At 40.6% G+C, this 70793-nt stretch overlaps 4 protein-coding genes across 6 annotated transcripts in view; 1 reads left to right on the forward strand and 3 right to left on the reverse strand.

The window, feature by feature from the left end:
• Positions 1 to 545: 545 nt before the first annotated feature.
• Positions 546 to 3362, reverse strand: cry5 (cryptochrome circadian regulator 5). 2 transcript variants are annotated; one of them, XM_079555741.1, is made up of 11 exons: positions 3230 to 3362; positions 2724 to 2945; positions 2446 to 2640; positions 2261 to 2379; positions 2022 to 2173; positions 1796 to 1936; positions 1538 to 1705; positions 1313 to 1453; positions 1080 to 1231; positions 779 to 999; positions 546 to 704 (listed from the first exon to the last, which is right to left on the reverse strand). In XM_079555741.1, the coding sequence occupies exons 2-11, from the start codon at positions 2933 to 2935 to the stop codon at positions 643 to 645; spliced, it is 1563 nt and encodes a 520-aa protein (XP_079411867.1). In that variant the 5' UTR covers positions 2936 to 2945; positions 3230 to 3362; the 3' UTR covers positions 546 to 642. The 2 variants fall into 2 exon arrangements, with proteins under 2 accessions (XP_079411867.1, XP_079411866.1); XM_079555740.1 differs by lacking the exon at positions 3230 to 3362 and having other exon boundaries at positions 2724 to 2979.
• Positions 3363 to 4383: 1021 nt separating this feature from the next.
• On the forward strand, positions 4384 to 45361 carry LOC306962650 (FERM domain-containing protein 5-like). Of its 2 annotated transcripts, XM_079555863.1 has the most exons (14): positions 4384 to 4804; positions 35901 to 36005; positions 38590 to 38632; positions 38731 to 38809; positions 40504 to 40601; positions 40719 to 40842; positions 41312 to 41399; positions 41489 to 41577; positions 41829 to 41892; positions 42012 to 42103; positions 42180 to 42254; positions 42332 to 42400; positions 42580 to 42686; positions 44186 to 45361. In XM_079555863.1, the coding sequence occupies exons 1-14, from the start codon at positions 4703 to 4705 to the stop codon at positions 44767 to 44769; spliced, it is 1719 nt and encodes a 572-aa protein (XP_079411989.1). In that variant the 5' UTR covers positions 4384 to 4702; the 3' UTR covers positions 44770 to 45361. The 2 variants fall into 2 exon arrangements, with proteins under 2 accessions (XP_079411989.1, XP_079411990.1); XM_079555864.1 differs by lacking the exon at positions 4384 to 4804 and having other exon boundaries at positions 35908 to 36005; positions 38736 to 38809.
• A 2212-nt stretch (positions 45362 to 47573) lies between these two features.
• Positions 47574 to 53720, reverse strand: wdr76 (WD repeat domain 76; the record flags this gene model as incomplete). Its single annotated transcript, XM_079554514.1, has 15 exons — positions 53624 to 53720; positions 52373 to 52492; positions 50537 to 50605; positions 50381 to 50467; positions 50225 to 50283; positions 50011 to 50137; positions 49840 to 49932; positions 49727 to 49767; positions 48921 to 49074; positions 48667 to 48825; positions 48471 to 48586; positions 48302 to 48400; positions 48078 to 48230; positions 47897 to 47947; positions 47574 to 47823 (listed from the first exon to the last, which is right to left on the reverse strand). The coding sequence occupies exons 1-15, from the start codon at positions 53657 to 53659 to the stop codon at positions 47574 to 47576; spliced, it is 1614 nt and encodes a 537-aa protein (XP_079410640.1). The 5' UTR covers positions 53660 to 53720.
• Positions 53721 to 54479: 759 nt separating this feature from the next.
• The window catches only part of rasgrf1 (Ras protein specific guanine nucleotide releasing factor 1), a 20545-nt gene continuing 4231 nt past the window's right edge, over positions 54480 to 70793 (reverse strand). Inside the window, exons 2-27 of the mRNA XM_079554556.1 lie at positions 69944 to 70050; positions 69203 to 69350; positions 68597 to 68689; positions 68260 to 68513; positions 67047 to 67126; positions 66769 to 66962; positions 65099 to 65208; positions 64891 to 65009; positions 63943 to 64103; positions 63805 to 63868; positions 63583 to 63719; positions 63211 to 63293; positions 62787 to 63035; positions 60853 to 61223; positions 60119 to 60235; positions 59065 to 59235; positions 58866 to 58972; positions 58648 to 58760; positions 57910 to 57970; positions 57183 to 57289; positions 57001 to 57085; positions 56724 to 56921; positions 56567 to 56646; positions 56379 to 56496; positions 56234 to 56302; positions 54480 to 56117 (exon numbers count right to left, since the gene is read on the reverse strand). Of these exons, the coding sequence (XP_079410682.1) occupies positions 56025 to 56117; positions 56234 to 56302; positions 56379 to 56496; positions 56567 to 56646; positions 56724 to 56921; positions 57001 to 57085; positions 57183 to 57289; positions 57910 to 57970; positions 58648 to 58760; positions 58866 to 58972; positions 59065 to 59235; positions 60119 to 60235; positions 60853 to 61223; positions 62787 to 63035; positions 63211 to 63293; positions 63583 to 63719; positions 63805 to 63868; positions 63943 to 64103; positions 64891 to 65009; positions 65099 to 65208; positions 66769 to 66962; positions 67047 to 67126; positions 68260 to 68513; positions 68597 to 68689; positions 69203 to 69350; positions 69944 to 70050 (3489 nt within the window). The 3' untranslated portion in view covers positions 54480 to 56024. The remainder of the gene's footprint in view (positions 56118 to 56233; positions 56303 to 56378; positions 56497 to 56566; positions 56647 to 56723; positions 56922 to 57000; positions 57086 to 57182; positions 57290 to 57909; positions 57971 to 58647; positions 58761 to 58865; positions 58973 to 59064; positions 59236 to 60118; positions 60236 to 60852; positions 61224 to 62786; positions 63036 to 63210; positions 63294 to 63582; positions 63720 to 63804; positions 63869 to 63942; positions 64104 to 64890; positions 65010 to 65098; positions 65209 to 66768; positions 66963 to 67046; positions 67127 to 68259; positions 68514 to 68596; positions 68690 to 69202; positions 69351 to 69943; positions 70051 to 70793) is intronic.

Raw genomic sequence — 70793 nt, forward strand, 5'->3', positions numbered from 1 at the left:
CAATTATAAAGCACACACCGCTCATATTGCCCCAAAACAGGCTGTAAACAACACTACAACTATTTCAATGGTGGTATATTACTGTACGATAAACAGATTTTAATATTAATGATAATAATTTAATTGCAATGAGGCTGTTTCAAACTGTCACAGATGTTCATTCTTTTCATTTTTATCAAGTTTTCATTGGTCAACAAGACTACCAGGAGATTTCCAGGCATAGTTTTAGCTTAATATATTACGCTTAAGCTCAGTTTTAGTCTAATTTCGAATCAGTAAAAATAAGACTTCAACCAAAGCATTTTAGTTTACAAAATAAACTCTGCAGCCTGGAAATATTGAAAGAAAATGTCAACACACAAGCGGTTTATTAACCACATGATAACTCGTTTGGATATCCAACCCTTTTCATTTTTATGGCTGAAAGTTATTAACTGTAAATAGAGGTATAGTGACATCTAGTGGTCTAAGACACAACACATGTTCAATGTCAACAGTCAGTATTTAATGTAACATAATTCCATAAAAAAAAATCATAAAAAACATACATACAGGATAACAAATGATATTTAGAATAAAATGAAAACTGCACTTTTTAAGGCCTCTTATACAGTATGTTGCCTATAGGACTTTTGCTTTAGGTTACTTTGATTTAGCTTTTTTATTCAGCGTGTCCACAACAGATGGTGCTTTGCGTTTTCCACCTGAACAAAAAGAGAAAATCACATTGTAAAAAAAAGAAAGAGGATCAAAACGTTATTTAATACATGGACATTACCTTGTTTTTTGCTGGGTGACTCTGATTGTGCTGGGGGTCTCTTTGCATAAGCCAACTTCATTCTTTGAATATTCTTCTTACGGACATCATCATGCTCTACAATGGGCTTTGGATAGTCTTTGCCAATGATGCATCCTGCAGCCTGCTGGACACTGCGTGGAGCTTTCCATGGCTCGTAGATGTACTGTGGTGGAAACTTTTTCAGTAAAGGCAGGTACTTTCTACAAAAAAAAGAAAAAAAACCATATAGTAAGTAATAATAATTATAATTTATGGGTTTAAGCTTTGACCAAAATCATACTTGATGTAATCTCCATTTTTATCTGTTTTCTTGCCAAATGCCACAGGGGAGTACACTCTGAAAAACTGGTGGAAGAAAGCACTTGCTGAAAGCCACTGCCAGTTCCCAGCATTCAAAGCCCAGTCTCCATCCAACAAAAGGTCCTCAAAAACCTGCGTAAATTGACAGATTATTGCCATGACCTGTTTACCAGATGTTGAATAGAGCCAATTTGAACACATAATGTTTTGCACCTTTTGTCCTTCAACCCAGTTGATCCAAAGGTCCCCTCGGGTGAGAAAGCAAGCAACAGCGTGTCTCGCCAAATGGTGGATCCACCCCTCTGACCTCAACTGAGTCATAATGGCATCAATAAATGGAAAACCAGTCCGAGCCTTAAACAGCAAAAAGTGTGAAAACTTAGGGAAAAAATCATAAATTTAGGAGTAACCAGTGATGTGAAGAAAAATATGTGATACCTCTCTCCAAGCAGCCAGGAATTCGGGGTTAGTGTCCCAGTCCACCTGAGTACATACAGGATTATCTTTCATCTGGTTAAAATTGGGGATACCCACACTGGCAGTGTAGAAGAACTCCCTCCAAAGCAACTGTCCATGTAGAGAAACTGGAGGAGCAGAGTGCTTCTTCTGCCATATATCCACAAACAGAAAGAAATCCAGTTAAGCTTTTAGGGGAGAGTTACGGGACATAGTCACTGTAACTCTTTAAGTACTTACCCCTTGATAAACCTCTGTTAACTTCCACCAGAAAGTACGTGCAGACAAGCAGCCGAACGTGACATATGGACTGAGGACAGTGGTGCTCGGCATTAGAGAATTTGGAGAAGTCTGGGGTTTCTCAAAATTACACACCCATTGCTACATTTAAATACAAATTTAATACAAATGATTAGAATCACAAACTTTTAACTTAGAATTTTATAGTTTACAACTGGGGTATTACACTTTTCTTCATGTGTTCATCCAGCCTCCTCAAAGCCTCCTCCTCTCCTCCGGGGAACAGCTCCTCAGTGAGGGACGAGATGTCATGGCCCAGCTCGTCCAGTGTAGGGATCCCATTCTTCTCCTCATCTTTAGAAGATGGGCAACTCACATCTGTCGCACAATAAATGCTTTGTCCATGACTTTTTACCACAGAAAACTGGTCATTTAGAAGATATAATTTAGGAATTGTCAACGTACCATTCATGTCATCTGTTGTTGGCGCTGGAATAGGCTTTTTGGGTGGACCAAGACTGCTTACGATTGACTGCATCCGGTTATATGTAAGAGGGGGCTTGCCATTGTTTTCCTCAATTATTCTGCAAATGAAACTTGCTGTTAAATAAGATCTATGCAGTAAAAAATTGCAAGTTTAAATAACTGACCTGTTGATGTCAAAGAGGGTGTGAGAGACTTTGTAAATGACTTCCACTCCGTTTTCCTTTGCGAGCTGTGTGACATTTTGATCCCGGCTTAAACTGTACGGCTCTGTGTCGTACTCGTAGGTCAACTTTGTCACTCCCCACTTCTTGAAGAGCCTCGGGAACACATCTCCAGGCTTACCTCTGACAACAAACAGCCTAAACACAAACAAGGTGGATTCATGACGTTTTGTGAAAAGGACTACAATGATGCTGATGTAAAATATACTGTGTATTTCTACCTCGAGTTGAGTTTTTTAAGACTACAGTCCAGGTCCCTGAGAGACCCAATAAGAAACCTCCAGCGGTTCAGGCCCATAGTGTCGTTATAGAGGAAAGGGTCCAAGACAAATACCGGGTACAGCTCTTTACAATCCTTCAGAGCAGACATCAGTGCTGGGTTGTCGTGCAGTCTGAGTCCCTTGCGGAACCAATGAATACACGTATGAGCCATGATGATTTTTCTGCATGGAATAAAAAAAACAACAACAATCAAGCAAGAAAAAACACGGTCGTTTAATGATGTTCCCAATGTCATGTTGATAATAATGCCGTTTGTACCTTACACACTTATTGCCTAGCCCCATATAACATGCATTCTCCCGCCTTTATTAAATCTCATTGCAAAGATTTTACTCTAGAGCGTGAGGCTAATTTGTTACGCTGAAGTAAACATATCTCAAGCGACATTATCAATGCACGTGTTGCCCTCGTCTGCCAGATAACGAACAAATAGACATTAACTTACCTTAAAGCAACCTACGGTACGTGTTGAGCGTCGCTCTCTTACTTAACACGATGCGGAGTGTTTGGTAATGTTTACAGCGAGCGTTACAAAAGATCGGAAGCTGGTCAACCAATCACATAATATACGTCTCAGCGCGTCGCTACCGTTTCTCCACCAGAGGTCGCACCAGTGCCGCATACACCGGCGCATGAACGTCTGCTCTTGTAGCTCAGAGGCGCTTTCCATTATTGCTCAAATGCAGGAAAAAAACAGATGTTTCATAAATACTTACAGGTTTCATTTGTTTAACACATGTTCAAGCCACTAGTTGTGTGATACAGACACGCTTAAACACCAACATTGAAAGTGCAACAATTCTGCTTTCTACGAATGACCCCAACTTATTCTCTCAGTGTTTTTCATCTCGTCGTAGCTCGCCGTGATCGTATAGTGGTTAGTACTCTGCGTTGTGGCCGCAGCAACCCCGGTTCGAATCCGGGTCACGGCATTGTGGAACAATGTCACGGCAGACGAGTAAACCTTTTTATTTATTTATTTTCAAGTAAAACGTGTTTTGAATCTGCTTCAGGACAAATGTGTCCGCGCAATGTTCCCATGGATTTTATACGTTGGCCGACTTAGCACTTTACCAAACGTTGGGATATTTTTCGAACGCAAGCTAACTAATTTGTCAGCTAACTAGTTTGCACCTGATGAAAACCTGATGAAATACATTGTTTTCTGAGGTTACTCTGGTTAACATCGCCACGCATTCCATCACTAAAATCAAACAGTGCCATAATTATCTTTGTAATAAAATATAACGCTGCTACTCACCCCAATTTTTTTTTTTTTTTGCTTTTAATGATATGGCTAACGCATCAAATTTGGGGCACACCGAAGTGGCTGGATGATGGTTAATTTAATGTTGCTATGCGTTGCTTTCATGTATTATCGGAAATTTAATACGAAAAACTTGTACGGTGAGCTCCGAGCTTGCGTTTTCTCTCCTCAGGCCATGAGTAATGTGTAATCATACACCTTGTTATACTTTCGTTTTACACAATTGCAAGAAGGATATGTTGAGAATTTTGTGCCCGACCGAAAAGGCAGCCGAGGACTCCGCTGCATTATCCTACAGCCTTTGAACGCAGCACCACAGCCGTTCAGTCATCTGCCCGCCTGCCCAGTATTCAGAGCGGCACTGGTGCGGCCAGAGGAGCGGGAAGGTGTGGTGAGGGGCAGACAGTGAGACAGTTTAACTGGACCGCAACTGACCGGCCACAGCGAGCTCATTTCCCCCTCACATAAGTCAAACCTTGTGCTTTAGTTTCGAGCGAGGGCATCAGATGGAGACGGATCACCTCAGCATCTCAATGTTGTCACTGCTGCTTCTGGCCAGGTGTTGGACCACGGGCGAGGGACATCGTTAAGGCGCGTGAAAAGACGACTTGTACTCGTTTGGTGTCATCCCGTGCGCTCAGGAGCGTGAAGATGCTGAGCCGCCTCATGAGCAGCAGCATCAGGAGCCTGGATCGTGAATACAACTGCACTGTGAGGCTGCTGGACGACTCCGAGTACACCTGCACCATACAGGTCAGTGAGAGAGCACCGTGCCCTGAATGTCAGATGACAGTAGTGCGGTGTGCTGGACGTGTCCCGGGCTGGGGGTGACACGTGAAGCACTTGTAATCTCAGCTACTTTCTCTTGTCATTTGAAGATATGTCTGCGTAAAGGCAATGGCCAGACTTTGTCCTCTGTCTGTCATCACGGTGCAGACGGTGTTTTCGTCATGCAGAGATCCCATGACTGCATGAGGTTGCGTAGCAAATTCAGGAGGACGAGTACCAAGATGCTGCTGCTGCTGTCTTTCTGGTTTCAGAGGCTCTCTTATTTCACAGACCTGGATGAATTATGAAACAAACGAACTGCTCTGATTTTCAAACCTGTCAGCAGCATGTACCAAGATTAGAGCATCCAACTTAAGCTAACCCATTGACATGCTTAGAGGCAAACATTTTTAATGGACGTATTTGAATGAACAAGCATGAATGTTTTGTGATTTAAAAAAAAAAATCCAATTCCACCATTAACATAAGTTGCAGCGTCAGCATGTCTGATTTGTTTCCCTATAGAGAACCTAACCTTGTCTGTATTTTACAAATGTAATGGGCTGACAGACTTAATCTAATGATAACAGAATGTATTATTTATTTGATGAGGTTATGATTGTTTGTGGCCACTAGTTGCATAAAAGAAAACACTGATTATTGTTAACATGTCCTTGCCTTTTCTTTGTCCTATTGCTATTCCCTTTGGTCTTTGTGCACTTGTAGTGCTGATTTATATTCCATTATAACAGTCCGTGACTCACTGAGTGTTATAATGCACTCCACTGTTGACTTGTTAGGAGCATTTGTCCATCTTCAAGGCACCTCTAAAATCAATTGTGTTATTGACATAACATAAGACAAGTCAGGGCCAGAGTCAGTGCACACGCTCTGTGAGTTACCATATGAATGGCAATGCTTCAGTGCTATGTCTAAATGTTGGACTCAACACCTGTTTGCTGCTCACACTGGTGGTCTTTGATGATGTTTAAAGACGACAGAACAAAAGCACCATCACCAAAGTAATTCCTGAAACAGTTAAAGTGAATAGGTCCCATGAGACACATCAGTAAGTGTTAAATATCCAATGCTTTAAAGTCTGTTCACAATTGTTCACAATAACACACTGTGTATAATACCCTTGTTTGGAAAAATTACAATTGCTCGAATTGACTGCTAGTTTTATTGATATTTATAATATAAATAGCTGACGGTGATATTAAGCATTCTTTTCTACAACATATTATTGAAGCCTGGGCTTTGCAGGGCAATGTCAGATTTATTTGACTTGTTCGCTCTTTATCCAGATATGAGTCATGACCCAGGTCTGTAGCTGTCAAGTCAAGATGCTGAGTGCACTCTTTGAGCAGCACCACGAAACCGGAGCAGAACAGTTCACTCTTTAGTATTAAGAGACAGCTCTATTGACCAAGACTTTTATTTGAAATTTAAAAAATAAAATTACATCTGCAGCGTGAACCATAAAAAGAGACATTTGCATTTTTTTCTCACTGTCTGACATGAAACCAGAATTTACTTTTATTTTCTTTAAGTCAGTTAGAATTTTAATAATTATTTCCATTTGCTAAATACCAGAAGAATGAGAGATAGACTTTTCTAGACTATTCTAAACTACAATTACATACACTAAGATTACTATGTTAAACAATTTGGGAAAGCCCAGATGATGATGTCATGTCCTTGGAAACAAGTGTGGTTCATCCTTGGGTGCAATTTCAAAACACTTGAAGGTGCCTGGTCCAAACTATGATGGAAATGACCGGCCATCATACAGATCAGAAAGAAGGCGGGACACCTCTGTGTCCCAGAGGTGAACGTGCTGTGTCTGAAATGTGAATAATCCAAGAACAAATGCAAAAGACCTGGTGAAGATGCTGAACCTGGTAAGAGTTTATCATTATCCAGAGTGAAACAATCCTGTCCAGACATGGGCTGAGAGGGCACTCAGCCAGGAAGAAGCTCTTACTTCAAAAGAAACATAAAAAAGCAAGTTTGGAATTTGCAAATAAAAACAGTACATATATATATATATATATATATATATATATATATATATATATATATATATATATATATATATATATATATATATATATAGATATATATATATATATATATAAAGACAATCGTCACATTTAGAGGAATAAGGGGGAATCTGGCAAGCCTGAGAAACACCAATCCAACTCTGAAATAAGGGGTGGCAGCATCATGCTGTGGGGTTGTTTTGCTGTGGGAGGGACTGGTGCACTTCACAAAATGGATGATGTCATGAAGAAAGAACATTATGTGGAAATATTGGAGCAACATCTGAAGACACCAGGAAGTTAAAGCTTGGGCACAGATGGGTCTTCCAAATGGACAATGACCCAATACTGGTTACAAAGTGGCTTAAGGATGACAAAGTCAATGTTTTGAAGTGATCATCAAACGTCTCGATCCAGTTGAAAATGTATGGGCAGAGCTGAAAAGGCATGTGCAAGCAAGGCCTACAAATGTGGCTCAGTTACACCGGTTCTGTTTGGAGGAATGGGCCAAAATTCTTCCCAAGCATTGTGAGAAGCTTGTGGAAGGAAATCCAAAATGTTTGACCCTAATTATACAGTTTAAAGGCAATGCTACCAAATGAGAGCCACTATCCGGGATGAAACATCCAAGATCCATAAGTACATCAAGGACAAGGCTCCAACAGATGACGTGCTCAGTGAATGTCTCAGACAATGGGGATCAGAAGATGAGGTGCTGGAGGTTCTGTCATGGGAGGGCAAGCCCCTGATGGGGATGTACCACCGAAACATAACTGAAGTGGTATGCACAGGAGCAGGCCTTGAGCACCAGAGCAACAGAGGCCCAGCTCTACCACACCAGACAAGACGCCAGGTGTAGACGGTGTGTGTGTGTGTGTGTGTGTGTGTGTGTGTGTGTGTGTGTGTGTGTGTGTGTGTGTGTGTGTGTGTGTGTGTGTGTGTGTGTGTGTGTGTGTGTGTGTGTGTGTGTGTGTGTGTGTGTGTGTGTGTGTGTGCGTGTGCGCGCACGTGTGTGTGCGTGTGTGTGAGACAATCCAGCACATAACTGCAGGGTGTAAGATGCTGCAGGGAAAGCTTACATGGAGCGCCATAACCAAGTGGCTGGTATAGTGTACAGGAACATCTGTGCAGAGCATGGGCTGGAAACCCCAAGGTCAAAGTAAGAAACACTTCTTAAGGTGGTCGAGAATGACCGAGCCAAGATCCTGTTGGACTTCCAGATACAGACGCACAGAATGGTAATGGCGAACCAACTGGACATAGTGGTGATGGACAAAGAGCAGAGGAAAGCCGACATAGCAATACCAAGAGACTGCAACATCAGGAAAAAAGAACATGAGAAACTAGAGCAATATCAGGGGCTCAAAGAAGAACTGGAGAAAACCTGGAGGGTGAAGGCATCAGTGGTTCCCGTGGTCGTTGGGGCAATCAGCGCAGTGCCCCCCAAACTGGAAGAGTGGCTACAGCAGATCCCAGGAAATGCATCAGACATCTCAGTCCAGAAAAGAGCAGTTCTAGGAACAGCAAAGATGCTGAGCAGAACCCTCAAGCTCCCAGGCCTCTGGTAGAGGACCTGAGCTTGGAGGAAAAAGAGACCGCCCGCGGAGGGTGAGGAAGAGTTTATATATTGTATATACATACGAACACTACCATTTGGGGTCACTTAAAATGTCCTTATTTTTGGAAAAAAAAGCACTGATTATATTAATGAGAATAACATTAGATTAATTGGAAATAGAGACATCTAGACATTGTTAATGCTGAATGCCTATTCTTGCTGGAAACGGGTGATTCTTAATGGAATACCTGCATAATATGTTGTACATCTACCATACCTGTCAAGTAATACGGGAAATTTTCTGGCGCCCGCTGCGAGCCGTCTCACCAGCCCAAACAAGCTCCAAGACGGGTCAAAATATGGTAGTTTCCTGGTCAAACTGGGAGACTTAAGTTATACTTTATTAATATCTGTAGAGAAATTTGTTCTCTGCATTTGACCCATTCTGAATGTCGCTGGGTGAGCTGTAGGAGCAGTGAGCTGGCGCTTCTGGGACCCATGGAATCAGAAGCACCTGGCTGGAGGATTAACCTATTGCACATGTTTTTACCACTAACCTACGCAGACACGGGGAGAACATGCAAACTCCACACACAGAAAGGCCCCGTCCAGGTGGGAATGGAACCCAAGACCTTCGAGCTGTGAGGCACGAGCGCTAACCGCTGTGCCACTGTGCACAGCTATGACATACATTACATTGTAATATGTAAATAGAAATTTGATCATCAGATAATTACTGCTCCCTTTTTTGTTGTTAACAAAATGGCACAAATGCCATCTTCAGTTTACTGCAGCTTTGCAAATAGCTTGTAGAGTGGCACTTGAAAAGTACTGATACTTTGAAAACACATACTTGGCACTGACTGAGTCGTCTGCTGCAGCATTGGTGGAGTTGATATTATGTGGGTGTGCCACAATCATGTAGCTGTGCCATGAAGCTATAATTAAATTACAATCCCAAAGAGCAAATTTATGTGTATTCATACTGTATTAACAATTGTACAAAAATAAAAAAAAACCTTTGAAAATTGGCCCTCCAACAAAACATAATTGGGTCATTTTCATGTTTAGAAAGGATTAAGCTGATTAGAGTACTATGGGAAGCAAAGCATGCACAGGCTCTTAGCTTGCCCCTGCTGGGTGATTACAAATCAGTATTTTCATTTCCATGCCTATTCTAGAAACTCTGAAGCATCAGCTGCAGGAAGGAAAGTGCAAGTTTTCTCTTTGCCTCAAATACATTGAGCTTTATCTGATATTTTAAGGGTGGTTTGGCCTGCTGTATTGGTTCTCTTGTCCCCATTTGTCTGGTCGTTGATGTCAGAAGCGGTATTGTCATGGGAAGGCTACTGTGCATATTGTGGAAAAAATGTAATGGTTTGGGTTGACGATCCAATTTCCTTTGGACAATCTTGTCCAAAGGAAATTGCTACATTTTTTTGGGTCATTTCTGCACGTTGTCTGATCGTTTAAGGTAATGAGATAGCTGAATAGCCTCTGTCAAGTTTTAAATGCACACAGACTTTTGAAGCTTTTTGATTTTGGCTTAAGCCACAAGTGAGCCTGTTATTGTGAAAGCAAACAGGTAATTTAATTCTTTACTCTTTAACCACACAATTTTGGTTAGGGATGCTCAATTTTTGGGGGTCGCAAGCTGCCTGGTCTATCTATATGCTTCAAAAATTAAATATATATATACATATATAATACCTGGATGAAAAAAAAAAAAGAGCTTACATGGTCTATCTATAGACTTCCGTTGTGGGTGCAAGAGGTGGCTGCTCATTGTTATTTTATTTTTTATTTTTTTATTTTTTATTTTATTTTTTTCATTGTTTTTATTATGCAATTAAAACAATAGCACAATGGCAGGGCAAACAGACAACTGGTCTTCCATCCAAGTAAACAAGAGTAAACAATGTCCCCTATACAATAGGGGGAGGGGAAAGAAAACCAAAATGAGTGAGTTAGCTGGTCATTATTACCGCTCCTCATTGTTATTGACAAAAAATAAAATAATGGAAACATACATCAAATTAACAAAAATATCATCGAATGCAAGCGAAATATGTCTGAACTTAGATTTATTTTCCTGAGTTTGTCTAGCACTGAAGAAAGAAATCAGCTGCGCACAAGTTGGTTATTCTGTTGTTTATGACATTTTTGGACATTTTCATTAATAATTAAAGCAGAAAAGTAAATATGTATTTGTATACTGATGAGACTATGTTTAGAAATGGCAGCTACTATATCATGACAAGTTTATGCAGCTACAAAAAAAGATGTGCTTATAGACAATTTGATTACATATGAATGCTTATATCCTTGGATGTCTGCTGGCTGTGCACATTAATGACGACACTAGCCTCGCTGTGTTTGAGCCTCAGCGTGTGTTTATGTGCTCAAGGAAGAAAGCCCTGCTCTGTTATTGGAAGTGGCAAGTAGCAAAACAGTTCTGAATAAATCATGAAAAGGCTGTGACACTCCATGTAAAAAGTGCACCATTGTATTAACCATATCTTACCCTATGGTGTGTGTTTCATACATATGCTGCTACCTTTTGTGGCTCATACAAAGGAGAGTAATTGCTTTAGCTACCAGCTCTGTCATAAAGTTGGCTAGGTTGTGTTGCTGTGGGACCTAGGGAGAGGTTCCTTGCATACACAGAATATCACCTCGACCGTGTTGTTTTACTTTGGTGCTTGCTACTACCAAATATTAATGAAGAAAGCCGCGCGTGTTCATCTGGTGCGTTGAGGTATTGTTGTGGTCTGTGGTGTGTGTCTCCTGTCTCTGGGGTCTGCAGCCTGAACAGTGGTAGCCAATAGTGAGATCAGTCTTGTGCTGGATGCACGTGTTGCCATGTTTGGGGATTTGTTGGAAGAAAGTAAGAAAATAAATGGCAAATGCTTAAATCTTCTACACATTTGCAAAAAAAAACATGTCTTGAGTGAGGTTTTGTCTATTCCTAGCACTTTTATTGGTTTGTGTCAGAGAAGCAGTTGTGACTCATCCTGCCCATTCAAATGCTGAGAAAAAGAAAAAAAAAGTCATAGCAATTTCCAAGGTAATGATTTGCTGCAACAAAGTGCTTTTTTGATTTAGGTTTGCTAAAAAGCTGCACTTTATGCCATTATTTCGCTGTAATCTTCAAAACTAAATAAAACTGATTTTGCAAGAAAAACATTTTGTATCAGGGTTTGTTCACTTAAAAGTAGGTATGTGAACAATTTCCTTTTCTTTTAACATCCACAAAAATCCACACTGCTTTCAAATATTCTACACATCCTTCATTAGTAACAGACAAACCCATCCCACCCTTACATCACTCAGGCCACTCCTAACCCCCCTCTCTTTTAGCTCAGCTCTGTTTCTATTTTTAAACACATGCTATAGTGGAGCCTTTGCTGTGTGTGTGGAATATTAAGCAGATCTTCCCCCCTCTCTAAAAGCGGGTTAACTGTACTCTTATAACACACTTATTAGCCCTGAAGTACTTGTCCTCTGGATCCAACTTCCTTGTGTTCTTCCATGTTCTGAATGACTAAAACGTCTTTTATCCCAAATGAATTGCCCTCTCAAACGTTTTATTCTGGGCCTCCATCCGCCCAGGCCTGGTACACTGTGTGAGATTGCTGGATGAGACTACTTTGTAATCCTATGACGTCTTGCTGTTGGCTTTAGCCACCTTTGGTGCATGCTTTATTTAAAAGGGGGTTATATAGGCAGCAGTTTTGTCTGTCGCGAAGGAGTTCTTGTGCCTTGTTCTTGGCTCTCGCTGTTGGTGGACAGCATGAGAATGAATCACAACGAGAAACTGTTCCCCTATGGTTGGTATGTGCACCGAAAACATCATGTATAATAAAATAATGTAACAAAGCATTTTTCCTGCCTTGGTTCATGTAATATACAGTATTTAAAGATAGATATTATCTAACTTCATCATTATAACATACATTTTTACTTTGAATGGACTTAAAGCAGTACAGTACTAAGTAACTCATGCCCCTAGAGCTACTGCAGGTGGCGTAGCATGTTGCGATTTTTTACTTAATAATTGTCCATGAGAGTAAATACTACGCTCACAGAAAAGATAAAGGTATAGAGGGATATTGTACATCCATTTACACAATGGAAATATTTTTTTCACTCAAACTAGGCTGTAAATACTGTTTAAGTGGCGCCAGCCCGTAGTTAGCTTTGCCCGTTAGCCTGTTAGCTTCTTCTTTGTGATTCCATTAGTAAGTATTTGTGACTCCTACCCGGTGACGGCAATGTTGCAATTGGGATTTTCTGGCCAGAGACACCGGGGGAGATGAAAGACCCCCCCAATCATCCCATTAACACTTGTATTACCCCCAGAGGGACTACGGAAACGATTTATTAGGGTAAAGTAGTTACTTCGTACTGCTTTAAAATGTGGCCATCACTCAGTTTTTACTTTTACATCCTTCCAAACTTGCACATTTTTGTCAGCCTGATGTTGTTTGAACTTAGTGCCATTTCAAAGTCTTCCTTAGATCACCAATCCTCGTTATGCCGGCAAATGTCACATTTCGATGGGTTTGAAAACGTAGGCTACCTGTCTCCACTGACGAGACACTGTGTGCATCTCCGTTTCTTTGTTCTAAACCACTCGGTGCTGCCTAATTTTCAATCAGTTTATTCCTCGCAAAGCCCCAATCTGAATATTAAATAATCTCATCAAAATAATAAATAAATGGAGCCCGTGCTGGCGTTATTGACTCTGAAGAGTACGGAGCATCTCAGAGACGAGACAAATGCAAATGCAGGCTATTAGTGGCATTTTTGAACCCAGACTTTATTTATCTTTTATGCTCTATAGAAATGTAATACTCGCCTGGCACACACACAGAGAGTATGATTAATGGCTTCCCACACAAAAACCTAATAACAATATCTTAAGCACGATGAGGAGTCAATGAGCTGGCGTTTGTGTGCTTCTTGTCGAAAGCCTCCTCGTGTTGTCATAGCCCAGCGCCTTTCCATCGCCCTTGGATTTGGGGGAGATAGCTGGGGAGCTCTCCATGGCAACAGGATTATTACATCACTGCTCCCCCGTCGCTGCTGCCGAGTCAGTGTCCGGGCCCAACTGCGACGACACACGCACAAAATATCTGGACAAGTGCCGCTACTGTGAGCCCAGAGATGTGTAGTTATATACCTGAAACTTTTAATAGGGCATTCATGGAGCCATACGGTTTTATTTGGCAGCTCTCTCTCTCGCGGCCTGTGCCCCGGGGAAGGTTAATGGGGCTCGCATGCCGTTAACCCATTTTGTTCTGGGTTGGGTCCCTGTAGAGACATGCCGCAAATGACTACATAAAAGCCGCCTGGAGTCCTGTGTGAGGAGGACATTTGGATTTATAATTAGCATAAAGCTCAATCATTTCTAATCTCATTTCACGCACACATTGGTTTTTGAGGGACTTGAATGTTCTCTTAGTAGGTCATAGCACACACACAAGAGCATCGATTAGAACTGAATTGTCCGACATTTTTCAGGCTTAAGGTCGGCCCAATTTCGGGACAAAAAATAAGCATCATTACACTCTCGCCAGTAACATTTTCCGCCATGTTTTGATGCTTAGGAATAAACCTCTGATGGATGCGGGCTGGAGAACAAATCCCAGAAGGCCTTGTGCACTTGGGGAAGGGTCGTCATGTCCTTTGCCGCCTGACTGACCTCACCTCCAATGCCGCCTGTGCAGTGCCTTCGGGTTCATCATCAGAAGAGCAGTGAAGGGGAGGCAGAAGGGGCACAGGAGGAGCTCTCATGATAGAGACGGTCTCGAGCGGGAGAGAAAATAATGTACCAGACGACCCCCACCTGCCCCCTACCTGTCCAATGAGCTGCCCAACTCAAGCTGCGCTGTGAAAGGGCAAGATCATGGCCTGGGGGAATGTGCGCAGATGCAATGGAGGCAAGTTTGACATTGTAGAAGCAGAATTTTTATAAGAAAGATGGTACTGTGTGTTAATAAACACATTACTGAGGTTAAGATGGGTGAAGTGTCTTTTCCGAGTACACAATCATAGTACATGCAGTGTTTGTTGGTTTTGTGGGCAAGTGGCTATACCGTCCTATATGTTTGTGTTATCGGTGTGCTACCATGGATTGCTGCCTGTACTGCTATCTCCCATCTGCCCACAGGGGAAAAAATGTGAGTGTGAATAGTTGTCTGTCACTATTAGGTCCTCAATCAACCTCACACTCAGAGACAGGCTTCAGTCTCCGAGAGCTGAAAGGACTAGACAGTGAAAAATCATCATGATCATCAAAATCATTTTAATACCAGAATATAAAGCAACTGCTTAAATACATCTTTTAATGTGGACTACTTGAATGTGTAGTTCGCTACCTTGCATTTTACTAAAGGAATAGGCCACCGTTTTTCAATACTGAGATATGTTCATACCTGAGCTTAGACGAGTTGATGCATAGCTGTCTGGTCTTTACACAAAAAGACCAAAGAAGTTGTTTCCCCTATTTGATTACGGTTATGTGAGTAGTTACACGATCCAAGTATAGTTATAACAGTAATATCTTCACTCCTGTAGAATTCTCTCGTCGAGGTGCCCTTTTTATCCGCTTAGAAAATCGACATGTTTAATTTTGTGTGAACTTGGACCGTGTAAATACTCACATAACCGTATTCAAATAGGGGAAACGTGGAAGAGATTGGTCGTTTCTAACTTCACTCATTTAGGCCCCATAGAGGAGAGGAGAAGAGACTAAACGCTAACAGACCTTTGGTATTTTTGACTGAGCACACGCGTAAAGACCAGACAGGTACCTATCCACTCGTCTAAGCTCAGGTAAGAACATATCTCAGTATGCAAAAACGGTGGCCTGTTCCTTTAAAGGCCCTGTACCTTATGTTTCCCATTTTGAAACCCGCAAAAATGTAGTTTATTGATTTTAATGGCATTGGTTCAGTTGTGGTACAACGCCTTTCTAACATCCTGATTGTCCACGGGAATTAATTTGCATGTGCACATCTAGATCAGTTTAAACGTCTCAAATTGAGCATAATATTTTAAATTTTAGTTTTTTTACTAGTTTCAAAACAGTTTGTCTTTATTTCAGATTGCCAATGGGGTAAGAAAATTCCACTTGTCCCATTGGAAGTTTTACTTTCTTATTTCAAGCAAGAACTTTAGAACCATGAAATGTCATCAAACAAGCAAAGTATTTTTCTCAATTCAAGTCATTTAAACCCATGCTTGATATTTATTTTAGTAGTGTATGCTGTAAAATAGATTACAATAAAACATAGTGTAGAATTAGGTACAGCCCCTTTAAATTTTGGCTAATAATGAACTGATGTAGAGTTTTGCTTACACCATAAGTACATTTTTCCTTGAAGACTCCCCTGTTTTGAAAAATTGTGTGTCGGCAGCACTTTGAACTCATTAATTAGTCTGTGGGTTCAGCTCCCATTTCCACGGCCTTTACCTGGACTTCTCTCTTGTGGGATAAAAGTGCTTACGGCTAAATCCATGCGCTAGGTTTGTTGGTCCTCATCATTAATGCGATGTTCTCAATGACTGCTGACATGATTCCTCTTTTCATGCTGCTAATTACTGCTGTCGTCTTGTGTGACGCCTTAAATAGTGCTGTTGCCTTTGGGAAATTGCACAATATATCACCAAATTACTTAAAAGTTATCGCATATAAAACGACACATATCCCTTACGATGCCTAACGTAGTTGCTAATTTATGTTATTGAAAAGATCGGGAGTTAGGTCCATCCCATGTTCCTAATCTAGTCTTGTTTTTCTTAGTTCCTAATTATTATTTATGATGTGTTAACTGCTTTAAGTGGTGTCTTTATCAAAATGGTTCATTAATATATTGCAGTTATTGCAGTTTCAAGACCATTTTTGAGCACCGCAATCATTTAGAAATTCAAAGAAAAATCACACTTCACATTCCAAGAACTCCATGACGTTAGGGCTGTCATGATAATTACTATATCGACTTATCATTCAACAAATAACAGATTAACGATATATTTTTGGGCTCGATCAATTTTTGGCGTATGTACATTTATTAGCATATCCCCCATATGTTTTTCTTTGTAAAACTTGATTGAGTTTCATCATATTTTGTGTTTATTTCAGCTTGTGTGGTATTTTAGGATATGATATGATGATGTACTTTTAGAACAGAGGTTTACTGTATTTTTTATGCCTGAGAGTTGACAGTATCCAGTATCGTTAGAGTCAATAAAATCGTTTATCGCGATACTTTCCTGCCTCAATATATCGAACTTCAAATTCATTATCGTGACAGAACTACATCACTATTCTTGACACTAAGCTGCTTAATGTTTTTGTTCTTTCTCTAGTGGTAGTGAATGGTAGTGGTGCCATATCGTATCACATATCATTATCGCGATATAATTTTTTGATATCGTTGTCATTTTTGATATCGTTGTGGACACGATATCATTTATGTTACGCTCAGCTCCATCCGAGCAGCATAAACACTGACTGTAGAACATGGGGACAGGTGCTTAAAAGTAAAATGAAATGAAGGATATTTGTGAGGAAATGACTTTGCTGTTGAAAAACACAATAATAAAATATCACTGAATTAATCTTCCCAATAGGCGTAAGGCTGGGATTTTGAAGTAATTTGTCCATTGTCAATTTTATCATCTAATATCCATCCATCCATCCATCCATCCATCCATCCATCCATCCATCCATCCATCCATCCATCCATCCATCCATCCATCCATCCATCCACCCATCCATCCATTCTTTTATTGTGATATGCATGTATGTGCTCGTCATACTATCATTAGAATATCATGAAAAAGTTCATTTATTTCTGTAATTCAACTTAAAATGTGAAACTAATTTAAGATATCGACTCATTACATGCAAAGGGACATGTGTCAAGCCTTTGTCTGTTATAATTTGGATGATTATGGCTTACAGTCCATTTTCAAAATGTTCTAATTTTATGAGATTTTTAATTTGGGGTTTTTACAAGCTGAGCCATAATAATCAAAATGATAACAAATAAAGGCTAGACATATCTCACTGTGCATGTAATGAGTCTATCATATATTAGTTTCACAGTTTAAGTTGACTAACAGAAGTGAATGCACTTTTTCATGATATTCTAATTATATGACGAGCACCTGTAGATTTTAGGCCATATCGCCCTGCCCTAGTAGTGGCATGACTTGTTCTTTGTAGCCATAGCTGTCCTTGGGCGGGGACATCACTGTCATGCTTTTCCCAGTATGACAGCCTCTCTTAACGGCAAACACACGATACATCGGATGAGTGACTTGGCCAAGCACATGCGGCATTATGCAAATTTACAGAAGGGATTCATTCACCACATTTTTTCCCTTAAACTACTGTGACTGTGTTAAGTATTAAGTGACTCAGATTCTTTGTTTGGATGTCTGGATGAACCATGTTTGTTGTCTGCTGCCAGCAGCTCAAGCCTTCAATCTTTCATTGAAACGTTGTTGTTTTTATTCTTTTTGTGAGTAGTAACTATTCAGATCAAGCCCAGCGCAGTTTCCCTCCAGCACTAGCCTGACTAAAGACATTTCGGATGCATGAAAAGTCAATTACATCCAATGGATCAATAGTTCCACGAATGTGTACAAAGTCTAATAACTATCGGAGGACTCGGGAACCTAATTTTCTCTCAATTAATCTGTGTTTTGTTCAACAGGCTCAACAACACTGTCTGCTGGGCTGTTTTATTCTGAACTATTTGTTCTCTTGACATTTGTTCAATACTGTGGCGGAGGAGTGATGATAGATGTTTAGCCTTCAGTGACTATTACTGAGACGACCCTTTAGGCCATTGTTTGAGCATATGAGGAAGTCGTTGCTGCATAACTGTAGATTTGTTGAAACGATGCCATGGTTTTTAGATGCTATATTAACCTGTCAGTCATCCCCCATAATGCAGTGCGTGGAGAGGCTCATTACGGCAGAGGCTGGCTGCATGTGCTGCATAGAGCTAATCAGTCTGCTGCCATTTAAGGTTTTTTCCTCCTCAGTGGCACTGGGAGAGGGACACATATTTCAAGGCACTGGAGATATTTAATTGAAAGGGTTGAACGAGAGAAAACTGTGGAAATGAAGCCCTTTCTCAGTTGGATTAGAGTCGAGAAGGAAGAGCTGGGGTGTGGCGAGATTTAAATATGTTTAAGAGGTTTTAGCAACAGAAGGATGATTTACTGTAGTAGTGATGTGCAAACGTTAATGGACTTCATATCTTTATAAACACATCGTTTAGGCCGTGTCTGCTTTGTGTTTTCCCAGATACTGAGTAATAGGTTGTGCCAGGGGAGGCGAAACTTGGTAAAACATTTTACAATCTGGGGTCGTCCATCTTGGAAAGAGCTAGAAGCATTCCAGCTGATATGTGTAAGATACAGATTCCTCCAATTAACGAGAGAGCAGAGGCTAATATAGCTCAGAATATGCTGAGAGGAGTTTGAAAGGCAGTAGTGTAGTTCGAGAAAAGCTGAAACTGGAGACTTTGCAACAACAGCAGAACTAATAGAACACTTTGATTGTCCAAAATCTAAGGGTTTGGAGTTCAGCCTTTATTGTTTTGCTTGGCTGTGAGCTGGTGTCGAGCTTTATCATGTCACATCCTCTGAATCAAATATCTCTGCGAAGTGTGAAGTGAGGGGGCTATTCTCACAACATGAGAGTCAGAACACATCTTGTCAATTTATCCACACTCCAGAGTCACACACAGAAAAAAAAAGCATTAGAGGGAATAAACCTAGCTGCTTTTTAAATGTTTTAGCAAATACTTATACTGCCTGGATAATACTGGTCGTTAAAAGCTACATGTTTCACAGATCACTTTATTCAGGTCCCACTTGTGACTCCAAAGGCAGAAGTTGTTGACTCTGTCCTTGGTCCTGAAATCTAAAGCAAGTCTAGAAATTCATAATGACATAAGTTTATAATGTTTACACCCAATGTTCTTGTATCTCTATACGATCTCTATGGTCCCCTCAGGTGTGTGTCTATGCCACACACCTGAGGGGACCACATTATTTCTTTCTTCTATTTTTTTCATCCCAGTTCTGTGCGAGGATGAGTTTCAAAGCACATGCCACAATTGTCCAGGAGCAATACTGCAACGGTAATGTTAACAACGTCAAAGCAGCTAGTTCACGATCAATAGCAAGGCTTATAATTACATTGCACGACGCGTATGTCTGCTTTTGCAATATACTGAAGAACCAGCAAATTTTTCAGAAAAACAATCAGGCTTTTAAAACAGATTTATAAACCCATCCTGGAATACGGATATCCTGCAGGAGGATCGAAGACATCCTGTAAATTCTCCCTTAATTATTAAAATCCACACGCCTATATTTTATGCTCCACAATCCAATCAATTTCATTCAGTCCCTTGGCAGTGAGGCAGCAGCAGCCGCAGCTTCTCCAGCGAGCCAAGAGCGAGCAGCAGTAGTGACAGGCACAATGGCTCAGCTCTGAAAATGCCGACACACAGAGCAGCAGACAATTAGCTGGAGAGATTTGCTGAGGCCTGTGAGGACAACTACACCTTGTTCTTATTCCTGTCACACAGCCTGAGCTCCTAAAAACTCTGCTTTCACATTTTCGGTATGAAAATGGTTTGTTAGGGAAAATAGGTTAAGATTCGGGGGGGGTAAATCGTTTTTAATAAAGAGTCTTAGCAAATGAGACTGAAATGAAATCACACATTGTCTTTCTTGCCCCCACAGAAGTTAAAAGGTGCCCCTGTGCTGTTTTGTTCTCCACTGTTAATGCAGTATGTGTTACTGTTGTCTTTTTGTAATGTAAAGGCTGTGTGTGGGTGGGAAAACACCACTTATATCCAGAGGTTATAGATGAGATAAATATGGCAGCAGCCTGCAGCGACAGCAAAATACTTCTGTAATGCACTCGGTGTGCTGTAAGTGCAGAGATCAGGGTCATATGCTTTTAAACCTCCTGGATGCAATTCAAACAATGACTTTTTGACAGAACAAACTGCCTCAAAAAGAGGTTTTCACTGGAACTGGTTTTCTATTGGGCACTCACTTCAAGGTTAAGGTGTATTTTATCGTTCCTGTTGTGAAATTTGTCCCGTGCAGTTGACCCATCCTCTGATGCCCCTGGGGCATTGTGAGGAGCAGTGAGCAACTGCAGCGCATCTCTAGATGTCTAGCCAGGCTCGTGTTCAGATAATCTGGCTGGAGGATTGAGTTTTTCAGGATCTGCAGGCCTTTTCCTTGATAAATTTTAGAGCTTTTTTCATGTTCCTATCCTCCTAGTATAGAACTACTTAAATCATAGTTTAGTCCTATTTTAGATGATACATACTTGATTTGACAAGGCAATTGATCCATAGTGAAAGCTTCTGTTCACACGGCAATACGACAAGATCCTGGTTGTTGTGACTTGCTTTATTTATTACTCATACAGAACAATGCATTATGAACTTAGTTTAGTCAGATTTAGAGTGAGTTGGCCTCCTCTGTCCTTGTGATGCCAGTGATGGTGCCAGCGCAGCAGACACAGGACCTCCTCCATTATGAGCCTTGATCACTGACACATTTGACCCGCTGCTGACGGCTCACTCAGGGCGACAGTATTGCCTCTTTGCACTTTCAGCAGGACACACTACTGTCTCGTGTCAGGCTTAGAAGTGTTCAGTTACACCTCTGTCCTTCATGTGTATTGTAACACTTTCTACATCCTCATTGTCAGGCTGAAAATCATTGCATTTACCTTTTTGAAATGAACCAAACTGCTCTGAGCCTGTATTTCATATTAGTTGCGCTCTCTTAGTCAATCTATTAAAAGGAGGCTAAGCAAAGTAATTGGCAGCTATAGTGACCTCTGGGTATTTACTGCAGTTACAGTGAATTTTGCCATGAAGGTTGAATCATGTAAAATAAACGATAACATTTGTAATAGTGATGCATTGGGTCAGTGCATGTAAAGAACATTATATCAATTTGAAATCTCCTTGAGCTTAAGAGGTTAAAGTGTATCTTTATTAGCAATAATCAACAGATGTTGCATTCACTGACTGTTGCTCTGCATCCCTTTATCTGATGTGACTTTACTGCAACAAAGACTACAGAAGCCGAGCTTGAGCCGAAACTAGAAAGGATTTGCACAAGTGGGTGCTGTTTGTGAACACTCCGAGTCCCACTGGGCTACTTCAAGGCTCTAAGATGGCAGTTTGCTGACAGTGAACATCTTCTTAAAAGGCTGCTGTCGTCTCTGCTTGCAGCTTTTTATGAGGATGAGAACAGAAAGAGTCAGAGAGGTGAAGTCAAACATCATTGACGAAAGCATGTAGTTGGCTTGTTGGTTCATTAAATATTATGTGTCTGAAAGAAATTTTGTAGTTTAAAGTGTTAGTGACCTAATCTGCCAGAAAACTATGCTTTGAAATTCACCAGCTTAGATCACTGTGTGGTTCATTACCCTGCAACTTTTCTGTTGTTATAATCCATCTCAGTTTATTGCTGTTGTTTGGCCTGCTTATTACATTTTAATTCAGGCTGGTTTCTCTTTCTGTAACTTGGTTCTCTGGTGCCAGAGACAGTAGGCAGTAACTAAGAAAATAAATAAGTAAGTAAGAAAGTAAGTGTTTTATTTGTCATTGTACAACAGATGTATTTATTCAGACATTTAAACATTTAACAGATACAGACATAAATAAACATGATGTCTCAGTCCTGAGCCACTGCGACTGACCAGAGTGTTTTTGGAGGTAGGGGAAACCTGGCTGTCTGCCTTCAGTCTCCTCTGTTCCGCCTCCTCCTGCGCAGCTCCCTCTGCACCACAACATCCTTTCACCATCTTCTGAGAAGAGTGGAGCAGTTCATCTGTTTTATTCTCCAGTGAACGTCCATTAGCCAGAACAAAAGAAAGCTTGTGTGGCTTAGTTGTGAGTCTTGCCCAGATAACTCCTCCTTGTTTGTCCTTTTTTTCTTTCCTGTAGTGCCGCTTGTGACGCCTCCACCGGGCTGCAGGCGTGAGGGGCTTTTTGTGCCTCTTCAGTGTTTCAGAAGACACGTGTAGGTCTCAAGTGTAGTATTTATTAATAGTAGGCAAAAATCATCCTAGTCCTGAGACTTTGCAATTTTTGTGCTAAAATTGATAAACGTCCTAAATAAATGTCCAAAGAACAATAGCTATTATTTTTACCCTGTAGATAACGGAGCTTGAGCAATTTTAGTAAGTGCCACAGAGCTGTGCAGCGACGATGATTCATCACTGCATACGGTACAGCCAAAAGGAAACTAATGGCTGTGCTGCCTAATAGAGATTCATGGTTTTTTCGTCGTATTACTCTGAACAGTTGGTTTATCTAATAGCAAAGGTCTGGGCATTTTCTCCTCAGAAGCTGCAGAGAGATTCAGGAATTGGATTCTGTCTTGGCCTTACTCAGCATTTTGTGCAGCCTTTGGCCTGATGTTTTTTGATGAGGAGTGTCACTACTTTTGCTGTTGCAGCGTCCATTACGGCCCTCATTATGCAGGATTCTGCTGCAGGGTGATGCATTCTTGGCCACAAAAGCAGAGTACTGAGAGGAAAATTGCTTAGTTTTGAGATGCAGATTTGTTGTGTGCTCCAGATGAGTATTAAACATGTCGATTTTCTAATCAGATAAAAAGGGGTACTATATTGTAAGGCGTAATAACACCTTAGGAGCACTTTGACGTCGAAGTGCTCCTAAGGTGTTATTACGCCTTACAATATTTTAATGTTCAATTTTGTGTAACTAGACTTTGATCATTTAACTACTCATGTAACCGTATTTAAACAGGGAAAACGTGGAAGAGCTTGGTTGCTTCTAACTTCACCCCGTTAGCCCCATACATGAGACACTAACAAATCTTTGGTCTTTTTGCGTGACTGAGCGCACACGTAAAGACCAGACAGGTACGCATCAACTCGTCTAAGCTCAGGTAAGAACATATCTCAGTATGCAGAGAACAGTGGCCTATGTCTAGTCATCTACTAGATTCAGCAAACGCAGAATCAGAGAAAGAAAGACACGGTACGGCAGCTTAAAAAGATGAGTTTGTTTGAGTTCTCAAAAGACAGGAAGGGCGAACGGGAAGGGAATCGACTGCATACAAAGAGGCTGCTGTAGTGATCTATGGTGAAGACTGATTTTAAAAGGCAATATATTTCTCACGTTCTTTTATCAAAGCTTGCATGTTACACTTAATAAGATTATAGTAGGCCCGGAAGCCTGAACCACACAGGAAAAATCAGCGTTTCCATTGTGTGCAGTAGCGTCTCACTTCGAAATGAACCCTGTGATTGAGCCTCAGCAAAGCGGGCGTTTCGCTGATAGAAGCTTAAGGTCATTGCAAATATGAAGCCTCTCCAAAGCACACTCCAATGTGTTTTGTCACACAAACAGCCGTGACCTTTTTAGAAAGCTGTTGAAATTCCCCTCATCTAGCTTAAGTTGACGCCATCTTTTATTGATGTGGTGTTTCCCATGCCGATATAAAACCCCCTTAAATAATTAATCTGATTCTTAAAGTGACGGCAGGCTGAGAGTGTGGCTCGCATGGACTGCGCTCATTTGGCCTTAGACTGGGTTATTTCCATTTCCTCGTTTATCACTTTTATTACAGCTATGATGAAAAGCTCCACGCGCCTCCTCCACTATGAGCACCCAGGGCCCTCTGCTGCTGGCTGAATACATTTCTTTCCCACTGACAGCCTGCACTAATCTCATTTACCCTGGGTGAGTGTGCTCAACATCACCCGAGTTCTTACAGACACAACATCATATATTAAACACAGTACACTGAGGGACATGGGCCTGCTTGTTACTGCCATTATAGAAAGCGTAAAGAAGTAATGAGCATGAAACTGTATATATTCCATTTGGCGTGTGTCACCTTTATATATGCGTGACTCCAAACTTGGGAGCCATAGGAGGAGGAGGAGAACGGAAGGAAACCGAATACCACGATGATTCAGGCCAGGGCTTCCGAAAAGCTCACCTAGTTATGGACCAATACCTTTTTATTGGTCCAAGGTCTCTCTCATCACGTCGATAGGCTGAGAGCTTATAATGAAGAACCCTGTACCGTGTGGGACTTAAGAGGCTTGGATTCTTTTTGAACAGCAGGCAAGATTTCACGTAATATTTGTACCAGGGCTGTGCAATCATTTTATAATAACCATAATATTACTCATCTATAGACACGCAAAGACACTTTGCATGAGAGAACGAGAGGCTAGGGCTGTGCAATTAATCGAAATTCAATTACGATTTGGATTATTACACTGAATGATTACAAAAATTGCATAATCGGGGGGAAAAAAGCTTTTTTTTTTTTTTTCATTATTCATTATTTCAAAAAGACAAACAAACAATACGTAACAATTTCAACAGTTACAATACATTTGACAAACTATAACAAAGCCAGGATTACAAAACACAGTCGACAATCGTCTTGACTAGACAGAACACAGCACTTCAGCACAATGCATTTCAGAAAGAAAAAAAGCACACACAAAAAAAAAGCAAAAATAGTAGTAGCTTTAGTAAATGTTTGGTTGATGATGTTCATCCTTTTAACTTATTATAGAAAAAACGATTATTAACGATGCCCTTTCATTTGTCCATCCAAGCGATCTCACAAAGCAAAGCAAACTTGCATTATTTGATGCCGCTGGGATTATTTTCCTTTCGCATTTCACGTGCCATGGCTCATGCTTTTGACATAAAAACAAACAGCGCTGTGTGATGATGTCATCAGGCTGCGCTGCTCAGCTTGCTTGCGCAGGTGTGAGGGCTGGCCAGCAGGGGGCAGGTGTGAAACAGAGACCTCTCCTCAATCGAGTCTTACTTGAAATCATTTGTGCTTTTATGATTGTTCAGAAACCAGCATGCATAGTTTTTGATTAATAAGTAAATAAAATAAAGATAGACTTACAGGCAACAAATAATGTTTGAATAATTGTGATTTCAATTATGACTAAAATAATTGTGATTATTATTTTCAATAATCGAGTCAATCATAAAATCCATAAAGAATATACAATCAGCAGATGGACGGACAAAGAAGGGAATTCTGAACAGGTTGGGGATTGAGTCTGGACTTGAAGAGTCAATATTGCGGACTGCATTAGGGAGGGAGTCGTCCCCCCCCCCCCCCCCCCCCCCCCCCCCCCCCCCCCCCTCAGCAGAGGTGCTGATGTGGAGGAGATCGGTAAGCAGGAGGAGCGATGTTGTGAATGGACTCGAACGTGTACACTAACAGTAGGAGTTTGAATGGACTCCTGAATGGAATCGAGAGCCAGTGCAGATGTTGAAGTGCAGGCATGATGTGCTGAGAAGACGGGGTAATGATGCAGACCCAGTGGGAGTTTGTAGAGGGACTTGTCGGAGAGACCAGAGAGGAGTGACAAGACTGTGGACAGAAAGATAGAAGCAGAGTTGACAGTGAGGGAGGGGCGGAGAAGGTTGATGTTGCGTAGATAGAAATAGGCCGACCGAGTGATGTCATTGATGTGAGAATGGAAGGTGATTGTGCTGTCGAGGAAGACTCCCAGACTCTTTACCTGAGGGGCAGGTGGGGACAGTGGAGGGGTCGATAGACAGAATGAAATGACGAGAAGAAGTTCTGTTTTGTCACTGTTGAATTTAAAACAGTAGGATCTGAACCAGTTTTACATTTCAGAGAGGCAGGTGAAAAGGGAAGAGGGAGGGAGAGTTGGTTTACTTGATAGAGGCGGGTGTCATCTGTGAAATTGTGGAAATGGATATAGAATAAACGGAAGATTTTTTCCAGAGGTACAGTAAGTAATGATGTAAATCGAATTTTGTTTGTTTCACAATTTGTTTTCCTCTTTTGTCAATTCTTCTTCAATGTACCAGGGAACATTGGTAACTCGCTGCTGTTCCCATGTACCACTGCTTTTTAAAAAATTATTATTTATTGGCTGTGTTTTTACCACTGTTTTTAACTTGATAAATCTTGTATTATGTTGTTCTCATGATTATTATTTTATGTATTTTAAATATACTGTATCTTTCATATTTGTGAAGCACTTTGAATTGCCTTCATTGTGCATGAATGGGTCTCTATGAATAAATTTGCCTTGCCTTGCCTAATTGGCAGGTCTTGCCAGCTAAACCGGTGAGCTGACTCCAGACTTTGGAAACCTTGGCTGCAAGTTGAATTCTTGCGGCATTTGCAACTTCTCACACACTTGAGAAACACTTGTGCTGCTCTCACCAATCTGTGTGAAAACCGAAGTACCAGAGGGGGGGTCGTTTGGTCCGTTTAAGCCAATCACGTGCCAGCACTGGCGTGAGAAAACAGGTATAACATTTGCCGACAACAAGAAACACTTTGATGGATATGGAAACACGTTGACAAAACAACGTGAGGTTTGCGGCTACAGACTCACAAACACACTTAACATTTCTCAAAACAAAATATTTAACGACTTGGCTGTGATTGGCTAAAGCAAAATGTGCTTGATCCAATCAGCTGCAACTGGCCAAAGGTCCGTCCTCTCCCCGAAAGATTTCAATCTGGCTCTTGCCAGGTTAAGATGGAGGAATGAATTGGTCTGTTTGTGTTAAAAGGCACTGAGATAAAGATTAAATCAATTTGATATTTAAACGTGTTTAAGGTGTTTAAGGTTTATATAAAAGTCATGTCCTTGTTACATCCAAACAGTTGCATGTTGTTCATACTTCAACGCTCTGTCAAAATCTGAAAACTTCATTGGTTATCTTTTTACCTGTTTTTTCTGATTACCCCAAGTCATTACTTCATTACTTACTTCTGTTTTTAAAAAATACAATATAATCAAACATCTTAATAGATCAATATGAGAAAAAATTAGTTCATTTGTTTTTCTTCGATCTTGCACAGCCTTGTACTGTAATACAGAGCCAAACTGCATGCAAATCACTGCAGCATAGACGTAGATGATTTGCTAAGGTATCCTTGTAAGTGTAAGCATACAGCCTGCCATAAGCTCATTTAAAAACCCTCTCCTCTTTGATGTCATAAGATGGCACTAAGGCTGCTAAAGCCTTGAAGTGTACTGTAGCATTACTGAATAGAAGTGAAAATGGTTAGAACACAATTACCTCAGCCTTGTGAAGAACTGCATTGCAGCTGTCACAGAAAAGGGCTTTTTACGTTTGTCCTTCACTTTTAATAACGCTACAGTTGACTATTATTAATCCACGTTCCAGTCTCTGAGATGGTTACTTCTGTGGCCACAGCCGCCTGACCAGCCTCTCCGACCGCCAACAATGACTCACTCTCAGGCTCCACATTCATACTGCAAGATGGGTTAAGTGCTTGGCTTGAGAACACAACAGCAGTGCGTTTGGAGCTCGGGCGATATGATGCTAAAAGGGCGATATGATGCTAAGAGTTGTGATCTTTGTGACGACTATTTTGGTGATATTAGCAAATTGTGATTCAGAGTTTTTGTCTTTAATGCAGCTTTATGATCAAACACAGACACTTTCCCCACTCACTCAGCGTCAGTCATGCTCTGATCTTGAGACAGGTACGGGGCAAAAGGCTTGGGTCACCTCTTGAAAGCAATATACTGTATTAACACTAAATAGAAAGTGTACATGAATTTCCCTGATGGCACGGGCATATTCCAAGATAATAATGCCAGGATTAATCAGGCTCACATTGTGAAAGAGAGCTACAAACGTAACAGAGTCCAAATCTTAACCCCTTTGAGAATGTTTGGGATGTGCTGGAGAAGGCTTTGTGCTGTGGTCACACTCTCCCATCATCAATACAAGATCTTAGGGAAGAAATATTGCAACACTGGATGGAAATAAATAGCTTGACATTGCAGAAACTTATTGAAACGGTGCCACAGCTGTAATCAAAGCCAGAGGACCCACGAAATAGTTATAGAGCTGAGTACTGTTATACAATACCAGTGTAGTATATAGTTTCCCTCTGCAATAAAGGACTTTTAATCTAACTTCAGAGTGCCTCGGATTTTTGCCCATCTCACACATTTGTAAGGGCTTTTATCTGCATTTTATGATTATCTTTATACTTGAAGGGCACCCGCCGTCAATATTTTTTTCTATGCATCCTGACCCAGTGCAGCACTTTCTTTTGATACCTTTACCTCAAATACCAGTATAGTATTGCCTTACAGTCCACGGACAGAAAATGAAACAAATTTAAAAGAAACAATCTTTTATGGAGTAAATGTTCAGATTTCTGGTTCTACGCAGGAACAAATGACTTAAATTAAATGAATTACGCAAAATTGCTTATGAATTTATGTATGAATTTGAGTTGGTTTAAAGTAATCAAAGATAAGATGAAAACGCCATTGCAACAAACATACTGTAAATCCCACTTGAAATCAGACAAATCAATTTTTACTTTTAAAAAGATTTCTTTTTCACTTGAAATGATACAAAATAATCAGAATTAAGTTTCATTGTATTAAAGACCAGACCAAATCTACTCAAACGTTAGATTTTACTCACTCTCTTACCTGAACCAAGGGCATTTTCTACAGTTTAGCTTTAACCAAATCTAAACGCTTCTCGACTGGAGAGCAGCAATGTAACGCCTCATTTGAAAACAAAGACCTAAAAAAAAGGGATCGGCAATTTTTCGTCACATCGTAATTTTGTGACATATTTAAGCGTTTTTGTCGAGTTTTCACTCCCCGCTGAACTCCGTCAAACGACCTCTCTGCCCCTTTTTAAATCTCACCTCAAAACCCACTTATTTAAACCTAGCTACTCACTTTGATGTGTTGATGTGTTTTTATCTTGTCCTGTTATGATTTTATCATTGTATCTCATGTAAAGGTGACCTTGGGTGTTTTAAAAGGTGCTGACAAATCAAATGTATTATTATTTATTATTTCGTCACATTTTTGGCATGTTTTTGTTACTTCTTTGTTGCATTTTTGCCGCTTTTTTGTCAGGGTTTTTGTCACTTATTTGTTGTGTTTTTGTCTCATTTAAGGGACTTTTTGTTGCTTTTTCATGTTTTTTTTCCCCTCGCTTTTTAATTGTGTTTTCGACCAGGTTTTGTGGTTTTTTGTGTCGCTGTTTTGACGCTTTGTTCAAGAAGTTTTTAGATTTGGATAAAGCCACACTGCAGAAAATGTGCTTGGTTAAGGCGGGGGTTTAGAGGTTAATTCAGGTAATTCAGTTTCCTTAAAATGATTATTCTTTTTCCATCGTAGGTGACAAATATTTTAGTATAGGTATCGGAAAAAGTATTACTCAGGTATTGGTATCGTAAACCAAGTATCATTAAAGCATATAGAAACGTACAGATGCATGATGGTTGAAAACCAATTGCCCTGTAGCAGAATATATAACATGGGAATCCCACTCTGGATGGCAAACGGCAGCAGCAGTGCAGTTAATCTCCTTTGAAACAATAACGCAGCCTGTTAACCCGCTGCAGTGGTGTTTCCTCGTGTACTGCTGGGGCGAAGTCTCATAAGGTTGTTGAAGAACACTTAAATTTGGATCGATATGTTTCTTGCCTCTGAGCCAGGCTGCGTCCCAGTGGAGCTCGGGTCAGCTCACTCAAGTCAGCCGGGCCTCATAAGTATGCAACGAAACACCACATACACAATGCAAGTGATTGGTCAGCAGCATTCAGTCTGCGCTGCTCTGGCCAGACAATGATTGAGGTTGGTCTGCTTCAATCTCCTTAGGTCAGACTGCGTTGGTGTATTAAGTGAGCGATAGATCATCACTGACTTCCTTCTGGGGTTGAAAGTTTCTGGAAAAATATCAAATTACTATATTCCTTTGGCTTGTTTTGAATTTGTGTAGTGGGATTAACGTTTGAGATCAGGATCAGACGCATTTCTGAACATGTTTGAAGAAGTCTAAACGACAGGGTTATTTTAATGCTAATGGTTCAAGTTCCGATTATTTATGATTTGATTAATTCCAACACAACACAAAAATCATAAAGTCTCACATTTATCGATGAACACCTCAAGCCTGTTATGTCTTACAGCGTGGTTCTACAAATTGACAGATTCATTTGTTTTTCATGAATGGTTTATTGATCAATTCCTCTCATATAAGTTGTTTAGTGCTTTGCCTGTGTCGCTGCAGCAGTTGTAATTACGTGAGTTTATTAAATCTTTTAAATTTAACAGTTTGTTCTTGATTGATTGTCATGGAGTAGTCACATGCAAATATTGATAGCACAATTCACTCTCATTTAGTAATCTTTCACTTCTCTTGGCCGACACAAGGATCAATTCTGGATTGTATGGATTTAATAGTATCTGCTCTAATCACTTTGCCTGTTTTGGGGCATGATTACGGCTCTCTCACCCCAGTTGAGCAGATGCAGAGAGAGGGTGATACTAGTATGAATGTTGGGGCTATCACAGGTGCACCAAGGACATTTATAACAGAACAAAAAAGGAAGGCTCCTTGTGCAGATCTGTGCGCCTGCACAGCTTGAGTGTGGTGCTATTTTCTGCTGCTGGGCCAGTCAGCAGGTCTGTCCTGAAGATTCATGGAAGATACTGAAGCAAACACACTGAGAAGAAAGCAAGTCAGCCCAGTGCACCATGGGAAACAACTGGCAGGGTTGTTCCTACGTGTATTGCTTTCAGGTTTTGTTTTTTCATTTAGACCCTAATGAAATGGCATCACTTCACGTATTAAACATAGACAGTGTTTTTAAAAAATGTATGTTGTCTTGTCTTGGGGCACGGGTCCTTCCACATCTCCCAATGTGGTTTAGAGGTGATGTCGCATTCGGTTGGCAACAGTGGAAGAGGGCTGCTAAAACATGATGTTTGATACATCTATACAACATTTTATTATTTTATGTTCAAAACAACAATGTTGATGAACACAGACTTACGTGAAAGTTGCAAATTAGCAAATAAATATAAGTATGAGCATGGTTACTCTGTTGATAAACGTGTGTGTAGCACATTAGATTAATGAGATTTCCTTTCCTCTTTGACCGCATCGTAAGGGCGGCGTGTGGAGGGGTGTGAGGGGAGGGGGTGAGGGGGGAAGTTCATGTGAGGGGAGGGGGTGCAGAGCAGGGTTCACTAATGACACCTACTGACAAACAACAATTCCAAGGGAATTGCTGAAGGCAGCTTTACGTCTTGTTTTTTAACCCTTGAATTCAATCGCGATTGACATTGTGAGAGATCAATGTTCTTTTTTTTACTGAATGTCATTTCATGAATCTGTGCTTCTCCATCCACATTAACCTTGGTTTCCCTGTACACATACTGCCCCGTGATCTTATGAGACAGATTACATGTCCACACTGCAGTCCAAATAATTCAAAGACTGTGTGTCCTTCCCCTGTCAGGTGAGGGGGCTGGCCTCACTTGACTTCATCATTTCTCACTCTCTGTGTGCAGCTTTACTTACTGTTCTGTTCCTCCTCCGCTCTCATATATCTGGATCAGACTTTCACTGACGGTGCACTTCTGAATCACTGCCCGCACACTCTGTGAACACAGAGTCCATCATAAAGGACATAGGAGATATTATACACTACTACTGTGTCCTCTGCAGCTGAGGAAAGTAGAGCTGCGTGTTTCCTGTGCAGAGCTTCAGGACATGATCGGATTTATTTAAGAACATACAGAGAAGACAAGTCAATATCCATCATGTGTATTTTAGTCAGCGTTGTGGGATTTTCTTTCCTCTGCCCAGCTGTACAAAGAACATCTCCAGTTTTGTCCTTGTTGACATTTCGTTGTGGATAGCTTAGCAGTTATCAGTCTTCTCTCAAACGTTATTTAAAAATTGCAAAGCTTGGATATTTTCACAGTCGGAGCCTTGCAAGGTTGTGAATGGTCAATACAACGTCTCCTTCGTGAATCGAGTTTAACCAAAGAAAGTAAACATCGTGGGCTTAGCTTGACTTGATTTCAAATCCTCTCTGTCTGTTACTCTGTTATTAGGACAGAAACAAGTTAAATATTCATGATGTTGCTTTAGGGCGGCGTTGCACGTTTATCTGTGAACTGCTATCAACATTTCAAATTGCGTTCAGTACTTTCATGTTTCAGACAAAATAATGCACTCATATTTTTTATCAATAATTAATTTTATTCACCCCACCGAGATTGTTAAATAGCATTAATAATTCCATACATCTATTTATAGCCTCTGTGTCCATGGAACTAACTTTTACCCAGTGATTAGAGCAGAGTAAAAAGAAATAATTATTTAGTGGTTGATAAATGTCTTTCTGCTTAATTTCCTATGAGACAAGCTTGTACATTTGTGTTTGTTCTCGAAATAATTGACAAAGCTTGTTGGAAGGGGAAGAAAACAGCTTGGCGTTTTTGGCTAGATAGTTGGCTAGATAGAAAACACTTTTTGTCCTTTCTGGTACTTTTTATAATAATACAGGCACTACTTTTGCTTCCATTCGTTAATAATTATTTCCATTTCCATTGTTCACTGTACTGCGGCCGTCATTTCTAACTTTTGTTGAGATTTTGCAGGTATTCTCCCACTTTCTCATTTCAATTATTAACTGCAACATTTCTCGTGCTTTCTTTCCCATCTTCACATAATACTTTATTGACTCCAGGTCTTTTTTTTTTCCTTGCAGAAGAAACATCTCAAAGCATTGCAGATGGCTGAAGCCTCAATATGAATATTTGATAGCACTCGTACATCTCCCTTGAGGGTAGTGAAATATTAAAACTCATTCCGGTGGCCATTTTGACAGAGCACTGGCTTCAAAACTGGACCACATGATATAAAAAGATCGTATGTGGGGGATGTCATTTGTTGTACATGTCCACTGTGATATACAAAGTAAGCCTAAAGGAAAGGGCTGTTTTCTACGAAGCCCAATGTTGTACATCATTAATGTTCTATTAGGATGTTTTTTTTTTACCAGGGAATGTTAAAGATATTGGCCATTATTTCTCTATATCATCTTTGGGGCCTGAGATTGTACAGTCACTTGAATTGTGTCACAAATTTAAGGAATTTTCTCCTCATATTAATTGAGCTACATTCAGTAGTAGCTACAGTCTGTATTTTTCGCATTTTTAGATTTGATCGGCAGTTGCTCAAAAGGATCCTCGGGGCTAGAGGTCCTATGCTGCAGGACTGCTTTTGGCACCTGGGCCTGACGGTGCCCACCCTGTTAATAAACCTCAGCTCAAACAAAATGATTTCCACAAAAGTCTTTCAGGTGCTGTTACCGAATTTTCCGGACGATAAGTCGCTCCGGAGGATAAGTCAAACCAGCCTTGGCAACTACCTTTTTTTCTGATGCTCAATTACCATGTTATTCACCTTATTCCGCCCCGCACACTTTTGCCACTTTTTGCGTTGTCTCGGCACTTCCGTTGTACAGACACTTCCGGTCGAGCGTGAAGCCCGTTCATTTAAACGGAGAACGAGGGAAAATATTCTCCGCTCAAATCTGATGTTTAGTAGATTGATTTGTGTAAAATGCCTAATGTTCATTTGCACCAACATGTCAACACTGCACCGTGTCTCTGCGCGGCCTGAAAAATGGCTTTGTTTTTGTGTAGTCACTGATTTTATTTGGACTTCTCCAGTCCATGTTAACAGATAGGAGAAAAGGGGCGGGCACAATTCATGGCGGCGCCCGCGCGAACGTCCGGAATAAGATTAATGCATTTTCAGTGGTACAGGAGTAGCAGATACACAAGCCTAGAGCGCCCTCTCGCAGCTGTCAGGATGAAAATAACATAATAATATGTGAAATTATATATTTTGATATATAAGTCGCCTCTGAGTATAAGTCGCACCCCCAGCTAGGGCTGCAACTAACGAATATTTTGCTAATCGATTCATCTACAGATTATTTTTACGATTATTTTTACGATTAACCGATTAATCGCTTGGCTGTGAAAGGTACATAGAAATAGTATTTTTTCACATTTTTGACCGTATAAAGCTAAAGTGGCACCGCTTGAGGACATGTTGATGGAGTAAAGTTAAAGGGACTATACGGAGTTTAAAAATGTTAAAACGAAGTATTTTCAACCCCCTACATCAGGGGTCTCCAACCTTTTTTACCCGGGCGAGCTACTTTTACTCAACAAGAACGTCGGAGAGCTGCTTATGCTTCAAAAACACGTGTATAGGTGGACTTCACCCTGGAGAATTAGTATTTCATAGAACATAACTCTAGTTTAGTCCTTATACGTTACAAAATTGACTAAACTGTTTGCAGATTGTGTTCATCAAGTTCAGAACGAACAGAAAATGCATCTAAAATTTGAGTTATCGAGCGTGTAGAGATGTAGAAAGTCTTTGGCGAGCTACCTAGAAAGGCCTGGTGAGCTACTGGTAGCTCCCGAGCCCTACATGTTCCAGCCATGTCCTAATATGTAGAATAAGCTCAGACCTATTCACCACAACTGCCTCTAAAATCCTGCACTGTCACTCAAAAAGGTGTTAATTTGGGTCTGAAGTGCCGTAATGCACAAGCTTAATATAGACGCTGCAGTTACGCATAAGACCTGAGGTGGCAGTAGTGAGTATAAAATGACCAACTTGCATCTAGCCCCTTTAAAGTGATTCATTGATTACTAAAATGGTTGTCAGCTATGTCAATAATCGATTAGTTGTCGATGAATTGATTAGTTGTTTCAGCCCCACCCAAACTATGAAAAAAAGTGTGACTTATTGTACGAAAAGTATGTTACTTTCACAAAATTGCTTGCTACACTGAAGATACTGAAAACTGACCAAAGTTCAGATTCTGATTTGATTTCAATTTTAACACTCTTTATTTGAGTGCAAGTGTCCTGTTGGTAAATTAGACTTTTGTTTATGTAAGTTCAACCTGAGAAGATGACAAAACATGTGGTGTGTGAGCATTAAACAGAAGCTGTCACGGGTGCAAAGACTGTTGCTGAGAAGAGCTGGCTGATCCAGGGGAGTGATTGACACGAGACAGAGGACAATATATTTATGCTGTCGAGCTGTCATTGGCCGAGGTTAAGGAAAGAGGTAGATGAGATTGGCTAAAGCCGGCAGACCGCTGAGTGGAGGCCTGTTTAGATATACAATTAGATATACATGTTTTAGATTACAGTGCACAAATATGTCTTGCAAGAGCACTAACATCTAGATAGATGTCTAAACTACAAGGTCAGCATAATTATACTTGAAACTTGAAAATAGCGGCATAGAGACAGGATATTGTGTTGTTTAGGATACAATATTTAAAGTTGTCTACTGTATAATGACTGCTTTTCTGTTCCCACTACTGCACATAGAGAATATGCTACCCATGTGATCGAGCAACCCAAGCACTGACCTAAATAGCTGCAGTCTTTGTGATTTGCTAACCATTAAAATTGCACTTTTGTTTCGATTGCGATCTGCCTTGCGGCCGTATGTGACACAGTACGGCGGTCTAATAAGTGTTTTGTCTTTTCCAGCGGGATGCTAAAGGCCAGTACTTGTTCGACCTCATCTGCCATCACCTTAACCTGCTGGAGAAGGACTACTTTGGCATCAGATATGTGGACCCAGACAAGCAGCGAGTGCGTATTCATTTACTCCTCCGTGACTCATCTTTTGCTCTTTTCATTTTCCTCTCCAACACTTTTGCTAATTGCTTCACAACATTCAGGCTGCTACGCTATACTGTTAGTATTCTGCACTGTTCTCCATTGAGGATACAGGGCTTTTTTTTTTTATTCTTTTTTTTCCCAACGCAACCAAACAGGTGCTCAGTGTAACGCAACATCTGCTAATTAGCCCAGTGCCTCAACAGAAATGCCAACACGTTTAAGGATGTGCTCAAAAGTGCGACTGAAGTGTATTATTTGATGTCGAGAATGACCGGGAAAACCACAGGAGGCTGATGCAAAGAGAAGAAATGTGATGTCCTTTAGTTATAAAAGAGTTATTACTAGTGAGGATTTCTCAGCTCTGGAGGATTCTTATTAACGGACTATTGGGTGCAAATGGCAGATTTTAATGACGGCGGTACAAATATCTGGGACAGTGTTGAGGAAATGCGAGAGAAAATCTGCATTCATGTGCCTCTTCAAGAAACTGTCCTGGTTCTCACATATTCCTCCACTACAGTCTTACAGGGTGATGCTGCTTGGTTTGAATGCGATTTCCAAATGTGACACAGGCGAAAGAAACAACAAAATGTCACATGTGTATGTTTTATTAAAGGACTAGGCCACCGTTTTTACATACTGAGATATCTGAGTTTAGACGAGTTGATGCGTAACTGTCTGGTCTTTACACGTGCGCTCAGTCACGCAAAAAGACCAAAGACGCTGTTAGCATATAGCCTCTCCCAGCATATTCCTATAGCTCCAAACTAGGGATGGGACGAAAATGAAATTTGGAGTCACGATTGTCTTGGCCAAAATAATTACGATTGCAATATTATCACGATATTTGCTTATGGTTTAAAAAATCACTGAAACTACAGAAATTGTGGGGATTGGGCAATTATCAAATATTCCTCTTCATTGTCTGCTGTAAATGTCATATTGAGTGAGACATTAAGTAAGTATTTAAAGGCACACTGTGTAACATTTTGGACCATGCTGTTGTCATCAATACAAAACCTTTGGCTAATGAGCAGCTCGACACAGAAAATGCTATTTCTGCAGTGGGGAATCAAAGGATTTGGATGAGGAACAAACTTACAGATTTCTTAAATACCGCTGACTTTAGTTACATCTCCATGGAGACATATCCACTCCCGGTTAGTGCCGGTTAGTTAAAGGCACTGGTTGTCTGATGGATTTAGCGACGAACTTCTAGCACGATGATCACGATAATCAAAAAACGTGGTGATCCATTAATTGCCATATATTTGATCACTATTAACAATATTATTGTTTATCGTCCCATCCCTAGTCCAAATTGGTTGAAGTTAGAAGCTACCAAGCTCTTCCATGTTTTCCCATTTGAATAGTTACACAAAATGTTGATTTTCTAAGCACTATTGACCTTATTCCGGAGGCTCGCGTGGGCGCCGCCATTAATTGTGCCCGCCCCTTTTCTCCTATCTGTTAACTTGGGACTGGAGAAGTCCACATAAAATCAGTTACTACACGAAAACAAAGCCGTTTTTAGGCTGCGCAGAGAAACGGTGCAGTGTTGACATGTTGGTGCAAAAGAATACTGGCCATTTTACACAAATCAATCTACTAAACATCAGATTTGAGCGGAGAATATTTTCCCTCGTTCTCCATTTAAATGAACAGGCTTCACGCTCGACCGGAAGTGTCAGGACAACGGAAGTGCTGAGACAACGCAAAAAGTGGCAAAAGTGGGCGGGGCCGAATAAGGTGAATATTGTAAGGCTTAATAACACCTTAGGGGCACTTCGACTTTATTGCGCGGACGTCGTTACGCATCAGCTCGTCTAAGCTAAGGTAAGAACATCGTATGTAAAAACGGTGGGCTGTTCCTTTAAAGAAAATCTTTCAGAGCTGACAGTGTTTTGTCCAGAACTAAAAGGCACAGGCCACCATATTGAATGTGTTTGCTTCATTCCCCCTGTGTTGTGATTGAATTGACAAGAAAGTGCCACAGGAAATAAATCCTCAACTGAGCACTACCAGAGTTTATTTATGTAGGGAGCACATAGCATGATAAAGAGAAATTGGAGATCTTGTTAATTTTTCAAGCAGGCTCATTATAATTATTCTTTAAATATGATTTATAAAATGACACGCTTTAGGCCTCTGCTCTTTTCCCTTCCCAAAACATTTGCACAGCGTCTGGAAAATGATTGATTGTCACATTTATTATTGTCACAAGTCCGATATAGATCTAGAAATACTGTGGTTATATGAAACACTTTTCACGCACTGCCTCCGTTAGTCACTTTTCAGTGATTACAGTCAGTTCACAGTCACTGAGCTCAGCACATCACTCCTCAGATTATCCCCGCGGCCGCTTTCATCTCCGTGTGAGGTGCCAGCATTAGAGAGACGCCCAAATAAACTGATTAGGTTGGAATAATAATCAGTGTGCCTTGCCGTTAAAATTACACATTTTCAGTGTCACCTGCTGAACGGTAGAAGATTGACATGTTTACTGCAACATTCGCTCACCAACACCCTCTGTCTCTGTTCTTTTCCTTTCCAGCACTGGTTGGAGTTTAGCAAATCAATCGCCAAACAAATGAAGTGTAAGTTCATCAATAACCTTTTTTTCTTATTAACTGTTATGAAATAGTCGATGTTGCCAATGACAATGATTACAAGACTGTCTTTCCTGTCTCACCAGCTCAGCCTCCGTTCACTATGTGTCTGCGGGTGAAGTTTTACCCCCCAGACCCGGCTGCTCTCAAGGAGGAAATCACCAGGTTAGACGGATGACCTTCCCTGTTTTATACAGTATGTGGCCACTTGGTCTGGGATGTTCTCATTGATTGATTGAAAAAAAGAAGAAGAAAAAAAACACTGCAGCACTCATAACCTCTAACCTATTCATAATTATACAGACTGTCTTCCACTATCTCCTTAAGTGACATGATGCGTATGGCATGCAGCCTTCATTTTCTCTCTCAGACCTGTTTCTGCACAGCCACTCTCCTCCTTCACGCGCTGTGTGGGGCATCCTTGACAGCTGAACAAACTGCTGCAAAGAGCCAGTCGGAGAGTGAGCGCTTCTATCCAACTAAATCACATCCCTCACTGGTTGCCATGCAATAAAAACATCTCTTATTCGCAATCCGGCTCTTCTTGATATAACAGACCGACACACTGCTTCATCCTCCTCCATCTGTTAGGACTGGAGGCACCAGCATATAACACAAGCGATAGCGCCCAGACTAAATCACATCTCCCACTGATTGTAAAGGACTATATAAAATTATGCAATCAGTTTGCCTGCAGACCATTACCAAAAGCACGGCTGTTAAAATTACAAACTTATTTGTTATTTTCACCACTATGAGGGGTGTGAACAAGTGTTATTTTAGTAGTTTATTTTCAATACATGTTTGGGCAGATATTTTACTTGTTATAATAATTGGGTTTAGCAGATACAGGTTTTAACCCGGGCCAGATGAGGCCTGTCTGTGTGCTATCTCTCCAGACCAATACATAGCATGGGGAATTACCTCATTGCTGTCAGTATCTGTGTAGATTACAAGACAACAAGACTTATGAAAAGAGATTTTGTAATCTCACTGGAAATTTCCTAATTTAAAGGGAAATTTCAGGATTTTTGACATAGGCTCTCATTTCCTTGTTATCCAGAGTCTTGTTGATTTCTGAAGTTTTTATTTTTAATTTTTATTTTTTTCATGCAGTCCTTATATTTGAAGAGTTTAGCGGTGCTAGGCTAGTGCTAGGCTAGTGCTAGGCTAGCGCATGTCTATGGTAACTAGTAGCCTGCATTAAAAACATCTGATCTGCTAGGATACCAGACATACTGTAGTTTGTTTACCTGCGGTCGGCATTACTACACATGGAATTCACAAAGGAGCTTTCTACAAATCAGATATGGCAACGTTTGGAGGACGACCCAATGATTATGAAAAGGTTTTTAATCCAGGCTACTAGTTACCATAGACATGCGCTAGCCTAGCACTAGCCTAGCACCACTAAACTATTCAAATATAAGGACGGCATGAATTTAAAAAAATATATATATCTCCAGATATCAACAGCGCTCTGGATAACTAGAAAATGAGGCCTTATGCCAAAAATCCTGAAATATCCCTTTAAAAATGGTTGCATAAATATATCTCTTTCTATAACGTACCGTATCTTTGTTGGTATGTTGCTGGTGTGGTGTGGAGTGAATCACACCAAAGCCCTCTTTAATAGATGCTGGCAGGTGAAACTGAGATGACCACAAGCCAGAAGACTGATTTTCAGAACCGATCAGCAATCACATTTAAAGTCATTGTTAATCTGTGAAGAGTGTAACGTTTTGTCCCTGACCCGGTTGTGACTGTATCAAATGTCCTAAATTATTATTCCCCACAGTCATTTTGTAATAAACCGTATTGATTATAGGCTCATGTGTTCATGCATCAATCCTCCACAGATACCTAGTCTTCCTGCAGGTGAAGAGGGATCTTTACCACGGACGACTACTGTGTAAAACATCTGATGCTGCTCTGCTTGCTGCTTATATATTGCAAGGTATCAAATGAAAAGCGATAAGATTAAAGAATACATCCTCTATATATTTTTTTTTTATATTTTCATGGTTTGTAAATAGAGGCATAGCAATGAATCATGTGTGACTTTGACTTCTAGCGGAGATTGGCGACTATGATCCTGGAAAACACCCCGAGGGCTACTGCTCCAAATTCCAGTTCTTCCCAAAGCACTCGGAAAAGCTGGAGCGTCGCATTGCCGAGATCCACAAGACTGAGCTAATGTAAGGTGACAATTGTCCGCCAACCTGTCCACTTCTTTTTTTTTTTTTTTTACAACACTCAAATATAGGCATCACTCATAGAAATTCACTCCTGTCTTTAAAAGGTTTGTAATTAAAGAGCTAAGGTGATGTTACTGGGGTCATCTTCAGGTCAGGTCTATAAAGAGGCTATTGCCCATTCCAGTCTCCTCCAGTCAAGGTGACCATAACGGCCCTGGAGGACATTACTGTGGGATTAATAACATACTGCCATCTAGTGGACCAAACGTCCACGAGCTGGCAGATGGCCTTGTGCTTTTATTTAACACTGGTAGAAAAACTCTCATCCTGCCTTCATAAGAAAGTAGAGGGCACTGGCTCAGGCTACAGGAATTGGAGGGGGTGCAGGATATTTAAATGTTAAATAACATAGTGATATTACAATGCCTTCTTCAGTATTTCATGCTTTAACCCTGCCCTGGGTCCACAGAGGTCAGACGCCAGAAGTGTCTGAACTGAACTTCTTGCGGAAAGCCCAGATGTTGGAGACTTATGGAGTGGACCCTCATCCATGCAAGGTCATTTTGAACATTAAAATCATTGAATAGATTTAATTTGATCACTTCCCCATTCTTTGATTGACACATTTTATTGCAATGATTATCAGGATGTCTCTGGGAACCCGGCTTTTCTGGCTTTTACTCCATTTGGTTTCACTGTGCTGCAAGGGAATAGAAGGATTCACTTTCTCACGTGGTGAGTTCATGATCTACACCTGAAGAATTTAGTCACATATAATTGTTAAAGTGTTAGTATATTAGCGTGTTCTTATTGCTTCTTTCAAACCATTAATAGTGTTACACAATAGTAATATTATTTCGGTTTTCCACATTTCATAATTTCATAAAGGGAATAAATAAATAATATAATTTATGAAAATTTAAAAAATCAAAAAATACACATTCTTCTCTTTATTATTTTTTTTACGTGACAATGTTTTTAAACAGGGATGAGGTAACCAAACTCAAGTTTGAAGCAAAGACATTTCATATATATGCAAATCAGAATGAGGTAAGTGAGAGGGATTTAGTCAATGTAATTTAAATAAGTTTTATCTGAGTAAGACACTATGTGCAATATGTGGTGTTTTGGTGATAATGAAACTAAAATGTTTCCAATTCCATTATTAGGACAGAAAGATAATACTGACTTACTTTGCACCTACACCTGAGGCCTGTAAGCATCTGTGGAAGTGTGGAGTGGAGAATCAGGCTTTCTACAAGTGAGTCATGAACTGAAAAACCTATTGATTCATATGTCTATAAACAAGTCCTACATTGCTCTTTTTATCTACCCAGGTTGGAGAAGTCCAGTCAGGTCCGCACTGTGTCAAGTAGTAATGTCTTTTTTAAGGGTAGTCGTTTTAGATACAGGTATTCACCATATGTATATTTGTACTAATATATTAGCAACAAACAATATTTCAAGATCCTGACCTCTGTCATTGCAGTGGAAAGGTTGCAAAAGAGGTCATGGAACAAAGTGCCAAGATAAAGAGGGATCCCCCTGAGATTCACCGGTGAGATTTGTAGATTTTATGTCTAAACCGTCTCCCTTCTTGAGTCTGCACAGTGACTCACCTCATCCTACTACTGTGATATGCAATCTTTGAGTCTGAATTAGGTTCAGAGATTAAAGCAATTTAGATCAAAACAGAGGAATGATTAAGGATGAGACGTGCTTTGGGTTTTTGTCCAGAGCTGGGATGGTCCCGAGCCGAAGTTGCCCCTCCATCACCCACGGACCTCGACTCACCAGTGTGCCGAGAACCAGGCGGAGAGCGGTGCATATCTCCATCATGGAAGGTAAACATCAATATGAGCGGTCATCATGTTATCAGTAGGTCAAGGCTTTGTGTCCACAGCCTGATAGACACTAATCTGCTCTGTCCGCTCTCACATACAATATTCATTCACTCTACAAAGAAGCAACAAACACCTTAAATCTGTAGCTTGAAGCATTTTTGTCACACAGAGTCATCCTGTTAGTTTCTAAAGGGGACTGACACTGCCTTCTCTTCTCTAACAGTCCATTATCCTTTTACCAAAGCTGCTTCACTGAGCAGTTCTCCAGACAGGACTGCATCAGTCACATACCTCTCAGCAGTAGAGACAGTCACAACAATGAACAAACCCTGAGTTTGTCTCTGTCTGTGGCAGCATTTCCACTGCAAATACAATAACAGGCTGAAAATAGCTCCTGCTGTCAAGCCCAGCCCGTGTAACAGTTGACATGTTGGGGGGCGAGGTGGGCAGGACTATTGTGACAGCCGACCGTGAACACAAAGCAGTGAGACAAGAGGCAGCTGTTACAAGTAACAAGAACTAAACAGTAAAAATGGTTAAGTGCTTGATCTGTATCCAGACCAAGGTAAATGTTCAGCTTCGCATTATCAACCACTGTTACCGAGATGTGAAGGTGCGGGTGCTGGCTCTGGGGCCCAGGCTGCTGGGTAAAGGAGGAGTGTTACCTCTGCCCCAAACTGCAGCCAGCACAGATTACGGACAGAGATTTCCGCGCAAAAGAACTCTTCAGGCACAAGGCCACGGCTGTCGAGACTTTGCGAGCTGTGCAGGTAAACTTGGCATAGAAAGGTTACGTGGATCTTTTGATGATGATCTGATGACGTTTCCTCACGTTGTTCATCTGTACCCAGCCTTATGTGCCATATGTACTTTTTATTCTGTTGTGTGTGCGCATGAGGGGTTTGTGTAGACAGAGGGTGGGGTGTGTAGGTGTAGGTGTGTGAGTGTGTGAATATTGGGGGTTCTGAGTGAGAGTGTTTTAAATATAAAAATATAAAAGCCACAATGTTAAAAAAGTATGAAGTACTTGGACATGAATAATGTGGGATATTTGATTTGAACAAACATGAATATGACGGTTTGTTTCTTTTTGACCATTTGTAAACATTCAAGAATACGAAGGTTCTGTATTTTATATATTGAAAAACTGAATATAGAATATAAAACATCTGTTAATACTGTGAATATACATATGTATATACATAAGACTGTAAATATATGTATGTAGACATACCACAACAATGTGAAGTGTAAAGTGTGAAGTAACAAAAGGGGCAGATATTATAAGACTTGTTCTTCTCCTCTGCTCCGTTTCATTCATACTGTGTTGGCTTGGCGGTTTTATTGTGATTGTGAACATCACTTTTGAATGAAATAAATAAATAAAATGAAAAAAAAAAAATGAAAAAATGAAATATTTTATTCTGTAAAGCACTTTGTGATGCACCTGTGTATGATTTATAAATAAAGTTTGATTGATTCTGTGTGTGCCGTTACAGGCCTGGAGTCCCTTAGAGACAGTGCACACTCCACCCCTGTGCGCTCGGTGTCCCATGGTGAATCCTTCATGTCCTCTCGGGGTCAGCTGGTGGAGGCGGGTGAATCCAGTACGTCAGCAATCATCTCTGATGAGGCCTACAGTCCTTCAGACAGTGTGCTGCCCACACCCATCGCTGAGCACAGGGTGGAAATGCCTGCAGCACGGCACCTCAATGGCGCCCCCTGCAGTATCGACGAGGAGAAAGATTCAGCTGCCGGGGCCTCTTTGGAGGCTGCACAGGCCAGACCAGGTAGAAGAGTATTGCAAGCAGGCAGCAACAAAGCCTCAACAAACAGTGAGGTGGAGGACCTGAACAAGTTCATTCTGAGCGTGCTGCGTTTGTTCTTGGTCACTATTGGGCTGCTCTTCACACTTTTGCTGCTCCTCATCATGCTCACAGAGTCAGACCTGGACATTGCCTTCCTCAGAGACATCCGTAAGACCCCTGAGTTTCAGCAGTTTCACATTGAGTACTTCTGTCCCCTGCGCCGATGGTTTGCCTGCAAGCTGAGATGGATCGGAGGCTTTCTCGTCAGCAACTGACGTAAGAGACAACAAATGTTTATGATGTAGAGTAGACTATAAACAATCACCAACCCTGTGTCAAATCAAATTTTACCTGAAAGACATTTTTGGCCGAGAGCTGCAGGCATGAGTGATCTACTTATTTTATTACATCATAAAGAACATTGATGCTCACGTTTTACATTGAACATTGGGTGGATTGAAAGTATTTTATTTTTTCACTGTCATAAAATAGTATTTAATTTATCACAGAAAGCTGTCTAACTAAATATAGTTGCCTTTATTTTTGTAATAATTCATGTTATTTGCGTTGAGTCATGTGTCTTTTTAGAGAAACGACTTTGAGTTTGAGTGAATGCTGTTTGAGTGCCTGAGGTTACAGATATATTTGAAACTGTTCGTACAAGTAATTACTCACGGTAGATTAAATTCTTTAAATACAGTTTTCTGTTTTGTTGTGTAGTTTTGAGCCCAGTATAAAAGTAGCACAATTGTCCAACTTTTAGCTGTAATCACTTAACTTTGCTTTGTACAGTCATAAGCACATTGTTTTTAAAAGTAGCAGGTCAGCGCTCAAAGCATCACTTTGTCCCTTTGGAATATTGTTTTTTCTTTTGATGTGAGTTTAAATGTGTGAATTAGGGCTGAATCAAATTGGAGGGGAACAGAGATGTCTTATTGGATTAAATTGATCATTTATGTTGCACTTTTTAAAAACTGAAATAATATTTGAAAGTAAACTGAAATATTAACCGCTTGTTTAAGGCCACAGACTTTATTTCAGCCGTTCTGAAACGGTGGCATAAGCTTCAATTTTTTGACTAAATTACTTTTTTATTTTTTTCATTTATGCTTTAGCAATGCATTTAAGTAAGTTGATATAGTCTGATAAAGAAGTGGTTTATGCCTTGTTTACACAAACTTTAGATCAATTCAGGTTTATTTCAGAGCATTTTTAGACCTTGATGTTGACCGGGTGGAACCAGGAGGGTTAGAGCAGAGAGAGACACCCTGCAAACCATTGGAGCCAGGACCTAAACCCACAACACTGGGTTTATGTACACGTTATGTACACGTCTCACATATTTCGCTGTTTGCAGTGTGCATTGTATTGTGACCATTTAAAGTGTGATTTTGAATCATCTCGCGGTCAGATTCTGAACAACTGATTTCTCTTTTTTCCCCAAATCTGTGATGAGTCAAACCTGCCTCTGGAGCCTCCAAAGTCAACCTAAAGAAATTACAAATGTCTTTTGATCATTGATGTTAAACACTCAGATATTGTATCGGAAGGTTTGAAATTCAATATGTTTACAACAAATAAACGTTTAACAATGAAAACTTTAAAGGACAAGAAACTTTCAAACTCATATTCCTAAAATCAGATGACACAAAGAATCTTCCATGTCACTCTGTTGTACATTTTGAATTGTATATCTATTGTATTCATAATTTACGTCAAAAACAAACATCATTTTTGTTATATGAATTACATAAAACGACTATACCCAATCCAGAGCTGTATCTCTGCTGTGCATTTGCCTGTATAGCCTTGTGTTGAGCTATGAGCCATTGTCTAATACATCTTTACAGTTCTCAATCACAGTGCACATAGCAAGCCTTTTCACTCACCTACAAGTGAGTATAGCCTAAGAAATGGTGTTTACATCCAGCTGCAATCATCAACATGCCGACCAAAGAAAACACTGGGCACAATACACAGGTTTTCAGTATGTTCTTTAATATACTTTTTTGTGAACGTTGAATTTATATGGTTTATATTAGGTCACTGTTTAAGAAGCAATGATGGTCGCTCCCATGTTAACATTAGATATCGCCATACAGTAGTTTGCATTGTGGCTACGCCAGCTGCTTTGAGAAACATGATTACAAAATGTTTAAATCCAAAGCTTCATGGTTAAAATGTACAGTGCCTACAGTATGTATTAAAATACTATGTGTCATTTTCAAAGCTCACATATTTAATAGTTGTTTGTCCTTCATTTAAACTCCTGTTGAAAGGGTTTTATTTTTCATGTGGTGCTGCATGATTTCAAAATAATGTAGCACGTAAAGGTGAGAATGAGATACATGTATTTTTCATTTTATGTATGATTGTCATATCACAAATAAAAAACAAATTTGAGCAATAATGAAATTTAATCTACACTGTTATTGTCCCTTTTTTAACACATTTGTCAATGTCGTATATATGCCTTTGCACATTGGTCACACACTCCCATCAATACAAGATGGGGTATAAAATTAATGCAACAGTGGATCATTTGACATGGCAGACGCTTTTAGAAACAATGTCACAGCAAATGTAATCAAAGCTAAAGGCTGTCCAACCAAATATAGTGCACACAAATATTTCTCTGATCCATTCAGCAAGGATGCGCTGTGACGAGCAAAATGTGAATAGTAAAAAATATTTTCAGATTATGTTGATTACGTTTTAAAAAGACAGTGTGCTGCGTTATATTGCTTAATGTTCTTTTATGTATTTTATATATTTTCCCTCAGTATCCTGAGTATCCTCTCCACACCACTGATGGAGAAAGCTTTTGCCATGACTGATTATAGTTTTCTAATTCAACTGAACCGTTCTTATTTCAATAAGTAGATTTCCCTCCAATGGCTGCATTGTTAAATGAAACAAAAAAATGCATTCGCAGATATCAAAAATAAAAATATTGCTTTTATTTGCCAAGTAGAAAGAAAATAACTTTATATACAGCTTACATCACGAATGACTTAATACAGATAAAGAATGTATAGTAATGGTAAACGTAGGAATGTGATGTTACGTTCAGAGACAGTCAAGTAAAGACATGCAGTCGCCCGGAGGCATTGCCCCCCATCAGGACAGGTCTTGTCGGGTGGAAGGCGACCACTGACTGCACTGTGGTCAGGTTCTCATCTCTAAAGGTGTGCAGAAGCTGGCCACTTTCATGAAACACTTGCACACATCGCTGCCGGGACAGGCTTCCTATAGCAAAGCAGTCCTCCTGTTTAGGGTCCCACACTGCTGACAGCTTTGTGAGCCACCGGCCTGTTCTCATGTCATGACTGAAAAAGAAATAAAAGCAACATGAAGATCATCTTGTTTTGCTTCAGATTCACCGTCATCTTAGCGCAGTACCTTATGGTTTTGAGCAGAGGTGCATTCGTAATGACAGATGTGTCATATATCCTGTCAAAATGAAAGATGGTAAGAGAAATGTAATGTTGAGTAGTGATCAACAATATTTTGTTGTAGCCAGCATGTTTGCTAAAAATAGCAAGCAAAATGATGGTTTTATCTGTTAAGTGTAGAGCCTTACCTTATGCGGTCATCCAAACAAGTAGTGAGGATGCGGTTCCCCGATTCAGGAGAGAAATAGGCACTGGTTATGCTTTTGGAGTGGCCCTTGAGCTGGCAAACCACTGTACATTTAGACTTCTTCAGAAGCCGACTGTCATAAATATTCACCACCCTGCAGAAAATAATCATTCACACATCATGTTTTTATAATCAGGCATGTTGACAGAAAGAAGAATGACATACTGGTTCTCCGCTACAGCAAAGTACTGCTTCATCACAGGGTGCACACTCACACACCGCACAACTTTGGTGTCAAGGCTGTGGAGAGACTCATGAGAGCTTCTACAAGGGGAAAAAAAGTTAGTTTTGCAAAAATGACCCATTGTGAGTGAAAAAAAAATGGCAGAGTTACCCTGGGGTCCGCCTATCAACAATGGCAATATCTCCATACCAGCTCCCGACCAAAAGGCTCATGCCATCATGTGAGAGGAAGTCGAATGTTTTCAGACCATCTTCAATTTCATAAACCTACGCCAACAAGTAAAATAACCCTCAAATATGACACCTGGATATTCCCTGATTAGATATTTAGATAATTAGATACTCACATCAGCAAAGACGGCTTTCTCAACATCCACGCGACGCATTGATCCATCGTAGCTGGCACTTAATAAATCTGTTGGATTTGCTGGAGAGAAAGCCATGCACGCAACGGGACGAGAGTGGGGTTCAAAGAGAAGCACCCCGTCATCTCCCCAGGCACTGGACTGAGGGAAACCACCAACAACAGGTAAGCACAGAATGGCACATTAAAACACGGTGAGAGGGGGAATGTAAAAGGTGCAGTGGTTCGGGATTTTACCAAACTCCAAAGTCCAACGCGCCCCCATTTGTCACCGGCTGCCATTACAACAGTGCTGGAGCAGGGGTGAAAGGCAGCAGAGAAGACGCGATCCTTTACCACCTTTGCCACCCTATCCTCTGTAATCTTCATGTTTGCAAGCGAGGAGCAGTACCTAAAGTCCCAAAGAACGAGCTGCTTGTAGTTATTTGTTGGTATATGGTGCATGCTCGGGCTGAACGATACTGAAGTAACTTGTAGAATATGCGATAAAGCTGTGCAATATTGCAACACTGATACTATTGCGATAATTTACTAAACTATTTCAATACGATATGTTCCGTTCTAATTAAACACAAATCGTAAGTAACTCGTTTTTCAGCAAACTGTGTCAGAACAAGACATTAGGATTAAAACAAGACTAAAATTAAACTGAATTAGGAAATGTTTACCTAAAACTGAACTTCCACACATTTACAAGTTCATACATGTTTTTGGCTGAGTTTGCAAAAAAAAATGCTTCGATCTCAGTAAGATGAGGCTTTAGTGATGTTGCGATATATTGTGGCTTCTTGCTATACAGATATTGCATCACCTAATAATGCGATACAATATTTTTTGAGATATATTGTGCAGCCCTAGTGCATGCTAATGATAGATAGATAGAGAGATAGAGAGATAGAGAGATAGAGAGATAGAGAGATAGAGAGATAGATAGATAGATAGATAGATAGATAGATAGATAGATAGATAGATAGATAGATAGATAGATAGATAGATAGATCTTTATTGATTAATTAACACATACATGTAATAAAAGATCTTACCTTTTCAGGTCCAGCCTTTTACTGCTTTCTTTTGCTGAACTCTGCAAACGAAAAATACCTTAAATTTCCCCATGTAAAAGTAATTTGCATTAACAATGTCTGACGATACACACCTCAGCCCAAACCTCCAGCAGCTGTTCAGGCAGTTTACCATCACTCATGTTTACAGGCTGCATAAGAAGAGGGCCAGATGGTTTTTTGGGTGGCTGAAAAACAAATCTGAAAAGATAAATATTTGCACAAACAAGTGAAAACACAGACATGAATAGATACACGGTACAAACCCTAGAGACATCCACTGGGTCACTTCTTTGGCCAGCATCGAGTGGACGTTGCTGGACTTCTGCCTCGATGTTTTGAAGTCGCATGGACCTGCGAGGTGGAAGTACTTCGATTTGAACAGTTTGTGATCTGTAAATTCAAGATAAGAATCAGAAAAACACTACTTGCTGAAACATTTGAGAAGAAAATCATTTTAACAACTTAATAGTGGCATACCTCTTAAGACCTCTTTGTGGGATCTTGGGTCGCACAGACGCTTTTAATTCATTAGTAACCTAGAGCAAAAAGGTGTTATAAAAATGGCTTCAGTCTTGTACATAATTTTTCCAAACCAAACCTCACTGTTGTAAGTTAGTATATACAGTAGGTCACCTGGAAAATGTTCAACGAAGAAAGAAACTCTTGGTTCTTCCTGATGTTTTCTAGACGTTCGAGTTCATACGCTGAAAGTCCCCCATTCTGTTGTGCAAAACATGGAAATTAGTCTAGATGATGATAAAACATTTCTTCTTTAAGCTTAACACGTACCGTCTGATCCGTTGAGGTTTGAAGGGACACAGATTTGCTTTGCTTCGTCTTCTCAGGTGATTCGCTTTTCTGTGAACAAACAAGAATCAGCATTAATACTGAAAATGTACTTAATGGGTGTTTTGTAAATGTACACTGTAGGTACTAGGTAGGCCTGTCAGGGTGGGCAAACACCGTCTCAAGAGGCATTTAAGACAAGAGGCTTTGTAACCTCTGCCTATAGTCCAGAGTGACGCCTCATTTGAAAGCTAAGACCTACGAAACTCATCTAGACGGATATTTTTCCACGCGATATCGTCACTTTAACATTTTTTTTCCCTTTGCTTTTGGTTGCATTTGTGTCCCAATTTTCCCCCCACATTTTCAGCACTTTCCTATTGCTCTTTTGAGGCTTTTTTGGTTGAGTTTTCGTCACACATTGTTGTCCCTTTTCTGTTACTCTTGCTGCTCTTTTGTGCATTTTCATCACTTTATTAAATCACTTTTTATGTCCCTTTTCTGTTACTCTTTTGTGGCTTTTATGTTGAGTTTTCATCATACATTTTCGTCACTTTTCCAACACATTTTTGTTGCTTTTTCATCCCTGTTTTCGTCTAATTTTGCTGCGATTTAGACACTGTTTTTCCAAGAAGCTTTCAGATGTGAGTAAAACCAAACTGGAGAACATGCGCTCGGTTAAAGTGACTATACGGAGTTTAAAAATGCCGAAATTAAGTATTTTCCTCCCCCTACATGTTCCAGCCATGTCCTAATGTGTAGAATGAGCCCAGACTTATTCACCACAAATGCCTCTAAAATCCTGCACTGTCACTCAATAAGGTGTTAATTCTGGTCCGAAGTGCCGTCATGCACGAGCTTAAAGGGATATTTCAGGATTTTTGATATAGGGCCTTATTTCCTAGTTATCCAGAGTGTTGCTGGTACCTGGAGAAACTCTTCAAACATAAGAACTACATGAATTACAAAAATATCTCCAGGTACCAGCAACACTCTGGATAACTAGGAAATGAGGCCCTACATCAAAAATCCTGAGATATCATTTTAAAGGGGGGGGGGGGGGGTATTATGCAAAATTGACTTTTTCAAGCTTTACATCATGTTATTATGTCATTCCCTCATTAAAAACATGGCTGAAGCGTTGCCTTGGCACATACACGTATTTTTGAGTAATCTGTAAAAACTCTGATGGCGGCCATTTTAGGGATAGGTTTGCCTGAGTCCTCCTAGGAACGCCCCCACCTCCTGGAGACGCCTCCGAGCTTTTGTCACCAGCCGAGTAACCAACCACTGCTCCTCAGCAGAACCCCCTCCCCACTGATGTCACAGACAGCGTGTGGAGGGGGCGTGCCGGAAAGGGTCAGAGGTTCTTAAAGAGACAGAGGCCTATTTCAAGACATTCGCTACAGCCATTTTGAGAGAGCAATTTTATACAAGGCAGTTATTCTAATTTACTGCATTTACAGACCAACAGAAGGTTTCATCATCATTGTAGTGTGCTATAGACTGGTGCTATGTGATTGAAAAAAGCATAATACTCCCTCTTTAATATAGAAGGTGCAGTTACACGTATGACCTGAGGTGGCAGTAGTGAGTATAAAATGGCTAACTTGCATCTAGCCCTTTTAAGGTGGAGGTTAAGAGGTTAAAGCTTCTATACACAATGTTTTTGAGTATTAATGCCTTGAAATATTAGACTGTCTACACCTGAGCAAGTGAGAAATGGGTTGTATCATCGTCGCAACAATATAATATGTACGCATTGTCTAAAATGATTATGTATTTGGTTTGCGACGAAGGCTGCAGACCTCTGGTTTACATCAACACTGGTAAACTCACCCTTTTTCTCCGGGTGGTCTCGGTTGGTCTAGCTTCAGGTGAGTACTCAAGGCGCTTTGGAGCCAGTGTTCGTCGAGAGGACCGTCTCACTGCATCCTGAGGGTTCTCCGGGGTCAGTTCCTACAGAGAAGAAAATGTAACTTCATATAGTAACATGTCGTATGGAACGTGTCACTATATGTCACACCAATTACTTAAACTCTTAACCTCTTAACCCCCACCTGAACCTGCCCCATCTTCTCCAGTTATTATCCAGGCATGACCCAAATCTAAAAGCCTCTTGACACAGCGACAAAAACTAGACAAAAATGTGATGACAAAGCAACAAAAGACCAACAAAAACATGACAGAAGAATGAAAATAAACTTGAATTGAATATACAGTGGGGAAAAAAAGTATTTGGCCAAAATCCAATACAATGTCTATGTGAAACTGACCAAATACTTTTTTCCCCACTGTATATATGAAATAAATGAGAATCCATTAATAGAAAGCTGTGATGGCTGTTTTTTTTTTCTCCCTTTAAGCATATTCAATTAAAAAGCATAGTTAACATTTTATTGAATTTGCTAACTTTAAAGGAATAGGCCACTGTTCTTCCATACTGTGATATGTTCTTACCTAAGCTTAGAAGAGCGTGGTAACTTCTAACTTCACCCCGTTTGGAGCCATAGAGATATGCTGGGAGAGGCCAAATGCAAAGCAACATCTTTGGTCGTTTAGCGTGACTGAGCGCACGCACAAAGACCAGACGGGTACGTTTCCACTCGTCTAAGATCGGGTAGGAACATATCTCAGTATGGAAAAATGGTGGCCTGTTCCTTTAATACAATAGAGGTGAAGTTATATATCTCTCTCTATTGAGTGTGGCCCAGTTGTTTGTATATTTTTCTGCATGTGGCCCTCGGTGAAAAAAGATTGGACACCCCTGGTTAAGATCAATTTTGCAGCTTTCTGAGGAGTTCCATTGGTCTATGGGCTGTAAAATCTCCAGTCAAGAAGCTTTAAGATTTGGGTAAAGCTGTATTCGGTTAAGGCGGGGCTTAAGGGGTTAACCCACACATGAACTGAGCACATTTTATTTTTTGTCACGTTTATCTCGTCCTATTGTGGCTTTTCCATCACTAGTTTTTAGTAGTGTACTCGGTTCAGGTGGGGGTTTAGAGGTTAATATAATACACACCATGTCGTATGGAACATCACACTTTCAGCAACATTCAGACATTAAAGTTGAACACAGTTTAAACTCACCTTGACGACTTCTCCTTTGGTCCTCGTGGTCGGCATTGTGATGACAGGACTCCGCAGCGTCTTTATGGTTCTTACACTTCTTGCTCGTCTTTTCTCAGGACAGTATTCGTCTCTTCTGTGTAGCTTCGGTCCCGCCGCGAGGAGCTTTGGTAACTCATACCTCGCGCCACTGCTCCCGCCCCGCGAGAGTTGTGCAACGCAAACGCCGCACGTGATTGGTTGTTTGCTTTGTTTCGTAATCTGTATCTCGGCGGGGATTTGTCGCCCTCTTCTGGTCTTTTCGGATTAAACACAGATCGTTGGATTTTTTTTGACTAATTATGAGTGGTCTATAATAGATGTGGTATTCAGAGCCACCTTTACCAATGGACTAGCAGGGGCTGGAGCCCAGGGGCCTAGCATAGTCAAGGGCCTATCAGAATTAAGAGACAAAAAGAGAAGGTGATTCTTTGATTTTCTTGTCAATCACTTCACTTTGCGGCATACAGTGATTGTGATAAGCTCCTGTATGTACCTGGAGTGGGCCCGCCCTACCTGGCCCAGAGGGGTGCATGTAGGAGTAGCAGGGTTAGGGTTTTTGTGGGATTTAGGGTTAGGGTTATAGGTTAGAATTAAGGTCAGGGTTAGGTTTGCGCTGAGGGGGGGTGGGGGCCTACAATTCTGTTAAAGCCCCGGGGCCTATGGGTACATTAAGGTGGGCCTTATGGTAGTATGAAGTGTATCGGATTTAAGTACAAATCTAATTCCTGCACATGTTTAAAATGTTAACTGTGAAAACCTGCTGACTGTGCTGTTTTCAGAAGTTAATGTTGAGCTGACTTAGGTGATGCTGCCTGTTCTAAGTCAAGCCAACATGAAGTAAGCACTTCTCCCCCTGAGAAAGAATAGATTTATTAACAAGAGGTAATCAGGAAAGAATACACTTTTGTACAAAACTGGAAATACTACTCAAGCTGTTGAGATAGAGTTAAAGATACTTGTCATTGCACGGGGTATTGCTCACTGCAAACATCAGATGTGCCTGTGGAGGGTGGGTTTGTGTGCAAGGAGAGGGTTAAATACAGTACACATACTGCTCTATATAGATCTGATTTCAACACGTCAAAGTGGCACATGCCTGCCACTCAAGCTTTAGTTTTTCTATACAAAGCCAGTAAAAAATACATAGAAATAGTCAAATAATAAGCACATTATTACTACTATAGCTCCTGTTGAAACATCTGAATAGACAGAATGCAGAATGTGTTACACTTATAAGTTACTTTCAACATTTTAAAGTATAGTACATAGAAAGAGTTGAACAATCATAAGGATAACACATTTCTATAGATATGTATGTTTTAAACACGTTGCACGTTTGGAAAAGCTTCAGACTGCCTGTACAATTTATACACAGCACACAAGTTTGATTCATTGGCAAATAGTAGAACAAAATAGTTTTTATACTTTTGTGGCGTGTATATAATTGATTTTATAAGGCAAAATCATAATGCACTGGCCAAAGAGGGTAAATAAAGAGTCAAAATATGCCCTCGTTATGTAAAGATTAATTTATCTAAGAAGTGGCTCAATGTTGGGAGTTTTTGCTACATACATTACCTGGTGCTTATACACTATATATACATAAAAATCAAAGCATAACAACACTTTTCTTTAAATGAAAATATAGACCCAGCATTGACTTTTTGTTCAATAAACAAACTATTAGTGCTTACATAAAACATACATATTTTTACTCTGTCGTTACAGAATAAAGCTTTTTAACAATTAATCACTTTGCCAAATTGATGGAAAAATTACACTACTCCTACTTTCAGGGTAAGCATAAAGTATAGACCTATGAAGCAGCTTTATGCTCAAGCAAATTTTCAGCATACTGCGCTTCCCCCATAGGACTTAATATTCAGTCAAATAAACTGTAAATTCTTCTTCTATAAACGTTTTGCTCTTGTTTTAAAATAACTTTTGATATAGTGGCATTTTAGACAAATACTTTCTCCATAAATAAATAAAACCTCTTCTGGGACTACTCAGGTTTCTAATAACAATTATACATAACGGATCCATTAGGGAGCACAGACTAGAAGAGCACAGTCTATTGTGATCAATACAAATAATAATATAATATGTACATTATGACATAACCTCAGTAAGTAGTTTATTAGAGACACACCAGCCAAACACACCATGTCTGCAACACGTGAATGGGGCTTAATGCTGTCATTTCTATTGTTATCAGTAACACAAAGTGCAGGGTTCAAAAGGTTTTCACTCAACTACTCTTTCGCAGTATTGGAAAACAATATTTTGCAGACATGTTGTATTATGTTCATTAGTCCATTTGGTGATGCTAATAAGCTGCAGACTAAGTATTGTTTTCAGCTGAAGAGAGCAGTCATCTTCATGATGCAGTTTTGGGCTCAATTCTCAGAGATGCATCATACAAGCTTTCCTCATCCAGCACTGTACTGCAGTCCAGCAGGTACTTTGCAACCTGCAAACCAGAAAAATATCAATTATCTACAAAAACTACAAAAGATTCTGTTTTACCTTGATATTACACTCAGCAAAACATACAACCACAAACAGAACGACTGAAGAAAATCTAACCTTTGGCTGATAATCAATTTTATAAGCCGTTTGCTGAAACTGACGTATTTCTCTGATGATGTGTGAAATCTAGAAAACAATTGAAATGTAAACATTAAATGTTACAACTGTTACTAAACATAAACAACATTGTTAGTAGTTGTACCATTCTCATCTTGGAGAAGTTGACCAGGTTGTCTTCTGTGTAGTTGGGTGTTCCCTCCTCAATAAAAGCCAGGTCTGTCAGATACATTCCCAGATAAGGAACACAGGGAGGGTCACAGCTGAGGAAGGGAAAGAGCTCAGCTTTAATATACTGTTTACAAACAATGTTCAGGCTCATTGGACACTTACTTTTTCAAAGCTTCTCTAAGATTTTTGAATCGTCCCTCAGATGACACCAGCTTCTGTAACTTGTCGATTACAGTCTTTGTCTAGAACAAAATATAAAAATATAATATTCAAAGTTGTACAAAAATACACAGCACTGATTGTCTGACGTAGGAAGTACCTGCTTGGAGACTTTGAGCCAGGTCTTTTTGAGGCGGAAGATGGAACTGCGGTTCAGAGAAGAAGTGATCTCCAGAACAGCGTTGTAGTTGTGAAGACAGCGGCAGATATCAGCCACTGCCACCCATTTCTCCATCACAGCCACACGCATATTCACATCATCCCAGTGCAGGATCTCTGTGGCAATCCTGTTACTAATCTAAAATAGCAGCACAGGATAAGTCAATCAAAAATCGCGAATAACTGAGTGAGCTAGAATCAAATGAAAAAACATTTACGTCATTAAAATGTTTTGTTGTCTTCATGATGTAAGGCGTTCTTTCATTCTTGTCGGCCTTCATCCAGCCCTGACCGAAGAACTCTCTGCAGAAACAGTCACAGTTTTCACAGCTCAGTTGCCCTGTTCCCTAACCATTTCATTGTTATGGTAAATATGACTAAAATGTGTGCCGATACTCACTGGTACGGGATAGCTTTAAACACCAGGTGGTCCAGAAGAGTGAGCTGTTCTGCTATTTCCAAAGCGGAGTGGCTTTCAAATGGCTCTGTCTTACTGTCTTCAATTGCCTGAGGAACAACGCATATTGTAATGGTCAAATCAGTGCAGCCATAGCTCCTTTAGATTTCACTCATCTTTTAATGCAAGGGTTGAAAGTTCAAAACAGTCTCACTCTCTTTTTTCCCTTGACGGTGCAACCTGCACATTCAGACTCTGACATGTCCAGCAGCTAGCAGCCCTACAAATAAAATACATCTTCTTTGTCCCGTTTGCAGACACCGATCCCGGTCTAACCTGAGCCTGTGTTGGCTGTGGCTGCCGTTCTACAACATTATGATCCCGTGTTGCACAAACTCCAGTTTCGCTTTTGGGTGGACACTGACAGTCGCTTGAGCAAAACAGTTTATGGGTAATGAAGTCTCAGCGGGAAGAAGTAGCAAGTGTGGCTGTGAAGGCTCGGGGCTCTGTTCTGACAAGCGGCAAAGCAGCATAGTAGTGAAGGATTAATACAAACGCACTAGTGAGTACCGGTACTCTGTAAGCAAGTTATTGGTGCTCAGAGAAGCAGCGGTACGCTCAAGGGGCATTTTTAGAGACGTGCCAGTATTCCCACTTCAAGCACTGGTACACATACAATACTGTAATGCACTATGTTATCAAGTAGGCCTGTTCACAGTGTTTCACTCACCGTCTGTCTGATCTCCTCCAGGCTGACCTGACTGTCTCCAGGGTCCTCCTGGGTCAGAGTCCTGAATGCAAACACAAGAAAATCTTTGTTGTAACTCATTCATTTATTTACTCATTTATTTCTGTTTGGTCAATTTACAAATCACTGAAAACATACTTAAGTCAAACAATAAACTAAAGACTGGAAGACCTTGATCATATATATTGTAGTTGTTTAACCCTTTCCCTCATAAAGACAGCATTTGGCGACCCCCCATACCCTTAATGACGTGTTTTGACACCTCCACTATATCACAAAAGACGACCATTAGAACAGGTTCCAGTTTTTCGCTAGTTACAGAGGATGCAATAGGTGAGGGGCCACCACATCCCATACTAAGCTGACCAATAGGGTTCAAGGATATATTTTCAACGATTTTTCTATGCAATTATGCTTTATGGGCAGCCCTAGTAATATATGTATGGGTTGTTCCTAGTAGGTGTCCAAGGGGGAAAGACATGCAATAATTGTAATAAAATCTTTTTCTGTTCATAGAGATGTGTATAATCTAAATCAGTTGTATATAGGCTTTTTTAAATGGTCCTTTTGTGGTACACAGTACACAGATTTGAGCTCTTGTGACAAATTATGATCATTATTGTAAGCACTATCTTTCATAAATGCCAACCGTAAATTAAAATGGACATACCAATCGATATCCTAAAACACAACATCAAACTCAGCAAAAGGTCTACCAACCTAATGATGTTCGCAGCAGCCTTTCTCTCCTGTGTCAGGAGCTCTGGATCGTGCATCACCTCCTCCAGGAAGCCAATTACCCGCATCTTCAGCTCTGTGTTCAACTCAAAGTCCTTAAAATGCACACAGAAACAAAGGTTAACGATCCACACGGTAACAAAACATACTCATTATCATTATCGATTAGACAGAATAAGGAAAAGTCATAGGTGACACACTTGTGAATGCTTGGAAACCCAGTGACGCAGCACATTCAAGACCCTGTTGGTCGCTGCTCTTCTGATGACAAACTCTTTGTCTCCATTCCTCTGGTCTGTGGGAAAGCCTGAAAAACGTGACCTCAGAATCAGATACTTGTGCTTTGGACGTCGAGAAGGGTTTCATGCAGCATCTAGATGAAGTCTGTGGGAGGCCGACCTGTGCTTGCCAGCGACATACGCCTGTACTTCTCCTTAGTCGGCGTGCCCTCATTGGCACCAGCAGTAGCGATGGCGAAGGCTGAGGCGGCTGAAAGGGCACTGCGGTTGTTGTCCAGCTCACGGCAGGATGATACCACCATGCCATTGTTGAAAGAAAACAGGGAAAACTCTACAAATAGAAACGCACAGACAAACATTGAGCTATTACATGAATATTTTAGAGGTTACCGAAGAATTCACCAGGCCAAAATCAATTATTTAGAAGGCATTGCAGAGTGATTTTTATTCTGTAGACCTTTGCGACATAATGTGATTTATAAATAGCTTATTATTTAATTATTTGCCAGATTCTGAACTGTAATACATTGATGACCAGCGGAGGGCAACAGTGTGCTAACACGGAGCCACAGCACATTATGTCCTGAGAGTATATGCTTGTTCCTTCTCTCCCTGCCTGCTGTCTCTGTTCATATGGGGGCGGCATCGAAGTACACGCACATGGTTGCTAAGGTACAAGGTTTCCTTCCACCTACTCCCACCATGCACTGGCTTCCCTTGTATCCAGCATCGTGGGAAGAGAGCACACTAGGGATGTATTGTGCTTGACTACCTACGGGTGGTTTCTCCCTCTCTGTGTTCAACGGGGAGGGCCATGAGGCTGTGGGTGGCTTCCCTCAACGCCTTATTTGGCCATGGTTACACTTGTCATAGGCAGAACTAAAATAAGTTTCTTCATGTGTCTGCTGTATTTAACTCCAGCAATACATTACTCATTCTCTGTTACACTTGCCCCTGTTTGCACCGAAAATAGAAATGTAGCTGGTAAATGTGCTTTGTTTCAGTCATGAGGATTTTGAGGGTGATAAAAAAAAAAAAAGGTTTTGATCTCTTCTTCATCTAAGAATTGATTAAGAGTATTATGAGTATATAGTCAAAAGATAAATAGCACTTGAGGACTATAAAACATGCTTGTTAACTTTTTTGTTGGACCGGTAGCACACACTGGGCACCATTACATGTTTTCAATAGTTTTAAAAGCAGTTTTTTCATACCAGAGTTTTTGGACTTGACATTCTTGGGAGTTGATGGCGACTTTGGAGGAGACATTTCTGCTTCAGGATCTTCAACCTGACTTGGGTCTTCATCACCTTCTTCTCTCACTGAAAGATCTGTGCAGTTAAAACACATCAGTTAGAAGGCAGAACTTTAAGACTTTTTTTTCCAAAGAGTAATGTAACGTTATTTTATATTATTTTTTTTCAAGATTGGACAGATAGACAGGCTATACCAAAGCATAGGCACCGATTTAGATGGCTGTCTTTCCAAGTGGGTTCCCAGACAAACGACTGGGCCAACGAAAATATAGACACTCATAGATCCTAACCCTAACCCTCTGTCCAACCCTAACCCTCAGGAGGCAAATAATAAATGAACTGAACTGAACTGAACTTAAGGTTCCATTCCACTACTCGAAAGTCTTCTTTAGCTGAACACGCGATACCTCTTTACTGCCACACTTAAATTAAGGTATTGGACTGACCCACACTTGGATGTGAGAAAAGAAAAAGACAGCTCTTGTGATACAGGTTATATCTATTGAATCATTTTGTGACCAGATCAAAAATTTGAGAGGGCATTGAGCCCCACAGCCCCCATGGGATCTGGGCCTATGCACCACAGTCAATGTACTGACAAAAAAAAAAAAAAAACAGCTCATAGTGGTCTGTGGTCAGAACACACTATGTTCATTAAAACAGAAATGCAGCCTCTGGACAGGGATTCTGACCTTGCTTGTTGAGGACAGGCTCGTCAGCCTTGCCTTCAGATTTAGGCTCTCCCTCATCTGGGATTTTGCTGGCCATGGTGCTGGACACATAGAGCTTGTTGATGTCGAGGGACGTCTTGCTGAAAGGAGACATAGTGGAGTGCATTGCATAGCCGTTGGGGGAACAGCTGAGCGCGGCCAGGTCCAGGGCTTTGCCCCCTGTAATGATGGGGATGTTGAGAGAAAGTTTGCGCCGGCGGTTGGGTGATGACGTCTTAGTGATGGAGAGAGGAGGCGGAGAGGAGAACTTGCGGCTGGCACGAGGCGACGTGGGTGGCTCGCCGTACAGGAGTTTGTTGTTCTGGCTACTTGCAAAAAACAGCTCCAAGGAACTGCAGAAAACAGAGCAAGAGGATTTTATTTTTTTCTTTTGAAAAATTAAGTAAATATTCCTATAATGAGAACATACTACATATTACATGGGGATAATGGGTTACATGGGGGTGTCTGCACTAAAGAAGTGGAGAGAGAACACATTTACAACAGGGCTCTTTGGGAGCCCCTGCCTCTTTTATTTAAGCTACATTGTTTAAGACAGCATCCTCCTTGCACTAAGAGCCACCCCCTCTGAAGACCTATAAATAGCATGTCAAGTGACAGTGTGGGAGGCACGGGTGCTGCCAACAGCAACCAGCCCAGGAGAGGCCCACAGAGACATGGGGAGAAAGGAACAGAACAGAAAGAAAGGGATATCGAGATGGAGCGAGCGAGAGGGGAGAAGAGGTCCAACACACACACACACAGACGAGGGGCTGAAATCACAGGGAGGGCGGGTGTGAGAGCGCATTATAGTGGATTCCACCACAGCTACTGCTGCTGGTTCTGAGTGGGCGAGTGGGAAGCCTCCAGTTCCATATTGCGTTAACTGGGCATGTTTTGTCTCCTCACCAATACTTAAGAAATGAAACACACAACAATGAAACAAATGTAGAACATGCATGAAGATAAAGCAGAAATAGTGTACGGTGAGAATGAGAACAAAAATCGATCAAAAGGTAAAGAGCCAAAAAGGGACGTCAGTAATGAGTGTGGACGAGGGGGAACAATTAGTCAAAACGAAGGGGACACAAGGAGAAGCAGGATCTGGGTACAAAACACTGCCATCAATATTTAATAGCGTAGAGCTGCTGCGGATGATGGGAGCGAGGGAAGGAGGGAGAAGACAAGGAGAGGGTGGGGTCCTGCCGCAGAGTGAAAGGTTGCCATGGTGACAGTGCAGCAAAGAAAGGGATGGTCAGACTTGTGGAAAGGCAAATAAAAGCCAGAAAATAGAAGAGGCTAAAAAAGCAAGGGATGGAGAAGGAAAGAGAAGCAGGTGTGGACCCAATTAACTGTGATGGTGGACAGAAGACAGACAGCAAGACGTGGCCGCCGTGACCCCGCGCTGCCTCTGGTCCCTCCTTGCTCGGACCGGCTGGGACGGCATAATGGGCTGCTGCTACGCCAAGTCCACGTGAGAGCAAAGATAAGCCCAGACACTTGAAAGTCCCACCTTTTCACTGCACCATCACTGCTGCTGCGTCAATAAATGTAATATGTACAAAATTTAAACTTAGCCGTCGACTAAAAGTTTTGACAATATAAAACCGTGCCCTCGCAGAAGCTTATTTTGAGATTAACTCAGCAAAATGCGGATAAAATGTCAGCCTGGCCACGGCAAACCTCAAGCAGTCTAGGTTTTAAAAATAACCCGTGACTTGCCATTTTATACTTTATTTTACAGTTTAACAGATTTGAACTTATGGCTTTTTTATCGCTATGACCTTCTGTTATGTTTTCAAAAGTTGTCACGAGTCTAGTTGATGGTAATTGCATCAAAAAAAAGTAAATACTTTCCAGTGTATGATAATAATTGATGCAATGATTTCCAGTCAGCTACAGATTTAAAACCTTACCGTGCTGGTATGGCACTGATGGGCTTTTTGTAGATGGTGATCAGTTTGTCCAGCACCACATCCGCACTGGTGAACACGCGGTAGGAGTGCAGAAACGTGTTGAGGAAATCGATCGAGAGGAAGCGCAGGTCTGTGAGCCGCTCCAACAGGCGCTCCACACTGGCGTAGCGGATCTGCAGCACCTTGCAGGAGTTCATCATCTTACTGAAGCGAATGTCCACATCATCGCAGTACAAGCTGGTATCTGACCTGTGATGGGAGTAAGTAGGTCAAGGCAGTGCTTCCCAACCCTTTTTTGTTTTGTTTTGTTTTGTGCACACCCATGGCTTTGTTGTAGCAGCATTAAAACTCGCAGTTAGTTTTAAGTCGATCTAGTATTTGTTGTGAAGGGTGATTTTTGCGGTATGTGGCGTGTGGCACTTACTTTATCATCTGTGGAACAGTCACTTTACTGTTTTCCTCAAAGGCGTTCATCATGAGCCCATTGCAGCGGATGTTGTCAATGCACTGCAAGACAAGATACAGCAATGAGATTCAAGACTTACTTGTGCATAATTATCACACAAAGTTTCAGCGAGAGCTTCATCTTTTATCTGTGTTTTTCAATAGGGCTGCATGATATTGAAAAAGTTTAGTGATTGCAGGCAGATATAGTTTTAAAGATCCCAGTGTCACAACTACCTGGATAATTGCAGCCTTTGCTAACTATGAGCAATTGTGATTTTGTTTTGCTTGAAATTGCTAGTGTAGCCTATTGCATTTAACCTAATCTGTTATTTCTTAAAGCATGATTTACCTGGCTGATGTCGCTTGTCCACGCTGCCTTTTCTTGCCGGGATGAAGCCACCAGAATGACTGTGTACGGCTGCACATCTTTAGGCTCAACCATGACTTTGAAGTCTAGGTGCTCCGTGTCTTTTGGCTCTACTTTGGCTGCGGAGTAAAAAAAACAGTTAGGTTTTTGTGTATTGGTCTATGCGACTCTTCATGAATAGTTGTCATTTGATCAGTTACTCACACTCGTCATCTGTGCCTTCTGGCTCCTCCAACAATGTGCAATCTATCAGAGAGACTACTCCATTCTGCAAATGAGAAAAGGTCTTCTTTGTTAGCTCTGTACCTATGTTGCAACGTTGATCATCAATTAATAGTGTACCTTTGTGATGTGAAGTTTCCCTCCAGAGCCTCTAGTGCAAATAATGAGATGTTTTGAGAAGAGAAAACACTGTCTCTCACCCTCCTTCTTTAAGGACAGTGAACCCAAGCGACCTCGTGTGATCTTCCCTTTCTCGCTCATTGGCACCTGTATCAATGAGCCTGTAAGGGAGATAATAGGAACATCATTTGTCTGTATTTGAATTTAGACGTGGGGTAAGTGCAACATGTCTGTTCATGCTATAGGGTTAAAAAAATATTCCTCATATGTTGATAAAAGTGTATGAAGGTGTTGAACATCTGGGCGAGGAATCATGTGAAATGTGTGCAAATGCTTTCAAGCCCACACTGAATATTTTTGCAATTTCATTTATTGCAAACCTTGTCATCAGATTTACCTGAGGAAAGGCTTTACATTTCACAAATAAGCAACAGTATATGACAACAGGGATGCTGCTGTGATGCTTGCATTGACCTCTGGGCAAGACAGTGGGCTCCATGCTCCATGAAAACAAACAATAAATACATTTCTAACTGGCAATATTACCTTTTTTAAGTAGACATTTTAAGTCCCTTAATGTTTCCCATGTATTTTCCAAGTTTACAGAGCCCCTGTCTTCCTCCAATGAGGGAGTCTCTCCCTGCTCTTTCCCCCTTTTCACCACATGCTATTTCTATCCAATAAAGCTTACGGATAAAAAAATCTTCAAAAGAATAAAAGATATAAAATAAATAAATGTGCTTATGTAGTGCCATGCCATTAGTATGATAAATAATATAACGCAAGTAAAACATATTGAACTTGTTTCATATACGTCCTCAGCCCCAGAGTGGCAGCAGCACCTGAGGTGGCCAGTCAGATTTGGGAGGTGTGTTACCCCTGGCCCTCCTTAAATATGCCCAAGTATGAAAATCCTGTGTACAAATTCAAAGCCGATATGTGCCTTACCTTGTCGAACAAACGTTTGGCTCGTGTCCAACAGCACCTCGCAACCTTCAATAATCATGCGCTCAATGGCCAGGTTCTTCCTGATGTTCTCTGTCTCGCTCACCTCGTCATGCATAATTCTGAAGGGACAAAACGAGCCGTTATCTTGTTTGTGATACGATGCAATTCTTTTCTAATAATAGATGGACATGTATTTTGTTTAACCTACCTGGAGAGTTCCTCAAGTTTGGATTTGGCATAGTCCAAACTGTTTCTCTCCACATGCTCATGAGGCGTGTGAGCCAACAACTCGTGAAGGGTGAGGATGTAGCGAGGAATCTAAAATACATCATTTTGATGACAATTAATGTCAACAGCAAGCAAAAGTAATGCTATAAGTAAACAACAAATCATTCTTGTTAGAGGGTTACAGATTGCGCTGTTAAGTGACTTCCAGTTGTACTAAAGAGCTTAAATTATTGAGGTGGAGGACTAGTCAGAGCTCAGTGGTAGAATTTACCTTTGAACTGTCAAAATGCAGATGTTTAGAACAGGTTTATGGTTGATCTCTGTAATTACTGAGCTTATCGTCATGAAAACACAAGTAGCATTAAGTTTAAGTTTCTTCTCTGTCAGTAAATTGAACTAACGTGGATTTTTTTTCACTATAGTAAAAAGAAAGTGGTTTTATACAACCTCAGGCGTGCGTACTTGATTTCACCCTGGCAAAAACGGAATATTACAGTGAGGTTTGAGAGGGAGAATGGACGTTTATTGGACCAAACATACCTCATTTTAGCCACTCAGAGTCAAGTCTTGAAATGGAGCTAAACAACAAAGAGCTAAAGCGATTCAATTTGAAATTCAGCTTGCAGCACAGGGTAAAAGTGTCAGCTGAAGGGAATTTAAGGCACATAGTAGCTAATATATAATGCACAAATGATGTGGATTTCCGTTCTGAGATTTCTTTCGAGATCAGTCTGTCTGAGACTGTGACATCAGATTCTGAATGTTGTGAATGCAACCTAAAGCTTGTCAACACAAACCCCCACTTTCATTCGGGGCCCGGGGGCAGCTTTCTAATTCCCCTACACCTGCAAACAGGAATACCCACAGCACCAACATTAATAACACATGGAGCACATGCTGACTCCACACAAAACCTGCTCGTAATGGGCTACTAGCTTCAACCTACAATTCCCTTTGTCCCCAGGCACAAATCCTTATTAACGTACACTAGAAATAAACATTGCCTCAGTATTGACACGTAAAATACATTTTTATTTCGAAAATGCAGGACTCAATTTTGTTATGTCACTAAGAGGCGCGTTCACCTAGTATTTTGTGTTTAAGGCGCAGCAGAGACCAATTTAGAAAATGGCATAGTGACACAAATTGATTTAAAGCAAACTAAAACCATGTTTAGATCCAGGGACTAAGGATTCTAGGCCTTTCATTCAAGTGGGTGTGGTGTGGCATGAAAATTGCCATGATACTTTGTTTAGGGTTAGTAAAGGACAGATTTAGGTTTAGGGTTAGGAACGGGGATATGTTTAGAGCAGCTACTGGATTTGTGAGTTTGTTGTAACAGCAGAACAATCTGTTTCAAAACATATCCTCCCTCATATTGTAAAAATAAGGATTAGGAACAAGGGTAGGTATGCCATTTAACCGGAGGTCGTGTGTGCCTATTTTATCGCGTATACTGTATTGTTAAAACAAAAATCGAAACTAACCTTCCCTTAACCTTTAATCTGATAAACAACCCTTAAACTATGTTTGTAATGTTTTGTTTTGTCTACTGTTATTTATCATCTGCATTCAATGAATTAGCAGGTGAAACTCTGAGGGAAATGCCAAGATTTCCACAGAGTCCAATGGTTTCCCGAGAACACGTACCTGAAACATGGGGTAAGTGAGGAAGGTTTCCAGGGTCCGCTCCTCACAGTCGGGTTTGGTCTCATACTGCTTCAGGAGCTTGTCAAAGTCTCTGTTTTGTTTGCAGTGTGCCAGGATCTGTAGACTATATTGGTGGTTTCTTACGAACTCCTGGTAGATGTTCAACATTGGCAGCAAAATGTCAAACAAGTCCGCTAGGAGACAAAATACAGATCACTTTGGTAAATGTGCAGAATGAGTTCATGCCACAAGCTTGATAATAAGAATGAAAGGATTACCCAACACCAGTGTGGGCCAGCTGGCTATTCTGGCCTTCAAGCCTTGATAGAAGATTTGGTGCAGGAACATTATGGTCTCACTGGACACATAATGATCAGAAGTTAGTTTGTCTTGTTTGTCTTTATTTACTACGACTTGATTAACTGACACTTATTTATGACACAAATTTAGAAATAGAACAATCGTTATCCACAAACATTACAACATGTCATGTGCAGAGAGAACTCAGAACAACAGTTACTGTAAGAATAGCTACTTATTTGTAAATTCTTTATAAACATGATGTACACGTGTCCTCTAATAGTGAGATAAACATGATCATTCTAATGGATTTAGCAAATACTGTATCATGGCCAAAAATCTAAGCTGTTTGTGCTTTGCAGCTTGTATATTGTTTTTATCATATGTGTTGTACCATAACCCAGTGTTTCCCAACCAGGGGTATGGGGACCCCTTGGGGGACTTGAGCACTCAGCAGGGGGTACTTAATATGATTTCAGATTAAAAATGAAAGTGAAACTGTGTAGAATTTCAGAAAAATGTTTGACTTTGAACACAACACACTATTAAATACTGAACAATGTTAGTTTAGTGGGTCACTTTGTAAAAATATTGGCAAGATCTTGAAGGTAGGGGGTACTCGGAGTATAATTAACGACTCAAGAAATGTGCAAGACAAAAAAGGTTGGGAACCACTGCCATTTTGTGAAGCACTTTGGTCAACAGTAGTTGTTTTTAAATACATAAAACCATTTGATTTGATTTTGTTTAATTCACAATGTGTACAAATTGTCTATGTGTACGTTTTTTGTTTTTGTCAGAGAGCAGAGTGAACCCCACACTTAGGGTTGCCAGATCCCATGGCTGAACTCTCTCTTAGTTTCTAACAATCCCAGTGCAACCCAAGGTCATTTGTAGTTGTAGCAGCGCTTTATTTTAAACTGCGTGGCATCACTTTAGCTTCACATGCTTAAAAGTTTGGTCCAATTGGCTGAAGGATAGCTTAATCACCAACATACAATGACTTTTATAACTCAACATTGACGCCTCCTTTGGGTTCTGTCACGATGGTGTTACATCATATGCATACCCTGTTTTTGATATTGCTCTCAACAAATGTTAACTATTGTAGCACCAATTTGAACAACTATGTCGATTCTCTGTATGTGCGTTACATGTGGTAGAAAACAAAGTGAGTTGAACCATGCTCACCTATTGAGGAAGATACTGCTGACGTCGTCGTGTGTGATTGGAGGTTTTTTGGAGCTGGCTGCCATTCTGAGAGGTCGGAGAAAGTTGTTGACGAGAATGTGGAGTTGTTGCACATATTCCGCTTCTGCCTCCAGCATGCTGAACACAACTTGGTTTCTCTTTCTCATGCTCTCTGCATGTGGGGAGCGGATGTAGTCCTGGATAATGGTTTTCCACTTCCTGCGACAAATCCAGCCGCGCAGGAAGCTCTGCACCTGTAATTTTGGATTTGGTTAAAACACAATATCAAAATAAAGCCCTGAAACTCATGCTCACTAACATTCAACTGGTTTCAAACCTTTTTGATTTTCTTGATCTCTGTGTCATCGTCGCTAGGCGGCACTTCTGGATTGGACTGAATCTTCTCATTATCTTTGAGTAGACCAGCAATCTGTGTGTGAACATAGACAAAATGCATATCATTCGAAGGTCAAAGTAAGTGTAAGCTAATAAAGCTGCAATACACAATACATTCATGTCATTCCATTCTCAGCTACATAAGAAAATGGTGTGCTGTGTTTAAACAACTTCATGCGGCTCTAGGAGTTAGGTGTTGAAGTGAAAGCCTTTTCAGGTGCAGTATCAGCCACAAATGAGGCTGATTCATACATATTGAAATGTAATTCAGCTGGACCTGGCCATTTCCACATAAAAGAGAATTGCATTTGATCTACCTTAGTGCTGTGAATAACTAATGATAAACAGCAGAGGTTAGAACAGAACTCAGGAGAATGTTTAGTATTATGGGTCATGACCTTGTCCATCATCCGCTCATCCCTTTTTTTTCTCCACTGTGCATGGCAACGTTAGCATTATTAACCTACCTAGGTATTAAAGCACACTGGTCTGACAGACACAGCACACAGCTGTTGTTACAAACATGAAGAATTACAAGGCTAGTTACCTCTGATTTTAGCCGCTCTACCTCGATTTCCCCATCCTCTATCTGTTGTCGAAGTTGCTTGGCAACTGTTTTCTCTGTCTCCACTATTTGGAGTAGATGGAGATACTTCTGCATGAGGGTCTCATGCTCAGTAGCCAGGTTTCTGTAACTATACAAAGGCACATTGTACCGACATCATTAACACATGCTTCGTGAGCTTTCAAAAGATCTATCACACATTAGACACCACAGAGCAGCATCACAAGCCCTATGTCAGCCAGCAGGCTACTCTAGTGCAAACATTTCACATGCACTAGCACCAAATCTGTGTTTACTTTAACGATTAAATACACATAAAAGGTGAGAACATGTTGGCTGTCTATAGCCTGTTACTACTGTACAGTGCAAGCTTCTTCTTTTTGTGAGCCTTAATCAATGTAATCTTCAATAAATCTAATCAATTGACCTTTCACCAGACATATGCACACGGTGGACATGCAGTGATTGCGTTGGTTGTCTCTGTTTGAGGGACAATTTCTTCAAAATGAAAGTACTATAGGCCAAAAGCAAAAAAAAACAACACTTCATAAAAACAGATAAACATAAGAAACCAATGGATCTTCAAGGAAAGGGTTATACTGATAGGCGTGATTGTAGTCATGAAATTAAATACGATAAATAAAATAAAACATGCTCATAGTCTAACCCCATCATGAAAAAGAAACATGAACATTATGTGAAATAAGGACCCGTGTGACATACCTGGCTTGTGTGATTGCAGCCACCCATTCGTCACAGTCCTTGACATCCTCGGTGCGTAGCTCCAACGCTTTCTGGTTGTCATGGTTAAAACTGATAATGAAGTAGTACTGTAAAAACACACAAGAAAGCACACTGTGATAAACATCTTTTTTGGGGGCAACACATTTCTGCTTTCCTACTGTTACATGTTACACTGCTGTTGGATGAGGACTCAGGACCCTTTGTTAAGTGACTTTGGGAGCCATTATAAAACCTCAGTGCATTCTGTCTGTAACCTGGCAACTCACCTCTCAATTGATGAGACTTCACTGATGCTTTGTTTGGACCGGTTTGGTAAAGCTCTCCTTGTAATTCATTACACTCTGTTGGGTCCGTTTTATCCTGCTATATGGACTTGACACTAGGCCTGCACAATTTGGGATTTTTTTTATTGCGATTGTGTTTAAATTGGGATTTCTTGTTTTGATACATGTGTGTACATTTCCTCGCCTGTGTGGATGTGGTGAGTGACTGGTTTTGATGGGGCAGATTGGCAGCCTCACTAACATCATACGACCCCAGGACAGCTATGGCTACAATAGGTGTAGTATAGAGTATGAAGGAAATGCATAGTGACTAAGGCAGTATTTCCCAACCAGGGTTACGGAGACCTTCTGATTGAAACTGAAGGTTAAACTGAATACTATTTAACATAATTTTGAAAGGAAAAGCTATATCGTTGTGGTAAAATATGTTTTGAGATCATTTTAGGTTCATTTTGAACACACAACATTGTCTTTTTACACAAGTACCGTATTTTCCAGATTATAAGTCACACTTTTTTTCATAGTTTGGCTGGAGCTGCGACTTA

This window comes from Gobius niger, assembly GCF_951799975.1.
Source record: "Gobius niger genome assembly, chromosome: 4".
NCBI classification, from domain to species: Eukaryota; Metazoa; Chordata; class Actinopteri; order Gobiiformes; family Gobiidae; genus Gobius; species Gobius niger.

Bases quoted from the DNA above. Each gene is read 5' to 3' on its own strand.
- cry5 (XM_079555741.1), bottom strand. From the start codon at position 2,935: ATGGCTCATACGTGTATTCATTGGTTCCGCAAGGGACTCAGACTGCAC. The intron at 1,937-2,021 runs GTAATACCCCAG...ATTTAAATGTAG, and splicing joins ATGAACACATGAAGAAAAGT to CAATGGGTGTGTAATTTTGA. The intron at 705-778 runs GTAATGTCCATG...CTTTTTGTTCAG, and splicing joins GTCACCCAGCAAAAAACAAG to GTGGAAAACGCAAAGCACCA.
- LOC306962650 (XM_079555863.1), top strand. From the start codon at position 4,703: ATGCTGAGCCGCCTCATGAGCAGCAGCATCAGGAGCCTGGATCGTGAA. The intron at 36,006-38,589 runs GTGCGTATTCAT...TTTCCTTTCCAG, and splicing joins TGGACCCAGACAAGCAGCGA to CACTGGTTGGAGTTTAGCAA. The intron at 42,401-42,579 runs GTGAGATTTGTA...GTTTTTGTCCAG, and splicing joins GATCCCCCTGAGATTCACCG to AGCTGGGATGGTCCCGAGCC.